The sequence below is a fragment of the Diabrotica undecimpunctata genome, chromosome 6 (assembly GCF_040954645.1).
Source record: "Diabrotica undecimpunctata isolate CICGRU chromosome 6, icDiaUnde3, whole genome shotgun sequence".
In the NCBI taxonomy this organism is placed as follows: Eukaryota; Metazoa; Arthropoda; class Insecta; order Coleoptera; family Chrysomelidae; genus Diabrotica; species Diabrotica undecimpunctata.
Window position 1 is genome coordinate 35,576,734 of NC_092808.1, and position 72,089 is coordinate 35,648,822.

A 72,089-nucleotide genomic window follows, 5' to 3' on the forward strand; every position below is an offset into this window, starting at 1 on the left:
TTTAAATAATATTTTGATAATGAAAGAAAGTAATTTTATTATTTATATTTTAAACAAATTACATTATATTAAAGTAATTCAATAAATTATTGTGTTTGATCATAACGTCTTCTTCTTCTTCATGTGCCTTGTCCGCTCCGAACGTTGGCAATCAACATGGCTATTCTGACTTTGTTTACGGCAGATCTTAATAGTTCAGCAGATGACAATCCGAAACATTGCCGCAAGTTTTGGAGCCACGAGTGTCTTCTCCTCCATGGACCCCTTCTGCTGTCTATTTTCCCTTGACCGATCAGCTGTAGTACTCTATATTTATTATGTCTCATAACGTGACCCAAGTATTCCAACTTTCTTTTCTTTATACTTATTCCTACCTCTCTCTCTCTCTTTACCTATCCGGCGTAGTACCTCTTTGTTGGTCACGTGCTCAGTCCAGGATATAAGTAATATACGTCGGTAAGCCCACAATTCCGAAGGCCTCTACTTTTTTCATCAATGTTGCGGTCATTGTCCACGCCCCCATTTCATATAACAAAACCAGGAATACATAACATTTCAGAAGTCGAATTTTGAGAGGTGGGGTAAGGCTTTTAGAGGTGAAAATTTGCTTCATGCTAGTGAACGATGCTCTTGCCTTTTCTACTCTTATACGTATGTCCTTCGCTTGATCCCAATTTGAGTTAACTGTTGTTCCCAAGTAGATGTACAAATCCACGTGTTCAATTCTTTCATTGTCTAATATCAGTTGCTGTTGCTATCATTGTTGGGTTTTGCTTACTAACATCCATTTGGTTTTTGTGATATTTAGTCTGAGTCCGTATTGTGCACTTGTTTTTTGTATCTTACTCATTAGGCAACTCAGTTCCTCCATGCTACTTGCTAGAATCACAGTGTCATCAGCATACCTTATGTTATTAATTATTTCTTTATCATAACGCCACCTATTCTAATTATTATATAAACTAAAAAAGATGTTTAAAAATAAAATTTTAGTATAGTTTCAAAGGAATTTATTAAGTAAAAAATTATAAAACATTTCAAAAATCAAAATAACAAATTACAGTCAGTATCGACATTTTGTATAACGGACTCTGCCTCGTTACATAAATGGACTCTTCCAAAATTCAACTTAAAATATTTTACTAACTCTTGTTGTCTCACTTTAATACAATAATCCGACATTGTATTTATATGAAATTATATTTAAACAATATATAATAATGAGACATAAATCAAAATTTAAATGCCAAGACTGTAGAGTAAAAAGAGGATCTTACTGTGGGACAGATCACTACTTTCTTTAAGCTAATCTTTTGTGTCCCTTTAAACAATACTACAAACAGAACACCGAAAGTGAGAGAAATAGTACTACACAATACAAAACGGAAAGATAGAAATTGCACCTTTTATTCCAACCAAGTATTAAACATCCTTCAATCTAGATTAAAAAAAGGAACTATATGGAACGACAAAAAACACCACGAACCAGCATGGATGACAGAAAACGTAAAATAAATGATACAAGAAAGAAAAAGAATATAATAAATGGTTAACAATAAAACATCTAGCAATAGAGTAACATATTAAAGGAAAACGGAGAAGTACGCAATCAAATAAAAGAAGCAAAAAACAATTTCTTGGAACAAAAATGTGTCCAAGTTGAAAATTTAATTGGAGGTTCTCAGACTACGGAAGCATGGAGAACTATCACTAATCCAAAGAAAAACAGCCATAATCCTTAAGCAACTTAGTTCCTATAGAAAAGTGGGAAAATCACTATAAAATTTTACTCCAAGAGTCCAGATTGGAATATATGGGAGAGGAATACAGTATGTAGAGACAAACAAATAGTAACATTAATACTACTAACAACGAGGTCCGTACTGCGTTAATTAAAATGAAAAACGGGCGATCTCCAGGAGCTGGCAATATAACTGTAGAGTTATTTAAAGCAGGAGGTCCACTCCTAATAGAACGAATAACTTTTCTAATGAATCAATGCTGCCAACAAATTAAAGTACCATCTGAATGGAAAGCCGCTCACCAAGTGTCCATCTTTAAAAAGGGTAATCGAAAAGATCCTACCTGCTACAGAGGATTAAGTGTCCTACCTACTTTCGGGAGATTGTTTGGAAAGATAATAAATGGAAAAACACAAGATGATGTAGGACATCTCATTAGCGAAGACCAAAATGGATTTACGTCTGGTAGATCTTGCACTGATATCTTGTTTATACTCCAACAATTAATAGAAAAAAGAATAGCTGTTGGTATCGAAGTACATCTTCTGTTATTATCGACCTATAAAAGGCGTATGATAATGTTCCAAGACTTAAATTGTGGCAAAATTTACAACAACTCGGCATTAGTCCATAACTTTTAGGAATAATAACAGAAGTATTATACAGGGATAACACTACCTACCTAAAAATCGGAAATAGACTATCAGAGATAATAAAAGTAACTAAATGACTAAGACAAGGATACAGTATGTCACCCTTACTGTTTAATTTATATATTGAGGCAGCCCTCGAAAATTGGAAAAACCACTGCCAGGTAATGGGAATCCCCATAGGAAATGACGTACTGTTCTTCTGGAACTTTGCGGATGACCAAGTCGTCCTAGCTCAAGATTCTTATGATCTAGAATTTATGATAGAGCGTCTATATAGAGAATATGTAAAATGGGGGTACAAGTCAGCATGAAGAAAACAGAATATTTAGTTATCGATTCAGATGCAAGGTTTGAAGTGTTCATAGACGAGGACGTGGAAATCAAATAAGTGGAAAAATTTAAATATTTAGGTGCACTCATTGCTAAGAACGGCTTGGGAGAAACCGAAATTAAACACCGAATTATTCAGGAACGTAAAATTGTAAGATGTTTGAACTCCTTATGGTGGGATCGAACATTTCCAAAAGGAAAAAAAAAAGAATAGGGCAAACGATGATTGAATCAGTTCCTTGTTATGGCTCTGAACCTTTGTGTACCTTCCGTACCGTTTATCATCTCAGACTCATTGAGATCTTAGCTATCAAATGGTTAAATCTCAATATAAAATCATATATATTTAATATTATGTATATTTGGAAATTTAAGTAAGAATGTAGTAAATTTAAACTATATTAATTTATTAAAAATAAATAGCATGTTTCTTCTTACTAATAATGTAGGCATATCCATTAATACTCAAGGAAGATTCCCATTCAAGAATAAATAACAAATGCCATTTTATGTGAATCTATCTTAAAAACAATAAAATTCTTTACAAAAACATGACATGACATTTTAAGAAAATTGTTGAAAGTATTACTTTAGAAACCTAATACAGGTAATAAATATTATTAGACCTCGATAAAATTCGTAGGTAACTTATCCAAGAAAAGTAAACATCACTAGAAAGTTTTAAGTTGATTACGGTGTATTAAACAAAGTATAGAAATATAAGTTAGTTGAATAGATATTTGAATATCAACGTCGCTTCGGCAGACGCCTACGCCACGAGTTTGGGTGTGGCACGATACAACTAAGGCACTACAAATAATTATATTAACAAGAAGTGACTCTTCATTATTGGATATTTCAAAGCGATGAACCAAATATTCTCTTTGGTAATTTGATTTATAAAGTTATTGTTATAGATACTAAAACTCGTCACAAATTGCATGACAATTTGATATAAGCAATATGAAATTTTCGAACCTTTAAATATAGCCAATATTTATTCAGCAGAACTCTCTTCTATTTTGTTTAATTTAATTTTTTAATGCCTTACGCTTATTTTTCATTTTATTTAATCATGAAATTTGATATATAGAGGAAACCCAATTGTTAAGTTAAAGATATATTGGTACAGGAAACCGTGTAGGTTTGATAGATACATTAATTTTCACTCGTAACATGATTCGTAATACAAATTTAGTATGAAAATCAACCTTATTAAACAAAAGAAAATGAGAGTGTTAATAATCTCACATCCTAGTTTCCACCATAAAATCCGTAACATCATTCGAGAACTTTTCATACAAAATGGGTGTCCTGAAAAGTTAGTTTTCAAAATGCTCTTTAAAACTATGGATATTATCACAAACGCAGCAATAAATGGTAACAGTAATTCACAAATTAATTAAAACAACAGTATAAAAATTGAAAATGATTAAATGGAGAATGATCTCTCCCACGTTATTCAATATATATATATATATATATATATATATATATATATATATATATATATATATATATATATATATATATATATATATATATATATATATATATATATATATATATATATATATATATATATATATATATATATATATAGGGAACACATCATGCGCATTGTATTCGAGGGATGGCAAGGAGGAATATCAGTCGGAAGCAGAAAAATCAGCAATCTCCGCTTGCTGAGGACACTTTAGTACTAGCATCATCAAAAAATGACCTTTAATAAATCATGGACGGACTAGATACTAATAGTCGTGAATATGGACTTAAAATTAATGTACAGAAGGCCAAGGTAATGATAATCGATCGAATTAGAAATAACCAGCCGGAAATACAACACGTATTGGGGTTTGAAGCGGTAAGCCGTTTCAATTACTTAGGTTCTATTATCACAAACAAAGGTGGATGTGAAGAAGAGATACGCCTACACTTTACAATGGCCAGATCAGCAATGGTCAAACTTACTAAAATCTGGAAAGATACGGATATAACGAGGAACACAAAACTGCGCCTAGTACGGACGCTTATCTTTCCTATCGCTGTCTACGCGTCAGAAACTTCTCAATATTGACAGAACTCGACATCAATACTAGGCTTACCACAATCATCAACCAAAATATATTGAGGTCCTTTGGACACATTACCAGACGAATGGAAGGCATGGAGAGGTTGGTGGTTGAGGGCAAGGTAAATGATAAAAGAACTCGAGGAAGATCGCCACTCCGTTGGTCAGACCAAATAAAGTGCGCTACCGGTTACTATCTGTCTGAGGCAGCACACCGCGCCCAGGAGAGAGAAGAATGGATAGCAACCATTCGTCAAATACCATAACGTCACCACATACTAGTGATGTAACGAATATTCGCATACGCATTCGCATTCGCGGATATTCGCATATTTTTGCATATTCGCATTCGCATTCGCAAAAATCACTTTATTTTACAAGCTATATTAATTTTGTGTTTGTATTAAACAAAAATACTGCCCTCTCTTATTAAAAAATAACAATTGTCTGTTTTTACTTAGTTTTCAAGTTTGTTTTTAACAATAAGTAAAAACAGAGAACTGTTATTTTTTAATTTTTTTAATAATTAAAATTTAATAGAGGAATATTAAACTTTAGAAATAAAAGCTTTGACGCCTTTTCTCCTTCAAGTCTGTTTCGATGTGGCGTATAAAGAAGTCCAGCGCCACTAAACAAGCGCTCGCTCGGGATACTCGTTGGTGGTGTAACTAAATATTGCCGATTAAAAGATGGACAGAGTTTAGAAAACTAGGAAGAGCCATGTCATCTTCTTCACTATCACTCATATCCATCAGTAAACTCATCGTTTCTTTTAAGGACAGACTGTTGTGTGTTTCGTAATCTTCACATTCATTATTTAATCTAACACGCTTTGCATTCGGGTAAAGTGAATTGGAAGATATGTCGGTTTCATTGTCTCTGAGCAAATCCAAAATATGCTCTATGACAAGCTCTTTAGTCGACGTATTTTTAAAAAATTTTGCTTTGTATCTTGGGTCAATAAAGGTCGTCGTGGCAAACAATATTTCATTCTCTAAACCCGAAAACTTGCGAATAAGCTCATCTTTTATGACGGTAATCGTATCACCAATGTGTTCATCGGATGAATCAAGATCATGAACAACTTTTTCTAGAGTAGCAATTAAGGGAATTACAGAAGAAATAGAAACATCGACAGCACTTAACTCTCTGGTCACTTCTTCAAATGGTCTTAGTAAACCGATAAGTTTTTCAACAATCATCCACTCTTCAGAAGTCAGCTGAGGAATTTTATTATTTGCCGAAGCGTACAGACATAATGACTCTTTGACTTGAAAAATACGCTCAAACATATAATAAGTGCTGTTCCACCTAGTAGCACATTCTTGGATAATCTTAAGAGGTTTTTGATTAAGTCTTTTTTGTATATTGGTCAGCTCATCTTGGGCAGCAGTCGAATGATGAAAATTAGTTGCCATCTTTTTGCATTTTGTTATGGTAGCCACGACAGATTCTTGAGCCTTCATTCCTGCTTTTAACACGTTTTGAATCTTGTGAGAAGTACAGTCAATATGTTTAACATTTAATAAGTTAACACCTTTTTTGATATTAGCACCTGCATCGCGAACTACACATTTCACTTTTTCTTTGGGTATTTCCCAAAACGACAAGATATCTTTAAGTTTATGAGCAATATTTTCTCCGGTGTGGCGGTCTTCATTAAACACTTCTGCTTTTAACACTATCATTTTCCTTTCAAATTATTTTGTTATCCCATGACAAGTTAAACTCAGCAATGAAACTCCAGAACAATTATCAGACCAAATGTCGGTAGTAAATGATAATTTTTCGAAGGATTTTAGTAATTCAAGAATTTTCTGACTTACTTTGTCAAATAATTTATCGCATATAAATGAAGTGAAATACTGACGCGACTTTAAATTGTAAGGCGGACACAAATGCTTGATAAGTCTTGTGAATCCAACACTTTCCACGAAACTAAATGGCAAATGGCAAGTCCTCCAACGCAACCATTTCACTTATAGCATTATCCACTGCCAATGATTTCAAAGAATTATTATCCCACTGTTTCGTTTTATCGACAAATTCTTGAAGCGATATTTGTTTCGGTTTTATGCAGTGCCTTTAAATGATTTCTCATAGCCGTTGTAGTTCTTCCTTTTCAGGGCAGGGCAAGTGGAGTGACTTGTGTCCCGTGAAATTTCTATTGGAACTATAACTGTCTCTCTATAACAAGTCAAATTTGATTATAACAAGAGAAAATAAGATCGAAAAACGTACTTTTTACGTTTTTGGCCCGGACGTGACTATAAATAAATACCTTTTTAAACGACCCCTCAATAAACTTAACTGCCGCCTGCAATAAACTTCTTTACAATAAATACAACTGTTTCACATCTTTAGCAAATATGATAGAATGATACTGGACAATTTAAAGCAGGTAAAAATGACAGACTTCTTCCAATTGCAGTCTCGCGCAAATGAGACTGCTGGCAGTGCCGGAGACAATTAAAATTGACAAATTAAAAAAAACTGAATATTCGCATTCGCATTCGCGAATGTCGGTGGCATATATTCGCATTCGCATTCGCGAATGTTTAAAAAATGACATTCGTTACATCAGTACCACATACTTACGAAGGATAAAGGATAGAGGGGGAAGAGGCATTTCTAGTGAAACGGGAAGTGAGGTAGTAACAAAAAATACGACATCATATGCGTTATGTGTCACTGTACTTACATGCAAAGAACAAATAAATATCGTATTTTTTCTTTCAAAAATATTTACTTGGTTCCAATCTTTATGCCAACTCTGTATATATTTTAAATAAATTTCTCTCCAAAAGAATGACAGCCTAATATTAATAATTCCAAACATCAACATATTTTTTTATTTTGAAAGCAGTCGTAAATGTAGCAATCGATCAAATTACTATTACTATGGAAGATAATGTCTTCGATAAAACAGATATTTTAAATTCTTACAGTAAGTGCAGTGAACTCGACGATATTGACATAAATAGAATATATTTTAATGTCAATAATCAATTTATACTAATCATAATATATACAATATTATTTAATATATAGTATTTAGTAAGAAACTTCCATAAAGTGTGTGTAAGTTTTTAATAACTTGTCAACATCAAGATTAACCGCAACTGCAACGTTTTAATATGATGTCACCTGTTATGACAACCATAGATACGAGCCCCTGACGGCTAAATCCTCAAAATCTTGGAATTCTTGAAATTTTAAATACCTAAGTTAATTTATTCATCGTTCTGGGTTAGAATTTGCGAGATTCTTTCTTAGTTATTAAGAAAGCCTAAAAATCTTCCATTCTTCTTCTTCTTACGGTGCTTATTCGTTCCGATGTTGGCGAGCAGCATAGCTATCCTAACTTTACTTGCAGCTATTCGGAATATTCCATTCTAGTGATTCTTTTATTAGTGCTTTCTCAATCTTGTCCAATTTTCCTCATAATTATTCATTTGTAATCCGAAAAAAAGTCCAATTAGGTATAAGAAATGATACGAACGATTGTTTACAGTTGTGAACAAGTTTTTAAAATTGCTTATCGGAAAGTTCTCCACACACCATTAGTATCCAACAGATGTACCCGACGGAAATATAAAAAATCGAACATATTTTATTATTATTATTAAAAGCTTCTAAATTTCGATAAAATCATACAAGCAATATCGCGAAACTGATATCCTTACAGATCAAAATCTTCTATTAGCACCAATGAAAATACTAGTTAAAAAACTAAAAACAAAAATAAATCAGATGACAATCGGCACTAGTAAGTTAATAAATGAACATACTAACTGTAAAGTCCAAGAAGATTTTTATCATAGAAGCGAACACCACTGCAGAACTCCCAGGTGATAAAGGCAAGGAACTCCGCAAGAACAAAAAGACACTGCAAGAGATAACTTATACACAGATATTAAGATATCTTAAATAAGACACAAGATGGAAAAACCAATCATCCATGACCTGTACCCTCTTTATGGACAGAGTGGAGGTTACCCAGGAAACAGCATTAGGCTCGGGCTTCAGTCTGGTAGAGGTATCTTGGTCGGGGTTCTTTGCAGCTTAAATACAAGAGATACAAGAGTGAGGTACGGAACAGAAAGAGAAGAAAAGGGAATTTTGGGCGCAACCCTATCTGTGGATAAGGAATAGGGAAAGTTAACAGACACGAGGGAGATAAGAAAAGATAACGAGAATAATACGAAAAAGATATGGTATACTGTAGCAAAACAAATATAGAGAGGGGAGTATTTATATCTCGCGGTAATCACCAATTATTACAACACATATACATGAATAAAGATAGAATAATAAGAATAATAAAATAGGTACCTGAAAGAGATATTATTACTTACAATCGAAATGAATAATAGGCGGCGTGAGAACACTGGAGGAAATTTTAAACATGCTTCAGACCAAGAAGAGCTAAATGTAATGGAATATAGATAACAATGAAATAGTGTACCCAGTTTCTTACCCAGTGCTTGAGTGTTCTTATCTCTGTTGTTTCTAACATCCTTTTTGTCCTCTCTGTCAGGTCGTATTTCTGCGGCGTATGTCATTATTGGTCTAACGACTGTTTTGTAAAATTTGCCTTTCATTTCTTTCCCGATATTTATATTTCGTTATATTGTTTCACTCAGGTTACCTGCGGCCCTGTTTGCGCTATTCACTTGATATTCCACTTCTGTTTCGAACTTTCCATAGCTAGATAATGTGACGTCTAGATATTTAAAATCCACCACTTGTTTTATTATCTGACCTTCCAGCTCCAATTTACATCTTAGTAAATTTGTTGTTTTAAACATGCATTTTATCTATTTTGGGGATCTTCTTCTTCTTCGTCTAGCCTTTCACGTCCACATCTGAACATAAGCCTCTTCAAGTCTACCTTTCCATTGTTTTTTATTGTACGCTACTTGTAGCCAATTTTTCGCGGCAGTCCTTTTCAGATCATCTGTCCATCTCATAAGAGGTCTGCCTCTGGGTCTTTTGTGTTGGTATGGTCTCCAGGTTAAAATTGATCTGTGCCATTTGTTTAGATCGCTCCTAGCTACATGTCCAGCGTATTCCCATTTCAACTTTAATGATTTTTGCATCACATCGGTGACTTTGGTTTTCTGTCTTATCCATGTGTTTGTTTTCTTGTCCTTAAGTGATATACCTAGCATTGCTCTTTCCATCGCGTGTTGAGTGACTCTAAGTATATTCATATTCTTTTTTGTGATTGTCCATGTTTGTGCCGCATAAGTTAATATCGGAATAATGCATGCATCAAAAACTTTAGATCTAAGATGTAATTGAATTTGTTGATTTATGAGTATATAGTTCAGTTTACCGAATGCTGCCCAAGCTAACTTTCTTCTTCTTTTTATTTCTTCAGTTTGAATTTCCCTATTTAGTATTATTTTTTGTCCTAAGTATATATATTCTTCAACTTTTTCTATAACTTTATCGTTTATTATTGTCACGGTGTCTTCGGAGTGCATGACTTTTGTTTTGTTTAAATTCATTTTCAGTCCTATTTTAGAAGATTCGGTATGTAGTTCTAAAAGCATGGTTTGCATTTCTTGTAGGTCAGTAGCTATCAGGATTATGTCAACTGCAAATCGTAGATTACTGAGGTATCGGCCATTGATGTTTATTCCCTTATATTTCCAATTTAGGTTTCTAAAAACGTCCTCCAAAACTAAGGTGAACAGTTTGGGTGATAAAGTATCTCCCTGTTTGACTCCCCTGTTTAATGGTACAGCGTTCGTGTGTTCATTTTCATTTAGGTAGTATGTAGCTGTAGCTTGGTTCATAGTTTCTTTTATCAAGTTAATATATCTGCTGTCTATTCTACAATTTTGCATTCCGTTTATTACGGCCATGTGTTCTCTGGTATCGAAAGCTGTTTCGTAGTCTAGCTAGGAAAACTGGAAACTTGTATTCGTTACATTTTTCTATTAATATTTTTGTGGTTAACAGGTGATCGGAAGTTGAATAGCCTTTTCTAAAACCTGCCTGTTCATATGGTTGGTATTCGTCTAATTTCCTTGTTAGTCGAGTAGTTATGACTTTGGCGAGTATTTTAAACAGGTATGACAGTAGGCTGATGGGTCTGTAGTTTTCCAATTTTCGACTATCACCTTTCTTGTGCAATAAGATTACTTTAGAGTTGTTCCAGCTCTTAGGGACTTTGCCCTGATGTAAACAACTGTCCACAAGCTTAGTTACAATTGCAATTAGTTCCTTACCTCCTTCTAATATCATATCTGTGGTAATACTATCTTCTCCTGCAGCTTTATTTCTCTTCATGTTTTCCAATGCTGTAGTTACCTCTGAGATTGTTACTTTTGGCATTATTTCTGATCCAACATTTTTTATTAATTTCCGTGCTGGTCTCATCTCATCATCTTGTTGATGTGTTCTGTAAAGTTCTGTGTAAAATTCTTCTATTCGTGTCAGTATGTTTTCTGTAGTTGTGATTTCATTTTCGTCTTTTCCCATTAATGATATCATCTGACGTCGTCCTAGTGTCAGTCTGAGGCATTTCATACTCTTATTTTTTCAATAGTTGTTGTTATTAATTTTTCGTTTTCTTTTCTTTTTTGTTGTCTGATTCCTTTTCTAATCTGCCTATTAAGTTCTCTATATTCGTCGGTTTCCCTTTTGTTAGATTTATTTAAGATCTTCCTTCTTTTTATTTGTTGTAATATTTCTTTGTCTAATTCATTGTATGTTGTTTTTGGTTTTTTCAGTTGCAGAACGCTTTTATTACCGAAACAGTAAATAAAAGCCTTCTACTTCATTTTGGGGATATTATCTGGGAAATAAATTTTCTGGCAGTTATATTAAATTGGTGCAGCATACGCTGTATCTCATCTTTACTTTAAGAGAGCAAAATTCCGTCGTCTACATAGTAGAAATTTTTGTTGTTTTTCTCCCATTTTATATCATATTTTAGTTTCTACTTTTTTATTATTTCATCCATAATCTTCTTCTCGTAGCACTACAACCCGGGGTGAGTTTGGGCTGACTGCACAACTTGCTTCCATCTTGAACGGTCGTCCATAATAGTTGGGTCAGTGGGTAGCCCCATTGTTCTTAGATCTGACCATATGTTGTCTCTCCATCGCATTCGTGGACGTCCTAAGGGCCTTCTTCCTGTGGGGGCTTCCTCCCATATTAGCTTGACAAGGCAGTTATTAGGGAGTCTATGGACATGGCCAGCCTATCTTAGACGTTGGGATTTAATCTCTTGGACTATATCGCTCGCTCTATACATCTGCTTGACCTCAGCATTTGTTCTCATTCCGTATTGGTTGCTATTGATGTCGTGATAAGGCCCAAAGATTCTTCTGAGGATTTTCCTCTCAAAACATATAATTTTTCTTTCAGTTTCTTTGGTCATTTCATCCACAATAAGGTTGAATAATAGAGGACTCAGGGAATCTACCTGTCTTATCCTTTGCCAGCTTCAATAGACTCAGTTAGTCCTTCTTCTACTTTTACTTTTATTGTGTTATTTTGGTAGATATTTTCGATCGTTTTGATTATTCCTAGAGGTATCTTTCTTGTATAGTATAAGTAATTTAATTGAACCCGGTCAAATGCCTTCTTAAGCTCCACGAAATATAGATATGCCGGTTAGTTGTATTCTAATTATTTCTCTTGCATTTGCTTGATTATAAATATAACTTCGATGCATGATCTTCCCGAAATAAAACCTTTTTGTTCTTCTGCTAGTGGTTTTGGATTAGTTTTAATAGTTGTTTGGTCAGATCTGGCCTTCCGTACTTTAAGAGTTTGTTCGGTATTCTGTCCTCTGCTGGTGATTTTCTGTTTTTCAATTTGCTTAATGCGTGCTTTACCTCTTTCTCCTCAGTATTTATTTCTTTCTTTTTCGTCACCTCTGGTGTTGATTGTTTATTATAGTCACCTCTAGCAACTAGAGATCGAAAGTAGTCTGCACGTGTTTTCTTCTGAATGTCTTTTGTTTTTATTAGTTCGTTCATCTCTTTTCTTTGTCCTCTGATCATTCTTCATATTTCTTTTTATGTTCCGTGGAAGTCGTATACAAGAAAAGTATAAGGAATTCGTCAGAGCATTGAATGTTAAGCTTTCTGGATGCTTCTATATTGCGAGGATCGAAAGAGTACACTTGAGTTTTTCCGTGACTTGTATTATGGTAGTTAGATTAACAGTAGATTGTCATTATTTTCAAGGCTTTTAGCTTTATGACTGAGGTTTGGAAAAGACTTTCCCAAAATTATACAATACTAGTACTGGAACAATGAAAACGTAGATAAACAAAGTAATTGAAACAGTAGATAAACAAAGCTGGGAAGAAAGACAGAGATCAACAAAGTTATTTGTATATAATATTCATTCAATAGTCATTTTTTTTAAAATCTGTTTTCTTACGTTTATCATATTGGGGTTAGTCCGTTATTGCACACTTAGCATAATGCAAAACACATTAATTTATTACTATTTAAATGGAAATAAGCCACAATTGAAGGTTAAAGTAAGTTTATTGACGTTTAAATTTCCACTTCGGAAATCATTCTCAAAATTTCGATTTCCGAAGTAGAAATTGAAACGTCAATAAACTTACCTTTAATTGTGGTTTATTCGCATATATATATATATATATATATATATATATATATATATATATATATATATATATATATATATATGTATTTTCAGGCATGTGGAAATATCGGAATTGTCTGACAATAAAGCTGAAGATGATCATTTAAGTTATCCTACATAACGTATTATTAAAATTGTGTTTTGATCTTAGGACTATGTGCAGTTTTCTGTTTATTAAAAATCCGCCAATCTTAATCTTTCACGCCACTATGTATAAATAATTATATGTCTCATACAACTTTAACTGGACTATTATAGGTTCGCAAATCCACTAGGTGAGTTGGTGTTTTTCACTTGCGGTTTTAATCATTTTAGAACATTGTTAATAGTAAACGACGCTCAGGTATTTTCAATGTCACAGACGGTAAGAAAATCGAATAATACCACTGCTCCGTAATTCATCTCACATTGTCAGTCCTTTAATTGTTCCTATCATTTTCAGTTCAATGCTTCCCATCAAATGTTTAGTTCTATTATGTTTTCGCTCGAGTTTCAGATCCAACCGTATGAATAGGTCTGAACAGGTCTTGTGTATTCACCTTACTCCCTATCGACATACGTGTTTTGTTCCAGATGATGTCTTTCAGGATCTTTGAAAAATTTTAAAATACATACTTGATATTTGTAATGTGTTTGCTTTGGTATATATATATATATATATATATATATATATATATATACATATATATATACATATATATATATATATATATATATATATATATATATCTATATATATATATATATATATATATATATATATATATATATATATATATATATATAGATGTTTATGACATTCTCAATATATTGTTGGATAGGCCAAATTTGACGAAATGCCCCTGGCGAGCGAAAGTACTTGGGCAAGATTTAATAAATAAACTGTGCTCGATATCTGCCTTTATTTTATCAAAGTTCATTTATTCGAGCATTAAACCTTATCACTTTTTTATTTTGCACGCGAATGACGAGTTAGATTCTCCGCCGAGGAGAAATCTTTTAATCTCTTATTATTGAAGTAAATACTTCTTACCGTTCGGTAAGCTTGTAAGTTATTGCACTGGCCAGAATCAATCTCACGCGTGACCGAGACGCTTGCAGTATAATATATACTTTTTATAATATGCATACATATAACACACTTGTTACTGATTTTATAAATCATATGCATACTAATTTTTAGAATTTGGTGATAATCAAAATGAAGAAATATAACATAATTACAAGATAATAATAATAATGAATAAATATAAAATAAAATACAATAAAAAAAATTAAATAATAGTGGAGTAAAGAATTATCAAATAGAATAAAATGGAATAAAATAAAATAAAAATATGACACAGAATGGAACTGCCAAAGCTTAACCTAAAGCTTGATTTAAATAGAAGATGTTCCTTAGCCTGTTTAACATTTGGAATATTACAAACAGTCTTAAACCATACGTACCAATTACTTTAAGCCTAAACTACAGACATTCCATTATTACAACCTAAAAACAGATCCCCGGTATTTTTTACCAGTCATAATTTTGGTAACATTTTTGGTCTATTGAAACAAACAGCCATAAATGCTATGAACAAAAATTTAGACTTTTTTTAAACAAATAAACCTAATATAGAATCATAAAAGAAACATATAATAGCAGGTTCGCAAATCTACATATCCATGAGAAAAAATCTGCAAGAGGTAAAATTGTCAAAAAAATTAAGTGGCACATTCCTTGCAAACTCTTGCCGTTCATCGCAAACATATCGGAGTCTTGACCATTAAGCACATATGTTTTTCTTTCTTCATTGATCCAGTATCATGGTCAATTCGTAAATACTCTGCATCTGAGTCCACATCACTTGCGACAGAATCATTTCCTCATTATATTCTTGCAAAATTTTCTCAAAATTTTTATCACCAAATTTAACGATCTTTGAAGGTCCAGGATGACTTCCAGAGTCCATTTCTTTACTCTTTTCCTAAAAACTCAAAAAAATTAGCACTGTTATACAAACTGTTCGAGAGGTACTGAGACGCATGGAATTGTAAGTTTGTAAGATCTCTGTAGTTAAGGGTTAAAGACAAAAACTTTCGACCGGTACTTATTGCCGGTTTTGACATATGGAACTAAAATATGGGAAATTAAAATAATATAGTCTGCAAACCAGTGGCGGACCTAGAAAATTTTCCTGTGAGAGGGGGGAATTTGGTGGGGCACCGACATTTTTGTTATGCTACCTCCATTTTAAGTCCTTAAAATTTGTTAGTAACAGTGTCGGAATAGTGCCCTGGGGGGTTTTAACCCCCAAAGCCCCCCCCCCCCCGTGGGTGCGTCACTACCGCAAACTTCCGGTAACTCAGAGAGAAATGGAACGTAGATTGCTTAACATTAAGCTCAGCGATCGCATATCTAATGACGAAATAAGAAGACGATCAACAGTAAGAGATGTAATACAAAAGATTGCCATGTTAATATGGAACTGGGCAGGACACATAGAAAGAATGTAAAACAAGAAGCATTGTTGAATGGCGACTAAGAGCAAATAACAGAAGTAGAGACAGAACTTAAACCTAATGGACTGATGACATCAAGCGAACTGCTGGTCACGAAAATATGCAAAAAACAACGAACAGAAATGACGTTCCGGCGATGATGGCTGGAACAGTTGATGACAATGACTTATAATAAAAAGATTAAGTGCGCTATATTAAAAACTAAGTCGAATTATTATTAAACGCATAACATATCAATCAATCTACATAAACTAGATTTAACAGTAACATGATTAACCAATAATTTATAAGGGTTCTGGGAATTTCTAGTAATAATACGTCTGAAGCATCATAATACACTTCAATATTAAACAATATTTTACCTGCATACATAAAACGATTGTCGGATTAAATGACAATGTAATTTGAAATGGAAATTATAAATATACATGTATCATAGTTTACCATTAAATTGCAAATAGATAATGCTCGAAAGTTTACTTGCATTATAAATACGCAATACAACTTTTTAGTTATCTAGCAATTTGCATATGGATGTTATAATAATACCTTGTTAATATTAAACAAAAGGTTAGGATTATCGTGTAAACTAACTAAAATGGCATCATCAATATATGCCTCTTTATGGGGTTATGTGCATTCGGCTTCCATAATAACATTTATTAACAACACAACAAATAAACACTAAAAATAAGCTTAATAAAAGTTGAATCCTTGAGAACACATGGCGTAAAATTAAAATCTGAAAAAATCTTAAATCCTTTAAGTAAAAAAAAATCCTTAAATATGAATGTGTAAACGATCTGTGCAACAAAGTCGAACAGCATATACATCAAGATATACATAGAGGTATGTTTAAAAAAATAAAAATATTTTTGGAAACTTTTCTTCAAGATGTTTAGCGATACAATATGATGGCAATCTGGTAATAGGTAAAATACAAATCAAAGTTCGTTACAAATAAGAATACTGTGAAAATTTGATGAAAGACAACACAGCTACGGGAAATAATTTGCAACTTCAATGCCCAGAACCAGAACCAGTGATGTCGAGAGAAAAAGTTGCTGCTGTACTAAGAAAGCTGAAAATTCAGAAATCACGTGGAGCAGGTAACATTGTCACGAAAATGCTTATGGTGATCGGAGATGCAGACACCGATATTGTTCATAAAATATATCACCTGACGACTGTACTGAATTAATATACTATCCACAAAAAAAAATCGAAGGATGTATGCGAAAATTATTGCAACAAAGCGCTCATCTCACATGCCGACAAGGTAATGTTGCAGATTATATCAGAACGTCTCGAATATTACATTCTACCTCTAATACCTGACAAGGGCACTAGATAACAGATTTTAAACATAAGACACATTGTACAAAAATCCAGGGAATTCAACATACCAATCTGTTTATGCTATATTGACTTCACCAAAGCGTTCAACTATGTACGTTAAAGAGCTGCATGCTCTTAAACATATACGATGAGTGCGATCAGCTTTAGAGAAGTAGGAAGAAATAATCACCATTAATAGCACCAATATTAATAACCTTAAAAATAAACCGTACAATGAGTTTAAGGAAAAAGTTTGGAAGTCGGTCTCTACATTAACAAACACAATGCCAAAATAATGATAGTACATCGATAGAACTTATAATAATAAAGGATTGTACTGGCATGATAAAAGTTACAAAAGACTTGAAAAAGTCATGGTATAACGCTTGTTAACTAACAACAAAGTACGAATAGTTAAAAGCCTTATATTGCCTATATTACTTATCAGCTCTTGCTAAAGAGCACTAAGAACGTCTTAGGGACTTAGTCTTGGGCTAATAAGGACTGAGAAAAGAACTAATTTATCATTCCTTCAACGGATCAAAATAAAGAGCAAATGACCGACAACGCCAACAAGTATATTGAGTATTTACAACCGATTTGTTCCTTCGTCTAGCATTCGAGTATAAGCCAGACATTGAATAGTAAGTTCATTCGTAAGTGACGAGTAGTATTATGGACAGGATATGTCCTCACTGAGCTGAAAATGATTTAGTCGGAATGTGTTACGCGTTAGGAAAAAAACAACTAACATAAATTGAAACTGAGTCATTGAACGGATTACTTATCGATAGAGATCCAGATTTAAATCTGTTCCTAAAGTCCATTTGCACATTCAATTTATGCTTTCAAATGACATCGTTTGGAGCAATAGAAATATTTCGCAATAATGCGGCAGATGGTCAACTATCAATTTTTTGTAGTTTGTTCTTTTTAAGCGCTCTATTTCTTTTTCAGTCAAAGACCCCATTTCCACATACTTATAATAAGTTAGTTATTTTTTATTTAGCTAGCAATATATTTCCGAGAAATAATATATATTGAAAACAACTTTTGCAGGGTCAGTCAGGCTACAATCAATATTTTACTATATACCGTGACAATACGTTAAGGAGGTTCACTAATAAATGTAATATAATATAGTAATTGTACGTGGTGCAAATCAAATACGCCGTTTGCTAATAAGAAAATCAAAATAATATCGGTTCACAAGATTTTGATAGCTCTTCGTGCATTTTTAATGGGACATTTGCTGTCCTTTACAGTAAGCCAGATGTAACAACAAATATATTCACGATACACTTTTGCAAATTAATATTTCTTCTTCTTCTTGAAGTCCCATCTTCTCTCGAAGGTTGAAAATCATCATGGCTATGCGGACTGACTGTTGACTGCCACTCTAAATAGTTCTGCACTACTGTATTCAAACCATTCCCTTAAGTTCTTAAGTCACGATATTCTTCCTCTTCCCACATTTCGTTTCCCTCGAATTTTTCCTTGCATAATAAGCTGCAATAATGAGTATCTTTGCCCTATCATAACATGGTTTAAGCACTCATGTTTTCTTCTTTGGATAGTCAATATTATTTCAGCTTTATTTCCTATTCTTCTAGTAACTTCTGCGTTTGATATTCTTTGAGTCCATAATGTTCGCAGGATTCTTCTATAACACCAAAATTAAAAGGCGGTCAATTTATTTAAATGCACTTGTTTTAGTGTCAATGAAGAATATGTCAAGCCATAAAGAAGAGTAGTGAATGCGTAATACCGAGACATTCTTAGGCCTATTCCTAACCTTATATCCCGACAACAAAGAAACTTTTTAAACTTTTTAAGTTTAACGAATGATGTGCTATTTCAATACGTCTCTTAATTTCTTTGGTTTGGTCTACATTTGATGTTATCCATGTTTTTAAGTATTTGTAGATATCCACACACTCAATCACAGTATCCTCAACAATCAATTGGGTGTTTGCAACTGCTGATTTACTCATAATCATGCATTTAGTTTTTTTCTAATTCATCATTAGTCCGTATTCATGACAACAGTCATTAAATCGTTTCATTACGTTCTGTAAATCATTGTTGTTATCCGTCATTATTACTGTATCGTCTGCAAAAGCACGCAAGTTATTCAAAACTTCTCCATTGATAGATATACCTTCTATTAAATCTAAGAGCACTTCTTTAAATCTCGCTTCACTGTAGACATTGAAGAGTAGTGGTGACAGCACGCAACCTTGGCGGACTTCTCTCTGTATTTTGATATTTCGGGTGTTCTGGTTGTCAACTCTTACCTTGGCAGTTTGCTCCAATATAAATTATTCAATATTTTTGCTTTTTATATCTACGTTTATATCTTCGATGTCGTCTATTTGTTTTAGCTGTATCTTCTGTGCTAGCCTCCTTTGGTACATTTCTCTTGTAGAGTCGTTCCACAGTTGTAACATTTTTTTAATTAATATATTAAATTAATTTTAATTCCTTTTACCCATGTGGATGATACGCTGATGGTCGTGTTTACGATCAGAAATTTTTATTGGAAAACTACCGGAATATGACTGAAGAATCTACCTAAGTATTTATTTAAAGGCGCCGGTCTGGCGAATCCTTAGCTAATCCTCTTTGTCATAAATTCGGTAATTGTCGTCGAACGCCCGTTGTAATGTTTTTCGGGAAAAACCTAATCTAGGAGATTTGATATTCCATCACGTTTGTAGGTAGAAGTATACCGTTATGTTCAATGTTAATTAGAACTTTTTACCTTCTCAGAAATACATACAGCTGGCCTATCATTTTTGGGGGGAAGATACCCTCACCTTTTCTTGGGTAGCTTGGTAAAATTTTAGAGGAACCAAGTTACTTATCGGTGGGCATTCGTCGAGTTAAGACGCTTAGTTCACATTATCGTATCTGCTACCTTACCGTCTCTGTGCATTTTCTTTATAAGTGTGTATACACTTGCTTATTAGAGTTTTTTTATCTTACACTATATTAGTTTAAGTATAGTTGTAAAGCACCTTTAAGGGTAAATAAATTCAGTGTTTAATACCAGTACAGTATTAACTTCAGTGACTTAAAGCAGCAGTCGCCAGGAATTACTGTAAGTTGACATAATTTTAATATCTCCACCTATCTGGGCAAGTCATATGGTATGGCATCATATCATCTTCCATTATCTGGACGTATCTAACGATCATACATGTCTTCAAATGTAGTTGAGAGTAGCTACTGAATTTTGCAGTCAATTAAAGAACATTCTATATTTTTTTTTGTTACGAACCAAATAATCGACTTAACCAAGTGCGGTTTGGTTAAATTTTTATGTTTTCAATTCAGTAACTTTTTTTGTATTTTTGTAAATTTAAATTTTATTAATTTTTGTTATCTTTGGTGTTTGTTATAATTTTTTATTCAATTTTTTGCTGTAATATCTCGAGATACGCCAATACTTTATTTGTGCATGATTGTGTTATACTTATATCTTTGTAAAGGTATTTTCTAATTATATTTCTGCTATATTTTTATATGTATACCTACCACCATTTCATAGTTGTTTGTGTATTTTTATTACTTGTGTTGCATTCAGCAGCGTCGTAATTTTGTTGTTGTTTAATATATTGTTATTGTTTTATGTATGTATTTTATTTGTCGACTTCTAACAAAGTTCCCTGATATATTTGCTTTTTACCTTTAAATATAACTATACCTTTGACCAGTAGAAAGATCAGGCCTCCTTCTCTCCAACTTCTTCTAGGCCTTCCTGGTCTTCGCCTACCTCTTGGTTGCCATTCAAGAATTTGTCTTGGTATTCTATTCTCCGGCATTCTCCTTACGTGTCCGTACCATCTGAGTTGTGTCGTTTTGATGTCATCAACAATATTATGTGTAACCCCCATGATTTCTCGGACTCTCTCGTTTGTTATTCTGTCGCGTCTGGAGATTCCCCCGAGCGGCGCCAAAAGTCCATTTCTGTTGCTCTAAGCATTTTCTCTGTTCTGTCTTTTAGGGGCCACACTTCGCATCCATATGTTGTGATACTTATTATTATGGTGTTGTATATTCTTCTTTTATTTTCTTTAGAGATGTTTTTATCCCACAGTACGCTGTTCAGTAAGGCTATGCCTTTCCTTTTCTTGGTAAGGTTAAAGTAACAAAACAGTAATACTATGAAGTCTAGCCGTTAAGCTAAGAGCATATTGACAATACATCGCGATGTTCCTTAATAATTTTCGTTAGTGCTGCTTTGACCATATCATATCCTCTTTACTGAAATATATTTTTCTCGTAGCCAGCTCTGAATGACGGATTTTCTATCAGTCATCGTTGGACTGCGTTCAACAAGGCGGTTGTGATAAGATGCACTATTCACTTCTGGAAGCATATCACCTTGTCGCCCCCTGGCTTCTACAAACTTGGTTATTTTCCTCAATTTTTTTTTGGTCCCTTACTTTCTCTCTCCAATTTCTCACGCCTATTTCTGACAAGTCTTGCTTTACTGCTTTTAACCATTTTTTTTGGACGACCTCTTCTGTTTTTTCTGTTTTCATGATATAAAATATAAAAACAAGCGTACCATTTTACTATTAATTCATTTCTAGTAAAATAATTAAATCTTAAAAAAATTAAATAAGGACGCCGCTGGAAATACGAAATTTCGTAACAGTTGGCAGTTTTAAAATCGGTTCTTAACGATGAATCAAACTCTCTATTTTTTGTCAAAGTATATTTTCTACAGTTCTATGGTCAATTAGTTGTGGGGTATCCTGTATAAAAATACTATACGTCAATTATCCAACTACCACCCACTGCAAGCACCAGTCTGTAAGTTGTATAATACCAAATCATAAAATTATATTGAATTATTATTGTAGTCTATTGTATATGTACGTATTAACCGCCTGTATACGTTCCCCACTGGTAATTTCTAGCAATTGATGCGGGCTTATTTTTCTAAATATAAAAACAACAACCTTCGTTATCAAGTGTATATTAAACACTGTATTGTTTTTTGCGTTCATATCTTACAAATAAGCATATGTAACCACTAATTGTTTTTGATATTTAACATATTTTTTATAAACTTACAGAGTTTTATTTTAACCTACCGTAATTAAAAACCAAATATTCATTCATTCATTGTTAGAAATTTATGCAAACTACGTCTTCACATCTAAATGTCAATAAGTACACGGCTTTTACAAAGTACTCTTAACAATACAAAGCTTCCATTATCGCTCGAATCTCAAACTGCTGAATCCGCAAAGTTATATGAACGAGCACATACCAGCAAAATGCAACAAAGACGAGGAAAAACTGAAACTCATTTTAGGGGAGTAAGATTTCGACAAAGAATAAATTAATAGCAATTTGTAAAGGTCGTCGAGAAATAGTTTGCTCCGATTTAAATCTTGAATACACACTAAAATCTTAGGAAGTACGTTGGGGATAGAATAAAAGTGGAACTAAGTAGATGATCTTCAATCTTTTATTCTAATTTTTAAACTTCTTCTAAACTTTTGATTTGTGAAAAATATTATATTGCCAGTATTAATATTATTTTATCGTTAATTTTTAACGTACGTGCAAGATTATGTGTAAATAAAATGTTTGTAAAACAATCATACCCATTATTCTTCTTGTCTTTTGATCGATCACTGTAATCTTACTCGTGAGGAAGATTGCTAACTATCCTCCATCTATAGCCCTCCACTCATCGATATATGGTATGTGTTCCTTAATTGTGTTCATATAACTTGACTGACTGTATATATACGACTGTGGTCGCATCTGACTGTCGTGATTTTTGTATATTTTGCATTCTAAAAAGCACTCGTTCTTCTTTGTTTCTTGCATATTCCATTCTAGTTTAGCCTTCTTTATTTCTTATATATTTATTTTCGCGACATACTTTTGATTTTATTAGTGTGATATCTCTATTGTATACTATATGTTATATAGTAAAAAGCCTGCATACTTTGCCTTTGTTGTCTGCTCATATGTATATGTTAAAGCAAACTATTGATGGTTTGAAATGCAGTGTCGAGAATTTCCCGTAACAGTAATGCCTAATCTAACGAAGCAGTGGGATTCCAAAAAATACTTATCATTTACAATAGGTCATCATCATCATCATTCTGGCTTTACAACCTTGCGTGGGTCCTAGACTCCTCAAGAATTTCTCTCCAGTCGTCCCTATCTATCGCCTTCCTCCACCAAGCACATATTCCCATATTTCTCATGTCTGCATCGATGTTATCAAGGAACTTTGTTCTGGGTCTTCCTCTTCTTCTCTGATCAATGGGTCTATCAAGGAGCGTTTTACTAGGTTCCTGGTATATTCTATAAAGTTCGAAGTTGTATCGTCTTCTCCACACTCCATTGTCATTCACTGCTCCATAGATTCGCCTTATTAGATTTTAAAGCAGTGAATGGGAGAATATGTAAACTAAGAATAATAACCTATATAACCTATAATGATTTTTTAACTTCTCAATCATTAACATACATAGCATAGCATGGAAATAATAGAAGATTTTTTACGAACAGCTAGAGGAAGTATACGACAGCTTACCGATAAATGACACTAAGATCGTAATAGGAGATATAAATGGTCAAATAGGCAAAGAAGAACTTTTCTTAGGAACCATTGTTAAACATTCAATCTATCAAAATACCATCGAAAATGGAGAATTACTTATCAACTTTGCCAGTAGAAAAAACATGATCTTTTCCCATACCGCGACATACACAAAGCGACATGTATTATGTCTAACGAGTAACAACCGCCAACCAAATTGATCATGACTTGCTAAACAAAAGGGCCGCAACAAGCATACAAGATGTGAAGAGCCAAAGAGGAGCATGCTGCGGATCTGACCATCTCCTAGTACAGATAAAATACAGATAAAGAAACAGGAGAAACAGACAGGAACAAACAACAGAACAACTAGATATACAAAAATTGAGACAATAAGATATCAAATAGAGCTATGAGAGAGAAATAACACAAATATTGAGCTAGGCTCCGAAGGATATTGGGTAAAAATTAAAACAAAAGTAATTGACGCAGCAAGAAAGATCATAAGCAAAAAAAAATAAACAAACAAAAAGAGAACGGTTCAATGCCGAGTGTAAAAAGGCCACACAGAACAGAAATGAAGAACACAAGAAATATATGGAAAGAAGAACTAGAGAAAGAAGAGCAGGCTACGAAGTGCAAGACGGAGGGTCGATAAAATATGCCGAAGCATAAAAATAAAATATGCAGAGATCCAAAAGAAGTAAAATAAGTCTGAAAAACCTATTTCCAAACTCTCCTAGGAACGCAAAAAAATGAAGAGCATTGACATGTATCACATTGAGGGAGAAACAAAAAATATAGAACGCCTGGCTATGAAATAGATAAAACAAGCAATACGAGAATAGAAGAATAAAAAGTCTTCAGGTATTGACAACGTCCCCTTTGAGCTATATAAGTTAGGTGGCTGACACCTAGTAAGATTAACGCATATGCTTATGAACAAGATTTGGCATGAGGAAAAATCTCTAGCGACTGGAAAACCGGGATTATATGCCCAATCTATAAAAAAGGGCATTAACTAAAATGCGAAAATTATTGTGGCATAACCCCCTTGTGCACATCGTACAAAGTTTTTAGTAAAACCACTCCAACAACTAACTGAAAATATTGTCGGGAATATCAAACCGGTTTCCGACAAGGAACACAACAAAATCAAACCATAAATTTTTTAGATTTAAAAATTATCAGACTTAAAAACAAACATGACTTCTCCATATTTCATAAACCTTCCCATACTGACATGACTATTCACAATTCATCATCCCATCCCACACAACATAAACTGGCAGCCTATCATAGTATGTTACATAGATTAACAGAAATTCAGATGTCAAAATACAATTTTAAGACATAATTAAATATTATTAAGCAAATAGCAGTAAACAATGGATACAACGAACAAACAATTAATAAAATGTTAAAAAATCAAAAACTACACAAGAAAGCCCTGAACTTAGTATTTCCACCACCAGAGAAAAAACCCAGTACCTTCTGCTCGATTACATATACAGGCAAAATATCAACAAAAATAGCCAAACACATAAAAAAGAAAGGAATAACACCTGCTTTCAGAACAAATAACAACCGATAAAAATATATTAAAAACAACATAAGAGCCAACATAAAAAACACTTACACAGTGGTGTGTACAAACTTAAATGTGGCGACTCCCCAAAAACTTACATTGGTCAAACTGGTAAAAATTTTAATAAACGAATAGCAGAACATAAAAGGGCTTTCAATAATAGAAAAACAGATTCTACATACGCACTTCACCTTCTAGATCACAATCATTCTTTTAATGATGAATTTAAAATTCTTTACATTCAAAATAAAGGCCTTAAGCTATCTTTGTTAGAATCTATGGAAATGAACAAATTAAAAAACACAGATATAATTCTGAATGACCAGCTTGAGACAAACAGTTCTCCCTTCCTCAACCTATTTCATTAGAGACTATAAAGTGTAAACCCATGCCAAAAATAGATCTCTTGAGAAAGGCAATCAGCCGAAACAGCTGCAGAGATAAGAATTTTAAATAAATTTTGTGGAAGTTTTGAAAACAAAGTTTTCAGTGTTTTATTGTCACATAAAATGAATTTCCATCAAGTAACGGACGAATCCATCAATTAAATCAATACAGATTGTCGCCCATTCCGATGACATTAGCATCATGTCTCGCAGAACAGAAGAGGCGGCAGAAATATATTCACAATTAAAAACAAGGGGCAGAAGAGAGCGGACTAGAAATAAAAATTCAAAAGACAAAAAAAAACTAAAACAGGCAAGAGCTAGAGGAAAGAGACGCACAGTTGAATTAGAGGACGATATTAAAACTGTAGAAACCTTCACATATCTGGGAGTTACATTAAACACGGATGGAACAGCAGAACCAGAAATTCAAAGAAGAATAGTAAAGGGAAGCAAAGCTTACTTTTCACTCGCCCATGTGTTCCGCTCCAAAAACACAACCTGGAGATCGAAAACCAGGATCTACAAAACTATTATTAGACCAATAGTATGATATGGATGCGAGGCATAGGTGATGACACATGAAATTTATTAACTGTTCAAAGAGGCACCGATCTCAGAATTCAAAAAACTTCAGAGACTTCGATGGGCTGGTCATATAATGAAAATGGAGACTGGAAGATTACCAAAAAGAGCCCTAGATAGTAAAATGCAGGACGCAAGACCAAAAGGAAGGCCACGGAAAAGGTAGGAGAATGAAGTGGTATCGGACGCGCAAAATTTGCTAGACGTGACAACCTGGAGACGATAGGCGCAGGACAGGTAAGGTTAGAGGGTTAGTTTGGAGGAGGCCAAGGCTCGATTTGGTCTGTAGCACCATTGAAGAGAGAGAGACCTATCCCGTCCACCGAGTTACCTAGTAAAGAACTCTATATTATATTTTGCAAAGAAAATATACAACCATCTCGTTTTACAAATGAAATCTGCAACATCTTTCCGCAAGTTCCATAAAATGACAAAAACCTATCCATCTTAAAGATTATATTATTCAGTAGAAAGTTTCTTAATGCATAACTAAGAAATTACAGTATCTTTATGTAGAAGTAACTAAAGTATTTATATATATATATATATATATATATATATATATATATATATATATATATATATATATATTTGGGTATCATATGCAGCAACTTCAACTTATTAGTTGGTAATGTTTTATTATACAATTTGCAATTTATTTAAATTTTGCAATGAATTGTTTATTTTAGTATCTTTTATTTTGTGATATTGACAATTTGTGTTATTTAATGTATATTGGTAATTGTGTTTGTGGTAAAAAAATGTATTGTTTTTTTTTAAGTTCTTCATTTTAGTTTTGAACATTTTCGTTATTTTTGCTTGATTCCATGTATTACTTGGTTGCCTATTCGAGCTTTAAAATCACCCAGCATTATCATCTTCCCTCTGATTTGGTCAATTACTTGTATTTCTTCATAAAAAGTTTTCATTATCTGATTTTGGTATCGTTGGTGTGCTAGTAAGGCTACAACTTCTTTGGACCTGTCTTATGTTGCTAATCCACTGTAGATTAGTATATATTCACCTAATTTTTATTGTCATTTTCTTTTTTGTGTTTACTGTAGGCCGCATATATCGATTTGTTTCTCTTTCAGCACTTGTGTTACGTCTTGATCTCTTATGTTGAGCTATCTAATTTCCCATGAGGTAATTGTTCTCTGGATTTTTGACATTATGGTACAATTTGGGGTTTCACATTGGGGCTTCACATTGTTTCCTTAAGCAGTTTCCATTTCTACGAATGATAGGATGCTAACCTAGCCAATCACCGTCCACAGTAAAGTTTATCCGGGCTTGAGACCGGCTATTATAATCGCAGAATAATAAAGGATAAATTTCCATATCAAAGATCACCGCTAAATCAAATCCTAACTAAAATAGGCACAAATAAGTTATCAACTATTTTATTATATGTACTGATAAATGTATTTGCTATACCGCACCGGCGTAAAGTCAATTTATTACACATTATGTCGACTCTCATTACTAAATAAATATTTGCTTAAAACTTTTATTTGTCATTATAAAACTTCAACTGTGAGTAAATTCACACTTAATATTGTTTGGACGAAAACCTACTTCATTATGTATGCAAGAGACACTCCTTAAACGTCCCCGTTTTATAACTCCAATATTCAAAAAATGTGAACGTAAATCGGCATTAAAATTGCTGAAATTTCGGATTGTTCTGAATAATTGATCGTTTCGGCTTTTAGAGCGGTAAAAGCTTTTAAAATATAATTTTTAAAATTAAACACATATTAAAGCGTTAGAAAATTTTAATCTTATTTGATACCATAATACTTTATACACTACGCGTCATTAAAAAGAGGCCACCTAGAATTTTAAAAGAAGTTTTCAATAACTTTGCCTCCCACAATTCATAAACACAGTTTTTTTAAAGAATTAACTTAACACGATTTTTTAATTTAAAACTATGGCTGAGAGATTTGCTAGATTTGTTCAAATTGTTACTTTGATTGATAATGGAATGAGTCAAAGAGAAGTGACCATACAGCTTGGAGTCAGTCAGTCAGAGAATTATATTTTATACAAATTTGATCTCTTTCATTTTTTTGTTGAAATCAGTATTTGAGACTATACACTTACGGTAAAAGCGCAGAGCAATATTGTAACCTCGGAAACCTTTTTTGGGTGGTGCTAGAAAGGTCACCAATGGAGACACTGCGGACGGCAGCCAGATGGTTGGTGGAGAGCGAGTCGTGGGTTCGAAACTAGCTTTTGGAACCAGGAATGGGTCCAACGGACGAAATAAGTAAAGATAGGATAAGAGATATTGGAAAAGATACAGAAATAAACAAAAAGATAGATGGGTAAAATTACCAAAGATAAGATTAGATAGGGAACAGGGCACCACTTAATTTTTTTGGGGGTTAAGGAGAAAAATAAGAAACCTTAGAAAAGAAAAGAAATAAAGAAAGATATTTTGGTTCTGAGACCAAATATAAGGAAAGATCTCAACAGTTTGTTATTCAATAAATTTGGTCAACACTCTACATAAACAAATAATAAGTATATTATGTATTATACCTACTTACCTACGAAACTTAATCAGCCTGATCTTTCTTCTGGTCGAAAGTATAATAATAATTTAATATAATAAGTAAATATTAGGAGTTATGGTTATATCAGGAAACTTATTAGGAGTCGACAAATAAAATTCATTCATAAAACAAAAACAATATATTCAACGACAAAATGATATCGGTAGCTGAATGTACACACAAGATAAAAATACACCATCAACTATGAAATGGGGGTATACATATAAAAATAAGCAGTAATATAATTAGAAAATACCTTTACAAAGATATATAATACAATCATGCACAAATAAAGTTTTGGCGTATCTCGAGATATTACAGCAAAAAAAAATGAATAAAAATTATAACAAACACAAAAGATAACAAAAATTAACCAAATCTAAATTTACAAAAATACAAAAAGGTTACTGAAATGAAAACATAAAAATTTAACCAAACCGCACTTGGTTAAATCGATTAGCTATCTCGCACTATTATTTAAGGATAAACTGAGACTTATATGTTCATAATTATTACTTATTGAAATTTCTTAGTAGCTGATGGAATTTGGTTCGTAACAAAAAAATATAGAATATTCTTTAAATTGAATGCAAAATTCAGTAGCTACTCTCAACTACAGGTGAAGACATGAATGAACTTTGATTCGCCCAGATGATTGCAGATAATATGATACCATACCATATTACTCGCCCAGATAAGTGGAGATACTAAGATTATGGTAACTTACAGTAATTCCTGACGACTGCTGCATTAATTCACTGAAGTTAATACTATACTTGTATTAAACACTGAATTTAATTAACATTAAAGGTACTTTATAACTATATTTAATCTAATATAGTATAAGATAAAAAAACTCAAATAAACAAGTGTATACACACTTATAAAGAAAATGCACAGATATGGTAAGGTAGCAGATACGATAATAAGAGCGAAGCGTCTCACGAAAAATAACTCTTTTCTTAACGAGTGCCCACTCAGAAGTAACTTGGTTTCTCGCAAATTTTACCAAACTACCTCCAAAAAAGAAGAAGGGATATCTTCCACTCAGAAATCATGGGACAGTATCCATTTCTTAGAAGATAAAATTCTAACGACATCGGAAAGTTCGCGATAATTAACGGTAATAGTAATTGGACGTGATAAAATATAAATCTTCTAGATTTTGTCTTAACAAAAAAATTACTATACGAGCCTTCGGAATATTTACAAATCTATCATAAAGGACCCGCCTTCACCGAAAAGCATTAGTTCCTTTCATGCTCCGGATTAAGACGGAAAGGATTAAAAACCTTTCGGACGCAGGGAAATTCCGTGCATTCAATAAAATTTTGAAGATGGTAAACCGAACATGAGCGTATCATCACGGGGGTAAAAGGAATAAAAATAATTAATATTTTAATTATATAAAAAAATCTTTCTCTATACAATATGAAAATCGTATTTTCAAAACTTTTCCACATCACCACCGGGATAGAGTTTCAGGCGCATTTTTTTTCCTGGTAAACATTGAGGATGTGCCATCAATATAAAAAAAAGTTTTTATATAAGGTTTGAACGGTCAGACCTCTGGTCCAGCAATTTCGATGATACCGCGTTTAAACAGCCGTTAGAGCAACGTTCACCATGCGTGCTAATATTTCTCGTCACAATTCGTCCTTGAGCTCGTTTAAATGGTTTTTAAAAGAATCAAGAAATTCAAGGTTATCTTCAAAATTATAACACTGTAAGAAGAATCTATACTTTAGCAGAATCCAATGAAGAGTTCGTATTGATGAAGCTTCTTTCAGTAACACTTCATGGCAGGAAAGATCCATAAGCATACCTGAAACAAAGAAAACTTATTCGAATACAAATAAAAAGATACATGTAAAAAAAATATAATTTCATACATAAGCACAAAAATAATATTGTTCTGAAGCTATTTTCTTGTGGCAATTTAAAGTAATTACTATTTAAATGGGAATAAGCCACAATTAACAATGTTTGTATTTTGAGGACGATTTCCGAAGTGGAAATTGAAACGTCAATATACGTACTTTAACCTTTAATTATGGCTTATTTCCATTTAAATAGTAATTACACAAAACTAATGTTCTCTTAAATACCAAAAAATATTTCAATTTCTTTTCTGACGGTATTGTCCTCGCATCTGCAGCATCTGTAAATTATTGAATATTTATAGTTTTTGGTGTTAAAATTCTAATCTATGACTTGGGCTTTCATTCCTAAAAATGAAACGACCTGTCATCGTGTTTCGGAGGACACATAAAGCCGTCGGTCCCACTGAGCTAGTCTGGAACATATATATTGGTTCTGTGTCTTGAGAGATTTGAACATTTCAATTGTTACAATAAACTTGTTACTCAGTGGTTACGGAGTATACGGTGACGCCCAGAAATGGAGATTACTTGAATATATATTTCATCTTCCTACTCTTCTTTAGAATTTTCTTTAATTATTTCGGACACATTTTGCAATAGAGTTTAATTCTTTTTGGGTTAGTTAACATTTTTGATAAAAATAGCATGTTTTTTAATAAAAATTATTAAAATAAATATATAAATAAACACCATTGGGACAGTGTAAAACACTGCCTGGGATGATTGTGGGGTGGATTCAGTAGCTCTGCGGTTACCACAACCGGTCTCAAGCCCGGATAAAATGTGGAGGGTGATTGGCAAGGTTAGCAACCTACCAATTGTAAAAAAACCGAATTGATACTATGAAGATGACTACTGCAAGAAACAAGGACAAGCCAAAAACATCCAAAACCCAGATGAGAATTACAATTTGGAATATCAGATCGCTCAACTCAACGGACCAAAAAATAATCCAAGCACTAAGAGAGAATGAAATAGGCATTTGTACTCTACAGGAAACAACAGAAAGGAAACTCTACAAAAATAAAAGAAACTCTATAAAAAGAAAGGAAAAGGACAATCACATCAGAGTGTCAATACATATCAGAAAGAATAGTTAGCAAAGCTAAGAATGGAGAAGGAGGAGCTGAATATCATCGGAGTATACGGCTCAGAAAGTAACAAGCCTCAAACAACAAGGGAAGCGTTTTATGACGAACTACAACAAGTAGTAAATCAAGTCAGAGGAAAGATGATAATATTGGAGGATTTTAACGCTCGAATAGGCAATCAAGTAATACCCGGAATTAAGCATTCCACTTTTAAATCCAAACTGTGTGTTGTCTAATTGTTTTTCACATTTTTTATATATACGGACCATCGATATTTGGTCCATCGAAAGTTTTTAATTGCCCATTATGCCCATTAAAACTATAGAAAACGACTAATTTTATCACTGAATTCGAATCTTCATTAACGGAAGCGAATTCTACATTACTGTGTACAAATAATAAGTTTCGGACTAAAAGCGCCCCGATAAAAGCATTTAACTACATAACATTAATTTTTTTTCGATGAGTTTACCCCAGTCAAAGAAAAAAGCCGAAAATACCTTATAAAGGCATTTAAAGATCCTGAAAGGTATATGAGGAGTACCTGATGATATATATGTACATGCCATGAAGACGTATCCCTAATTTTGCTTTCTCTTTTATTAAACAATCGTAAAATGCGAAAAATACACTTTTTGCCTACAAAGCATTTCTTATATATTTTATAGAAAAAGAGTTCAAAAAAGGTTTTGTAATTTTGAGAGCTTTCAAATTTAAATAAATAAACAATTAACATCGAGATAATTGCTTTATTTTTTGAAAAATTAAGTACTTATAACATAAATCACTCAAAATAGTGGCAGTTAATCAGATATTACATTTCAAACAGATCAACCAAATAGTTTATAAGTGTTTCGAGTTGTTTATCCTGGAGAGCGATTATTTAGATAAATGTACTCATCTAAACAATCACTCTAGTAGAGGAGGTATTTTATAAATCTCAATCGATTATTTGCGGTTTCATTTGTAAGCTGTTAAAAACAACTTTAGCATTTTATTAAATTTGTTGTTAGAAAACAATTTGAAAAGGCTGACTTGATAGCTTATAAACATTTCTAATAACTTTGATATTTTTTACGTCACACGCTTGTGTACGTAAACTAAATAAAAAGCTGGTGAAAAACGTACTTTCCGAAAAAAAAAAAAAACAGAACCTTCTATGACCAATAACAAGCAAACAAAAGATATTGCAGCGAACTGTTACCCTTCCACTTTTTCGTGAAGGTATTTTACGAGTACCGGCGGGTTATAACGTTTTGCTCCTTCACTGTATACAGGGTGGTCCTTGAGTAATTGTACAAAAAGGAACAGTAATAAAATGTTGATATTAAGAAAGATACGGGGTGTTAAAGTGCAAATTTAAAATGTTATTTTTCGCTATAACTTTCATGTTTGTAAACATTTATGTATAAAAATTTACATCTGGGTACTTTTAAATATGAGAAGTTATAATTTGATGTAACTGATAGAGGGCGCCTTATATGCTACATATGTAGTATAAATTTGCACTTAACTTTTTTTGCTCCTAAAGTTACCTGTATTTGGGACAAAAAATAATAAAATATATTATTTTAACAAAAAAAAGGTGTACTTGTTAATAACTTCAAAACTCAACAATTTTCGAGATAATCGCATTTTACAAATCAGCTGCATAATTCTGATTTAAGGAAATTACTCCAGGTAACGAAGAAAAAATAGACAAAAATATTATTACTTCTGAATTTTGGTATAAAATACCTTTAACTAAAGTTATAGTTAACGAAATATTAAATAAAATAAATATATCAGCAGGATAATAATTAATACTAGCATTTGACAAAATAACAGAATAATAGGATTTTACGTAAACATTTTACATTTTATGTTAAATTAAAGTCATAATCAAAATATTTTGTTTACAAACCAAATTAAGAAATAGTTAAACTAAATAACATAACTTTTTGTCAAAGTAAGTATTCGATATGTCCACCATTTTCTTTAATTCGTTTGTCAATATATTCCATAAAAGATCGTCTCATATTAAATAGCATCGTTGGTTTTAAAGAAACTGCTGCAGTATTTATTTCTGCCGATGGTTGGTTGCGAATGTTTATGGGATTCTTATAGACACGTTGTTTTAATGCGTCCCATACACTAAAATCAAGCGGATTAAATTCTGGGCTACGTGGTGGCTATAATGTATAATGGATGAATATATTCTTTTGGATTCATATCCAAATCGTATGGTATATTATGGAACTACATCCTATTTGTCGCAGAGGTTAAATAATATATTAAACTGTGATGTATCTCGTTCATTGGTTACTTATATACACACGGAATAACCTATCGGTGACATTAATTATTTATATGAATAGGTTACAGCTTACGAGTAACTTTAACTACATCTCGAATAAATCGACCATTATGATTTACTAATGAATTAATATTATGCTGAACTAAATTGCCTGTGTGTTTACTATATTTATAACAATATCGGTAATTAGGTCAACGATGATGTTTTTGTAAAAATTAGATTTTGGTTAGATTTGTAGCAAAAGTATTATGAAACTAGACACATATGTGTTATTCAATACCTGTGCTCTAGTTTCTATTTGTCCTAATAAAAATGGGTAAGTAAATAATTTACGTAATGAATAATAAGTAATTTTTTCGGATTTTTTATGAATTAAATAATTATATCAATATCTCACCACATTGCCAAGGAATATGACTACCACGACCAATCCAACGTTCAGAAAATTTGTATTTAAGTATGTTCTAACTGACTTCTCTCTAGAATAAGGTGATGTACCACAAATAACCACAAATTTTGGGTTTTCAGCATTTTACAATAGAGAAAAAGTAATACAACGTCATTATAGAAACTTAAGAAGCGATAGAAAAGGGAAATTATAAACATGAATGCCAACTCTGAATACGGACACGGCATCTAAAGAAGAAGATGAAGAATATTTTATCCAATAAGACATTAAGCACCCATAACAAAGCATTTTGTGATGTAACATTATCATCTTTTAGTTGTTTTAATAAGAATAAACTATGAATTATGCTTATTTACAGTTATTCAGTGCTTTACCGCACAAATATCAAACTAAGAATTATTATGCAGCGGACTTATAAAATGCGATTATCTCGAAAACGGTTAAATTTTCAGGTTACTAACAAGTATACCTTTTCTTTGTAGAAATAATGTCTTTAATATTTTTTAACACAAATAAAACTAACTTAAAGAACAAAAAAGTTAAGCACAAATTTATGCCAAACATGTGGCATATGTGGCGCCCTCTATTAGTTAAATTAAAGTATGGATACAATTATAATTTATCCTACTCAAAAGCATCCAACTGTAAATTTTTGCCCAAAAATATTTACAAACGTAAAAGTTATAGCGAAAAATAAAATTTTAAATTTCTACTTTAACACCCTGTATCTTTCTTAATATCAACCTTTTATTAAAGCAAGTTGGCTTAAATCATAATATTTTAAAGTGCAGAATCTATGGTTTTTGTTTGTACAATTACTTAAGGACCACCCTGTATACCAGCTATAAGTTGGATTATAAAATTTAGACCTTCACTTAGAATCCGCTTAATTTTCAGCTCTTAATGTTACTAAACGATGGAAATATGATTTTAAGACAAAAAATTATATATTTTTTTTTTATTGGTCATACAAGGTTTTCATTTTGTTGGAAAGTGTATTTTTTCACCAGCTTTTCATTGAACCTACTTAAAAGCGTGTGAAGTTTTTTTAATATACCTTAAAGATGAAGCCACAGAGAATTAACTACGATTTACAAAATACCCCTAGAGTAAATGTTTTTGCAAGGACAGTTGTTTAAATATTCGCTCTTTGCTAAATGCCACATTTTGAGTATTTATACTACATGTCATTATACAAAAAACAGTTTTATTAACATTTATATCAACAACATTTATTTGAACGATTATTAATTTCTAAAATATATAAGAAACGTTTTATAGGCAAAAAATATTTTTTCACTTTTTAAGATTGTTAAAAAAAAACAAAGCATCAAACAAGATTTTTCATCAGTTGCCCCTCATATACCTTGCAGAACCTTCAAATATCTGTATAAGATTGTTACGTAAAATCAATAATTTTTTCAGATATTAAGTATGGTATTTCCGGTTTCGTAGGCTAAGGGTTATGTTATTTTATGCGGTCTATGATGATCACAATATAAGGAAAAATTTGCCAGCAATCAAAATGTAGTATTAAATTCTTCAATAAGTATATACTGCATGCCATCTAACTAACGCTCATACACCGCCATTGTAGGGCAGCCGTTTTACAAAGACAAAGCTTCGGCCATCATTTTTACCTCAAACCGGTGAATGCCAAAAATTATACGGCCAGCGCATAACCCACAAATGGAACAAACGTCGGAACGGGAAAATTTGGTATGTTGGGATGGGTCAACCAACAAAAAACAATAGATTAATGTCAATACAGAGAATCCAGAAAAGCTTTCAGGAAATAGTTTGTTTCAGTTTGTATCCTGGGAATGAACTAAAAAATTTTGTATTGAATTGTGTGTACGAGAAAATTTGAGTCGGAGATTTGTTTATTAAGAAAACCGTGATAAAAAATCGCAAAAGTATAATGGATAAAAGTCGTTTAATTATAAATTATTATTCAAAAAAATTATGTTATTATTATTAACCCCCAATAATTAACATAATTGGGATGTAGTATTGAGATTTTGAGAGTTAATTTTGTCAATTTTTTGGTATAATAGATTATGGTGTAAAATTAAGAAGTTCTTTAAATTTAAAACTATGAAACGACATTGAACAACATGAAAACATAGAAAAGAATGTATTAAAATAAAAATTATCAGAAGAAACGTGATACCTTTCATCTGCATAAGAAATTAAGAGATCTATGTATGTACTATGTAGAGGTAGTGGATTATCTACGACTCATGCATGCATAAAGTACAAATTTACGCTTCAACTGTAGGGGAAAGTGGACCGAATTGAGATATTTTTGATGATATGGCTCTTGTTAAATACCGATTTTTTTAGTTTAAATTCAAAATGCAATTATTGAATATATTTATAGTCAAACAAAAATAGCATTCTTTTGTAATCACGAACACAAGCAGAATTTGGCATAAATAAAAAATATGCTACAAGACTTTGACGTCGCATCCAACAATGAATTTTGAAACGACCAAATTTATGACAGATCTTATACCTGCCGTGAAGCCAAAATGTAGGGAAGAAGATATTGAGTTGGCAGAAAAATATAAATATATCTCTTATATTTTATAAAGTTTGGTAATAAATTTATCCTCCATCATTTCTATAATTTTCATTTCAGCATTTTGAATTTCAGATACTTCAAGTGCACCGGATGATTTTTGAGTGCCAGATTTTGCGTTATTAGCAAATCTGAGTACATAAGCTATAGTCCTTACATACTTCATAAAACTGGAGAACCATTCAGAAAGCATGGCGAAAAAAATCAAATCGAGCACTTCGAGTGTGAAGAACAATTTTTTTTCTTCAAGTAATTTATCAGAATTAAACTTCGGACTCTACTCAGACAAATTTAGGTCAAATTTTTGCAAAACTCATGTTTTTCCTCAGAAATCGGTGATCTCAAAGGCAAAATATGATTATTTCTAATTCTCTTTTACAATTTACTCCTTTTCTTGACATGCTCCGATCTGGCTCTAAGGACCAAAAATGATGGAGAGGATAAATTTATTACCAAACTTTCCATACTTTAAAGAGGCGCAGTTGAACACCTAATTGCTTCAAAATATTTATTAAGGACCACTGAAGTAATAAAACACTCAAAACGTAGTTTTTCTTCGATTTATTTATAGTGAACTTAAGGGCTGATTCTACATTGATAATTATCGCAATTCTGATAATACTAAAAAGAGTTATACAAAGATATCATTAGCTTTACAGCGTTAGGAGGCAGTAATAGAGATACAGAGTATTAAGAGAAGCAAAACTGGTATACGGTTTAACACAAAACACCGGTTCCGTTAGCGCATCTGTGACTCACGTACTTTTCGGGACAACACACCCGGTCCTTACTTCACCAAATTCGCACTGTCCTAAGTTATATAACGCGGGTGGAGAGTGATTATGAGGGAGAGCGTCGCATAACTATATTACGATTACAATATTATACTTAAATAGGTTGTTTTTACTTTTTGAAACTTTTTTTCCATAGGTTATTAACATACGTCTTAACAAGACTCGGATTGTTGAGATACATTCAGTCAAATTATCTTTACCAGCCTTAAGCCGGGTACACACATGCCAGTAAATTGGGAAAGTAGCTGGCATGCCAGTAGCTGGCATAGGCCAGTAACTAGCAAGCACAAAACCCATTTGCTAGTAATTGGCATGCCAGTAGCTCGCTTGCCTATACTAGCAAGGCGAAAAAGCAAAGTAGAATTTTACACATGCAAGTGCTAGTAAACAATCGAGTGGTTTTCATTTGAACTAAAGTACTTTTTTTGTAATTAAAAGTTTTTGATTTTCCAACAAAAAAGGGGATCCATGGAAGGTATTCGGAATAAATTCAACAAGCAAATATTGCTGATGATCACAGATATTGTTAGAAAATTAATAATGAATCTGAAGCGGAACTAAAATAAAAACGGGTGTGGCAGTCCAGTGGGACTGCCGGTAGAAGTTATACTTCTATACACGCGTTCGCCGTTACAAATTTATATGGGAGTCAATCTGCACAATCATTACATATGTAATGCAATAGGTAAGAGAGAGCAGAAAGAGAAACAGAATTAGGTATATAGGTATATGGTGCATAGTTTGCTGTATATAGACAACATTTGACCTGTAATAGGAATATAGTAAATGAAGGATTGAATCAATATTTTGATGAAAAGTAATGGAAATAAAATACCATTATTATTAATGTGCAGCTACATTGTGCAGGTATGGAGTCTTAGACAAAGAAGTGAGAAATCAAGTACAAAAAGCAAATAGACTGACAGGATGAATTAACACTATATGGCGAAACAGACACATTAACACTGAGATGAAGTCAAGAATTTATAAAGTCAGTGTAAGACCAATAATGACATATGCCTCAGAAACAAGACCCGAAACAGCCACAACACAAAGGCTACTGGAAACGGCAGAGATAAGAGTCAGAGTACTGAGAAGAGTTACAGGAAATACGCTGAGAGATCGAAAGAGAAGCGAAGACATTAGAAGAAAATGTACCGTACAGTGTAAGGCGAGTAGATAAGAAATAGAAAAAATTAAAATGGAATAACCCAATAAGCAGAATGGGGGAGACCCGTGACGTCAAAATAGCGCAAGAGGTAAGTCACCAGAAGTATTGGACGGCCCGGCAAAAGACGGATTGACAACCTTCCATAGATGTATTAATTCGCCAATAAACAAGCAGAATTGCTTATAAAGAATAAAAATAAGAAGTTCAATAGGGTTCGACCTTGGACCAAGCTATGTATCAAGTATCAAGTTTTTAGGATTTTTTATAGTTCTAGCACATAAAGGCAGAAAACCAGACAGACAATAACTATTGAGTCCTTAATAATAAATATTAAAAGGGTCAAAAATTTTGGTATATAGTTTGTTCTCATAAATTGTGAAGATAATTACAACATATTCAACATATATTCTAGCGAAAATGAATGAATTTATTCAATATGCTAAAGTGGAAAAAAAAGGAATAACTCAAACAACTCTTTTCGGAACCTAAAACTAGAATTACTAAATTTTTAGGCAACTGAACTAAGCCTCAGTTTTATTAATAGCGTCTTGGCGCCATTTTGTAAGATACTTTTAAATGGGACCATGTAGAAATTAATATATTATCTGAAAGCACTTGTATAAATCATTAGGTCCCTGGATTATTTTGATTCTTTGTGGCACCGTTTCAAAATACCCACTAAGTTGTGAAAATCTTATTAAATTAACTCTCAGTGAAAGAATAACTCTTTCTTCTCAGATGGATAACGTCACTAGTATCATATATATGCCAAAAAATCTTAATTTAAAAATAAAATCGACCTTTTTTAAAATTTATCTCCATACATATAAACATATACATAAAAGAAATTTAAAATAACAATCATTATATTTGTCCCTTTCATCTCTACGCCCATGACTACTATATGTACTAAATATTCAATGATAAATAAAATAGTTTGGAAAATTAAATAATGTATAAAATTATCGAAACAATATTAAAAAAGATATTATGATTTTTCCATTCTTTGATTTTTAAAACCAGAAGAAAACCAGAAGATTTGTCAAAAATCAGAACATAATAATTAAAAAAATATATTCCCTCATTGGGATCGAACTCGCAACTTCTGGTTCTAAATACCGCGCTTTAACTCATTCGACCAGTAACCTTAAATAATAAGGTGGCTAATCAATGCCATTATTTGACAAGAACATTATTAAGATGTCAGTTTTTTGGTTGTATTTTGTGTTTGTGTTTATTTATTTATTATATTCCAAAAATGGAAATGTTATTACGAATCATAGAAGTTCCAGGAAGAATATTTATTTGTAAAAGACTTTGACCAAATGTATATATCTACCGAATTAATATAAAATAATATTAATATTAATAAATATTAAATATATTTACAAAAGGAACATTTTTATTATCGAGAGAGAAAATATATCTTCTGTCTCTCTCTTACCTATATCTTACATATATAATGATTTTGCCGATTCACTCCCGTACAAATTTCCAACGTCGAACGCGCGTATAGAAGTATAACTTTAAAAGAAGATTTTTTTTTATTTTGGCCTTTATATCCTTTATAATAATACCTTCACCCATTTCCTCTTGAATTTTTGTATAAGCATTGTCACGGGCTACTTTATTTTTATATAGAGATGATTTAGAATTCAAAAGACACTCCAATTCTCTATATATAGCAATAAATTTAATGGTTTTTCATCACCCCAACGAAACATTTTTTAAATTAACAAGTTTAAAAATAAAACGATTAATTTTTATCACCAACACAACAAATCTGTAATTCTCTGCTAGCTACTGGCATGCCTGTAGCGGTAGCGTGCGTTCACACATGCCAGTGACACTGCCCACGCATGCGCCTTGCATCTCACAGCATGCTACTAGCAAGAAAAATCGAATTCTTTGCGATTAGCTAGCATGCCAGAAACTAGCATGCTAGTTAACGTACACACTTGCCAGTTTGGGGACAGTAGCTGGTACTTGCTAGGTAATGGTATGCCATTGTGCTAGTAATAGGCATGTGTATCTCCTGCTTTAGAAATTAGCTCATTTTTTCTTTTGTATAATCTCTTACATTTCAACTGTCAAAGTCGTCTATACAGTTGTGTCTAGAATGCTTCAAGCCCCGAACGTGTCGGATATTGTATTCGTTGTTTGAGAATTACGACAAAAAACTGTTTTTCGTATTTAGTATATATCTTTAGAGTCTATAATCACATACTTGTTAAGACAATAGACTTTTGTGTAGTCAAAACAACACAAAATAACAAGATATTTTTTCTATATTCGTTTTAGGCCCCACCAAAATGTCATTTATAAGGACATTATACAGTAAACTGGTGAAAAACCCCATTTTTTTTGTAAATTTATACTCATATAATATAATTCTATATTTAAAAAGTTTTAATGTACTCACATCAAGTAAGTGCGCCTCTTCTTCTTCTGGTGCCGTTCTTTACAGAAACACAGAAACATTTTAAAAGTTCTTATACCAATATAAACTTTTTGACTTATGCGTGAACATCAATTGATGGTCTTAACTTTTTAATTCAGAAGTATATATCTCAGTTAAAAAAGTTTTTTTAAATGCCAAAACCGCCATTCTGTATGTCTTGTCAGTCGCTTTCCAGTAACTTTCTGCCTCGGTACTTTTAGTTGGATAGTCTTTTCCGGCCACTTCTCATCCGGTATTCCCATTAAATGTCCATACATCAGTTAAATTGGGCGTCATTAATGTCTACTGCGACTATATATATTTTAATGGAATTTGACAATACTAATATATAAGATGTTCATATTACTGTAATTCTGTTTATTTCTGTCCGAACGGCTGATTTCTTTAAGTTGTTTTAGGTGCTGGGAATATCTTCGTCGTAGGCATTTAGATCAGAGAACTAACGATTTTCCCAAGACAATCGTTGATAAAGGTATCTATCTAACAACTGCTTTTGATTAATATGGTAATAATAATATACAATAATATGCAAAAGATTAAACGTCATTTTTACTTATGAACAATATAGAGACAATGTAAGATCGCTATTTGATTTTACATATTAAAGATGTTGACCCGCAAATTATATGGAAAAGTGAGAGAGAGAAAGAAAAAAATGAGTGTTTCTAAAATTAGTTTTGTTAATTCGTTGCTTAATTATTGCAAAAGTAGCTTAAAGAGTCAATTTTATGAAAATTAATTTTTTTAAGAAGAATCTCTTCTTAAAATATATAGAGCGTTAATTCGCTCTAAGCTAGATTATGGCAGTATTCTTTATATGACATCTAGTAGCTCCCTACTAAAGTCTCTAAACACGATTCAAAATACATCCCTACGACTATGCCTCGGTGCTTTTAAATCAAGCCCCGCTGAAAGTCTGTGCGTTGAATCTTCAGAGCCACCACTCCATCTAAGAAGGCAGCAGCTTCTACTTTCATACTTTGCAAGAATATCAGCAAACCCAAGTATCCCGGTAATAAATCTAATCAATCCCATAGAACCTCCCCCAGTAAACGCTTCCAATCAGTCTCTCACATTACCACAAATATTATGTCCTTTATTAGATTCCATCAACCTCTCCAATACTACTTCTATTTATACCCCCAAGACAGCTCCATGGATGCACAATCTTCCAATATTCAATACTGATTCGACAAAACAGAAACCCCAAACCTAATCCTTAGAAAATCCTTCCAAAACATCCTTAACTTAACACAATTTGATGAAATTTTATACACCGATGCGTCCAAGAATAAAGACTGTTGTGGCTCCGCTGCATCCACACTGACGACGACAATATGCTCTATGCGATTGCCTAAAAGTTGTAGTATCTATACCGCAGAATTATATGGAATACTCCAAGCATTAAAGACTTCAATCCGTCCTACTTCAAATGAAAGCATAAAAATCGCCATTTGCACTGATTCTCTTTCCTCGATTTATTCAATAAAATGCATTTTCTCGAAAAACCCACTAGTCCAGAAAATCCACACTATCTGTAACCAACTATATTCTGCTAACATAAAAGTCATAATGATCTGGACTCCATCTCATGTTGGTATATTGGGAAACGAAAAAGCAGACCAAGCCGCTAAAGCAGCATGTTCTTCTGACATAGCCTTCCAAGAGGTCCAAATCCATACGGATCTTAAAATATTGGTAAAACAAAAAATCCTCAGCTAATGGGCGGACCTGTGGAGTAAAACAAAAACTAAGCTGCATGAAGTTCAGCCCAACTTATCTCGCGTCAATATCTCCTCTATGAACAGGAAAGAAAAATCAGTTATTCACCGACTACGAATAGGGCATACACGTCTCACACATGGATAACTTATGGCATCAGAAAACCCTCCAGTATGCCACTACTGTAATAACGTCCTTTCCATCAAACACGTGATAGTGGACTGCTGCCAGTATGACTCTTCCAGAAACAAGCACAGCCTAAAAGGAAATCTAAAAGACATTCTCAGTGTTCCAAACCGTTTTGACAGTGTTCTTAGATTTTTAAAAGAAACAAGTTTATTTCAGCTAATATAAACAGTGCATAGTGATAAGCTTTATTGTTCTTCTTCTTCTTAAAGTGCCCTCTCCTCAATGAAGGTTGGCTACTACAATTTTAAAATCTTCTCTATCTTCAGCTGTTCTTATTAGCTGTTCAAAATTTAGCCCTGTCCATTGTCGGATGTTTCTGAGCCACGATAGTCTTTTCCTTCCTAGGCCTCTCTTTCCCTCGATTTTTCCTTTCACTATAAGTTGGGCATATTGTTACTTATTATTTCTCAGTATGTGGCCTAGGTATGATGTTTTTCTAACTTTTACTGTGTTAAAAAGTTCTCTTTCCTTGCCTATTCTATGCAGCACTTCTTCGTTTGAGGTATGCGATGTCCATGAAATTTTGAGCATTCTCCGGTAGATCCACATTTCAAAGGCCTCCAATTTATTTACGGTTGATGTTTTTAGGGTCCACGTTTCAACTGCATATAGAAGAGTCGACCAGACGTAGCATTTTGATAAACGTAGTCGAATTTCGAGTTTTATTCGAGAATCACAAAGCAGTTTTTTTATTTTTTCGAAAGATTTTCTGGCCTGTTCTATTCTCGATCTTATTTCTAGATCAGGATTTAGGCTGCTATCGATCCAACATCCCAGGTACTTAAATCTATTGACCTGTTCTAAAATGTGCCCATTTATTGTGCAAGGTTGAGGTACGTTTTGGTTTTTTCGGATTGACATCACTTTGGTTTTTTTAATGTTTATTTTCATACCAAATTGCTCACAGGTCGAGTTGGTCTTGTCGATGAGTCGTTGTAGACCTACGTCGGAATCCGCAATTAACACTGTATCATCGGCGTATCTGATACTGTTGATATTTACGCCATTCACCTTGACTCCATCTTTGGAATCCTCCAATGTTTCTTTAAATGGAAACTCAGAGTAAAGATTAAACAGCAGAGGCGACAGAACACATCCTTGTCTAACTCCCCTCCTAATTTCTACTTCTGCGGATGTGGAACCTTCGATCCTAACTCTGGCGTTTTGGTTCCAGTACAAGTTTTTTAAGAATTTGATGTCTTTTCCATCTAAACCGACTTCTTGCAAACGTTCTAATAGTAGGTCGTGTCTTACTCTATCAAATGCTTTTTCGAAGTCTATAAAGCATATAAATATATCTTTCTGTTGGTCGTAGCATTTTTGGGCGAGAACTAGTAAACTGAACAGGGCTTCTCTCGTTCCCATGCCGGCTCTGAATCCAAACTGATCATCTCCGATGATTGTTTCGCACTTTCTATAGATACGATTATGTACGATTTTTAGTAGGACTTTTACTGCATGACTCATAAGGCTTATCAGACGGAACTCATTGCAGTGTTGTGGGTTTGGCTTTTTTGGTAGTGGGATGAATATTGACTCCAGCCAATCTTGGGGTATTTTACCTGTATCATAAATGCGATTGAATAAAAGGACAAATATTTCGATATTTTCTTCGCTGATTAATTTTAACGTTTCTGGGTATATTCCGTCTGGACCTGGGCTTTTATTTGTTTTAAGATGATTAATTGCATTTATGATTTCAGATTTCAGAATTGTTGGCCCTTCGTTGTTATTTTCCAATCTTGGTTCTTCTCGTATGTCGTGAAAAAGAATTTTAATATAGTTTTCCCATTCTTTCAGTTTGTCTTCCGTTGATTCTGGCAGTTTGCCATCCGTGTTCAGAATGGTGTGAAAAGTCGTTCTCTTGGTAGTCGATGTAAACTCTTTTACCTTTTTATGTAAATTAAAAAAATCGTGCCTTTGTTGTAGTTCTTCTATTTCCACGCATTTTGTTTCCAGCCATTTGTCTTTTGCTTCGGTTATTTTTTTTCGAATTATTCTATTTAGTCTTTTGTATTCTCCGTCCTTGTCATTTTTTCCTTTGGATTCTCTTCGTTTGTTCATTAATTGTAAAATCTCTTCAGTCATCCATTCCTGTTTGTTATTTCTAGGTGTTACTTTTAGATGTTTTTCCGTTACATTGTTCATTTGTTCTTTAATAGTTTTCCACAGAATGTTTATGTCATCGTACTCGCTAATTCTATTGTGGTCGATATTTCCTAAATTTTTGTTTAATTCTTTATTTACTGTCTGATGTATGGTGTCGTTTTTCAATAATTTGATGTCTAATAGTTGGTGTTGAGGTTTTTGTTTCTTTATTAGTTTCCATCTTGCGCGAACTTTTGCAACAACAGGATTATGATCGGAATTGATGTCTTGATTGATTGATTTATTGTTCTAACCTTTCTATAAAAAAATAGTTCATATTAAATTCTTGTACCTATACCTATATAAAATATGTATAATGTTGTAAACTACTGTACCCGTGTCAATGACCATAAGCTGAGACACGTTAATTTTAAATAAAAAAAAAAAATTTTAAGCCCTTTTTTCAAAAATGCACCGGGGCTATTTATAAACAAAAAGCAATTTAAACAGAACAGAAGTATTTGAAATATTAAGGCCGTCCGCACATGAAGCTACTAAAAAGAAAACAGTTGGTAACTTTAGTTACCAATCAGTTGCTTATTAGTTACACAGCGCTACTAGTTAGTAACTGGTCTCTAATGCATCAGTGATCAGTCGAAGTCGACAGCAGACTGGACGTGTAGGTCGCTTGGGGACTAGTTTCTAGTTTGTTGTGATATTTTTAAAGTTTACACGCGAAATGGCGAAACTGGTAGAACAGTCGTTTAATATAAAATTAGTGCAAGAAGTGGAAAAACATCCAGCCTATACAACTATAAGTTAAATGAATATTCGCGTAAAGATATTACCGAAAAAGCTTGGAATGATATATTATAGGGTATTCCTTCCCGTTTTCGTACATAATTATGTAGAACATAAACAGATTGTGTTATCTTAATAATTTTTTCGAGTGAGTGACATTTTTAACGCGACAATAACACTCAATAATATTATAGAAAGGTTAAAATTTAGACACCCTATAACAAAGCTACTCGTACCGGCACGAAGTGATTCGTTTCTATTAATTTTCAGTAGCGTAGTGTGCGAGTCACAGTTAGTAAACAGTTGGTAATTCTAGAAATCAAATGTGGGGCAGAGAAAGCAAGATATGCATTTGAAAAAATGGCTAAGATATTCAAATGCCATGATTTTCAGTACCCATAAAAATCAGGTTACTATGATGTTATATTTTTCCTATACTGTTCTACGGAGTTAAGTCGTCGAAGTCTCTCACATACGCTACCTGCAAGAAAATTGAGGCTTTCGAAATGTGGCTTTATCGTCTAATCCTGAAGATATCCTATACCGACCACAATACTAATCAGGACGTTTTATTAGGAACACAAAAAGAAAAGGAGCTGTTAGCTACAATAAAAACAGCCAAAACCGAATAGGCACTACGAGAAGAAGAAAGACCGTTACTCTGTCGAACACTATTCAATTTAGGTTTTAAATTTTGGCGATATTACATCGTCAACTATTATGAAAAGATATGCCAAAATTTTAAAATATACACAGATTTTGCAAATCTCAGTCGCAAAGTATTTCAAAATGTTTGAAATGAGGTATCGCTTGATGTACTTACTTATTTAAAGAAATGAAGGTATGACTGTCACGCGAAGGAAAATCATGCAAGCCCCTAAACTTGTAACACGCTACGACGATTTTAATACAGAATTTTTTCTACTAAATCCGATTCACATCACGAATCAGCTGTACTGATTTATGTTGTCCTGTCTATACAAGGTTGCCGAATTATTGGAATAGTCGGGAAAAATAAGAAATTAAAGGTTGTTCCTTGTTAAAATTATATAACAAAAAAAAATATAATAGAGACTAAAGTATGTTTTCTTGGCGTTTTTCTTGTTATAAAGCGTTTTTAAGTATTTCTAACCCGGCAATAATCAAGCTAAATTCTTAATGTCGCGTGCTAGATTTAATATACAGCGTGGAAACCACTTATGGAATAAAATTGTTTGTGTCCTTATTATAGAAAATAATAAAAAACTCTGGGACATGTTAACTATTAAATTTAAATGTGCGCTTTTTAAACAAATAGAAATCTACACAGTGATCCACGCAAGTCTGGCATAGTCCATAATTCTTATTTTTAATGAAACACCCTGTATATTTTTATGTTTTTAAAAGATTCTTAACATCCTGATTTCAACGAACTACACTCGCGATCATAAAATCCGGGTCACCTTGAAAATTTCAAGTTTCTGGAACATTTTTGCCTCTGGTGCAGTAATAACCTTTTTTTTAGGCTAACGTATTTTTTATTTGGGGTCAATGTTTGTTTTGAAAGAAAAAAAAAACGTTTTTTTATTGTTTTTATTGAAAAAGCAGAAAACAAACCAAATTGTTGATAAAACAGGCATACGAAAAAAATGGAAAATACAGAACGTGGTAAAATGTCAGTGAAATTTCAATGATTAATATCGTGTATTGCCTCCACTTGCTCTAATGACCTCTTGCAGACGACGGGGCATACTCTCAATTTTTCTCCGTATTACATGTTATGGTATGTTATTCCACTCTCTCACTAACAGATCCTTAAGCTCCTGTCCGTTGTTAGGATGAGATGCTAGGGGTTGAATACGTTTTTTCAAATCGTCCCAGATATGTTCGATGGGATTCAGGTCCGGAGACCAAGCTGGCCAGGGTAACCTCGTAATTCCAACCTCGTCCAAGTATTGCATACTGATCGTGGCAACGTGCATTCGCGCGTTGTTCTGCATAAATAATGGTGGCAATAATAAACGTTTGTTCGTTGCGTTTGAACAGAAAGTCGAAGCACAAATGAGACATTTAAAACAAGCGGCAGTTACAGGTACCGTTCATTTTGGGAAGTGTGCGCTTTCCCGGGAAATCGGCACTATTGAAGTTCTTTGTTGCAAAGGAAACCGCTAAGCCGACAACAATTCCCAGAAACATGCTTTAGTTTGTATTTGTGTTATTATTATTTACGATAAAGCTCGTTAAAAATGAAATATCGGTGATTTTCAAGGTGACCCGGATTTTCTGATCGCGAGTGTATATCACGTAGGGTCTATAATAAATAATACAAGGTGAAATTTTGAAATTAATAATTTATCACGTGTTATGGTATTATTTTAAATTATTTAAATACAGACACTTCTACACTAAGTGTCAGTATATTGGGGAAAATTTCTGTTTAGTAACCGTGTTAACATTTTTTTTATGAATAGGTAAAAACTGTCTAGATAGTCTGCTAATTAAACTAAATCGGTAAATAATACGGATTTTTATCAATCAGTTGTTGGTGTGTCGACATTTTACATTAAAATAATAAATTCGTCATTAAAAGCTAATTTCTTGCAGAAATAAAAATGAAATATTTTCGATTTGACAAATTATTGTATAAAAAACTTCAAAGGTAAAACGCAGATTTCCTACAAGACGATAAATATGGCACCTTTAATCCCTACCTCATGCAACCCAAATTTAGAAGGGTTACGAGGCACTCCAAATTTAAAACGAATAGAGTTTTCAGAGCAAAAATTAGTGATCCTTTGGAGTTCTTACTTTTAAAGAGTTCATTTAACTCAAGAAGCTGAATCCGGGCACCATAAAAATTAGTAGCATCTAAAATATTAGTTATTCCTATTTTGTAAGTTAATTGATTTTATTTCTGGTAAATAAAGCTGCGAAGGCTATAATAAAATGTTAGAATGTATTTCTGAATGTTCTGTTTCTTAAAGTGTTTTTAACGTGACGTCAAATAAACAACTTATTTGCGGAGTAGCTCCATAGACTGAAAATAGATATATATGTATATATTTAATAAAGAAGGGAGACGGGCACATAGGTCACACAGTATACTGAAAACCCACACATACCGACAGATACCTACATGCCGATTCACATCACCATCCTGCACAATTACATTTTGTCATTAAAACCCTGATGACACGATCCGAAAGACCGACAGATGAAGAACATAAAAATAAAGAGATGCATAATCTAAAAACAGCGCTAAGAAAAAACGGCTTTTTAACATTTACTATTGAAAATACTCATAATGATCAAAAAAGAATTAAGGATCTAACAGAAGAGGAAAAACCGATTGCAAAAGCCATTCTACCATATATAAGGGGTACAACAGAGAAAAATACGGAGAGTGCTAAGAAAAAACAAAATAGAAACGATATTTAATACCGACAGAGAAATATCAACCATTTTACCATCCGCCAAAACAAAAATATCGTTAGAAAATCAAGGAGTATACGAGATTCCATGTGGGGACTATGACAAATCGTACATCGTACATGTGAGACGAGAAAAACATCTAAATGCCACTGAAAGGAGAAGAAAAACGTCGCCTTTTGCCCAACATCTCTCAAACACAGGACATACAATAAACCTGAACTAAACTACGCTAACATTGAAATTAACAGAAAACGCGAAATCAGAGAATCAATAGCAATAGACAAAAATGCAAACAGTCTAAACCAAACAGGTGACACTAAAAGGCTTCCAACAACATGGAAAACGGTATTAAAGAAGAAAAAGTCAAAAATACATCAGACCACAAGACCGACTAGTAGGACCCCGCTTACCTACACACGGACAGGACCAATCACAAGAAGCCTTGCGGCTATAAAGGGCACACGCAGCGACCAGGACAGTCAATATTTGTGATATGTATTTATCTAATAGAACTTTTCAAGTTTCAGCTGACCAAAAGATGTCAACAATACCAGAAATCCACGAAGGGATGCCCCAAGGCAGCATTCTATCTCCAATATTAAACAATATTTTTGTTGCAGATCTACCAACAGATCCAAGAACTTCAACAGCCCTATACGCGGATGATACAGCAGTGTATGCAACCGGAAAAGATGAGAGAAGAATCATCAGAAATATGGAAAACCACCTAGGAAAAATCACGGAGTTCACGGACAAATGAAAGATAAAAATCAACGCGGAGAAGACGCAATTCGTGATTTTCTGTCAGGAACGGAATCCACCAGCGAATGAAATTACAGTAGGAGGAAACAGGATCCAGGCAACAAATTCAGTCAAGTACCTAGGAGTCCACCTCGATAGAAAACTCAACTTCCGGTTGCATACACAAAAAACTAAGGTGAAAGCAAATGCATCTAAAGAACTAATACTCCCCTATATTTTCTGGACCAGTCCGCTAACGAAGGCCAAGAAGATCCAGTTGTAACTGGAGGACACTAGAAGCAACAGAAACAGCGTGTTACCGTATCATAGACGGATCTACATGGGAGGACAGAATATCAAATGCAACCATCAAGGAGGTGGCCGAGAAAAGAACAAGATACTTCTTCCACCAGGCCACAAGAAGACTGCGAAAGACCAGGGACATCCTCGAGAAGAACAGGATCCAGAGGATGTATAGACATACCCATAAACTGATCGACCACCTGATCAGGGTCTAGCCGGATGGTTGCCAAAGATCAACCAATCAGGGTAGTAGGTACGATGCCAAAATAAGTACCTACAGAAGAAGACAACAGGAAGACCCCAACCTAAGACCAGGAATTCGAAAGGAAAAATATTCAGAAGCAGGCGGTGCACGAGCGGGACGTCGGAAAGAAGAAAATGAAATATTAAATTTGAAATGTAAATATTATTAGGGCAATAAACGTTTTTATTTTTTAATTTTTTTTTTATTTTTATTAGGACAGTATTTCAACTTCAAGTGTCACCGAGAAGCGCTACTACCTGACTTGACAATGGCAAGTGCGACCTTACCGAAACGTCGTCAAAATAATGGTTTTAAAGAAGATACGTAACGCTGTCGTCGAAATTTTTCAATACTACTCCTGTATCGCTAATGTGGAGAGCTATTGTTGATTTTATTGGGCAATTGTTACTTTAACGAAAAAAGAAGACATGACTACTTTTTTACTAGGATCTCCTCTTCTTTTCGGTATAGTCTGCAAAACGTACCAATTTGGAACATCCTGTACAAGCTCTAAGCACATTTTTAGTAAATTTTTTCTAAATGTATGTTTAGTTTCACATAAGCTATTTCGCGTAACAACAAAAGGTACCAAAATCAAAATATTTTCAATATTTTTTCTGGCCAAATACTAATCCTTTTATTCGATATAACTTGGTTTAGACCAAAAAATATAATTTGGAGATTCCCTGAGGGCTAAATGTCTCTTATCTGTCGCTTTTGGTATATTATCCTTTAATTGGCTGTTAATCAAGACAAAATAAGATTGGATGGATATATTGGTATCTTGTTATAAACCAAGATGGATAATTCAGACAGGAATGAACTTTTCTTTACAACTTTTGTCGATTTTTGCTTAGAAAGCCGAAGCGATAAATTATTTGAGTCATATAAATTTGGTAATATATTTTTGAACTACAGGATATCCTAATTAGACTTGAAGGGCATCAAAATAAAGCCGTTATTTTAGAAATATACTCATCGTACGCTATTTTCCCATTATTTTTTTTCTTATTAATTTTTGGAATATAGGAACGATTTATAATCTTTTCGCAATAAAGACAGAGAAATAAATAAAAAATTTAAGGAAATTTACGGCACGGGCAGCTTAAACAAAACATGTATTTTAATAGAGTCTGTCACTAAAAATGTTAAGAATTAAGACTTATACCTGTTCCCACCGGTATTTAGGAAGTATAATAATAACTGAATAGCCGATTCTTATTTTAACACTCTAACGGTCCTACTTTCGGGAAAATTCTGGGGGGTTCGAATGAATTATTAATTTCTTTTATAACAATTTTAAACCCTGAAAATCTGAAGACAAATTGATTTATCACAGACTTTTTATATTTTGTATGCAAAAAAATATTTGTTGGATACAATGTAAAAAAACTTTGAACATAGCTGTAACTTTGAAGCATGTTCAATCATCCCGCAAATTTTTGCCCCCACAAAATTCTTTTAGCTACGCCCATGGCTAACAAATCCTTAAAATTGATATAAGGTCAAGTCAAAAAAAATCCTTAGAAGACTTATACTACGCTTTCTAATTGGCATATCGAGGGCAAGTCATGGTTCTCCTATGAACCTTTCCCTTCTCAGAAACAAGTCAATAGCTTGTGTGTTTTGTCTATCCACTAACCCTTCACTTCTAAGAACAGATATAATTTTTTCGTTTTTTAAAACCTACGAAAATTTTTTGCGTTTTACAAAACAAAAAATCGTTGTAGAAGTGTTCGACTAATCTTTCATGCAGTTGACATGGCCCTAACAAACTCTTGGTTATAGTATAAACGAGACATGTATACTTTAGGAATTCCACAAGAAGATATCATATTATAGGATGAAAGTTGGTGAAGCCCTCATAAAAGTCAACCCTTTCAATAACCGAAAACGGGGAATACCTTTAAGCGATACATCTAGTCCAGTAGAAGCTGCAAAACGCCAAAACATTGAAATTTAACCTCTTACTGAGGTGCAATTTGATAATATTTGACATTTTACAGAGCACCCACAGCTACCTTTATAGAGTTACTGGGTTCCTGTACAACCAGGGTGTTTAGATTTAAAAACCCTGGTTGTACAGGAAAATCAAGATGTGTGCTTTCAAAAGGAAAGAAATTGCTTTTTTTATGTTTCATATGCGCTAGTTTTTTTAGATTTGTTAAGTACTTTTGGGTACAAATGAACCCTTAATGGGTGTGTGCATTACACTGTTACCCTTAATACACTGTTTGACGCAAAAACCATAAATAAAACTAATTTAAATTTCGGAGATTAATACAGCTACTTATTCCTAAAAGCTTCACCGACAATACCACACTCCCTTTTGGATTTCGGAAAAACCTGTCGGACTAAAAGTGTTTATGTATGTCTTATTTTGTTTGTATATCAGGATTGTTAATTATTAACCAGTTTACCCAAAACCTTTACTTTTCAATAGCAGGTAAGCCCAAAATGATTCAAAGAAACATTCATTAACCCATCAAAGCCTGAATTAAATTTTTTTGTAAAACTGGTGGTTTTTTGCTAAGTTTAGTTTAGGAAAAATACAAATAAGCAGAAAAACGTATTAAATTTTATTTGTTTATGGAACATATGACATTACAAACTGTGACCATATGGTAACACTAGGTCAAAATACTATAAAAATATTATAAGATTTACTCTTTATGAAATATGGCAAAGCATTCAATGCAGAGTACAATATCGCATTTCTCACACTGTGTACGTCCTACTGAGCAGCACTTTTCTCCTGCGCACCGCCTTCGTTTTTTATTAGGAACAGGTATAATGAGATGGTTAACACCATCGTACCTAATGTTGTCCGAGATTCTGTTAAGAGATAAACTATTTCTACTTGTTGGTCTACCAGGTCTAATGGGAACGTTTTTTAATTTGGTGGGGTAAGTAGTCGCGATTTCACGTCAAAAAATCAAATTAGATGTCGGTCTTCCTGAACACTTATAAAGTATCCACGCATTTTGCACCGCAGCATCAATTAACCATGTAAGTATAGACCAATACCATTTCTTACTACGAATACCTGGTATCTTGTTAAATCCTCATCCATTATATCAGTGCCTCCCATAAACTTGTTATACATTCCAACAACATGTGGGCGTGGAACTTGGACGACTTTTTTTTCAGAATGTGAATAACGTTTCACTTGTTGAATAGGATGCACACCATATGAAGATGCCATTGTTACGACTACGTTATCCATCCATCTTGTCAACATAATACCATATTCTTTGTCAATTTTTGAAACCAAATAACCTCGAGTTTGTTTGGACATAGTTGTTTTATTGACAAGTGGAATATCTTGAGATATTCTGTTCTCTCTTATTGTTCCTGTGACACCGTATCCTTTTTCTTTTAAATACACCATTAAATTCAATCCAGTAAAAAGGTTATCTACATATATTTGGTAAAGCAGCTTTTGTTGTGGCAAAGTGTCCAACATCGAGACAAGGGGAGCGGCTGCCTTTCTAAATGCAAGTTTGTAAAGATCGTTGGAATTGGTACTTTTCCCTTGATAGATCTCAAAATTCACAAGGTAACTAGTCTCGGAGTTAAGGCACCATACTTTATAACCGAATCTTATCGGTTTTCCCCTAATAAATTGTTTACAATTATGGCAGCCGTAATATTTCACCATCGACTCATCATAATTTATATTTTCAGTTGGTTGATAATATTTGAGAAAAGTACTCTGTAATGTTTTGAATATTGGTCTCAATTTCCACATTTTATCATTTAAATCCATTTGCGAATTATCAGCACAGTGCATGAAACGTATTATTTGGATAAACCTGTCGCGACGCATTGCATCCGTCACCATTTTATTGGAAATTTCTGCTCCATTGTCCCAATAAAACCTTTTTCCAGGAAGACAATTGTATCCAGACACAATCAAAATACCCAAAAAACATTTGAGCTCGTCCAAGGTAATCTTCGGACTAGGACAATTCACAAAAAGAGCGTATTTTCTGGTTTCGTTTAAAACATGGCCTAGCATTTCGTTATCGAAAAACAACTCAAATAAATCTGTAGGGCTCATGTTTTTAAATTGTGAGTAGTCTGCTTTGGGAAAGTCGGATGTTTTTACAAAATCCCCATGGATCCAAGTTTTTTAGTATACTTTTTTCCCTTTAGTGATTTCAAAAAACTAGTATTAGGTTCTGTATGAAGTGGTGAAATAAGTGGTGTTTGCTTGTCTTCCATCTCATTAAAAACACTAGTCTCTTCTGGTGCATCATCAAAATAATTCAGCTCGGCTTCTGCTAATAATTGTTTTCGGGACAGGTTATCCACAAATCCACCATTATCCTCGTCAGCCGAATCTTCATCAGTCAAAACATTTGGATCATGTGGACTTATAGATATGTCAGTTGCATTATTGTCATCGTTATAAACCATATCCAGGACTTCCTGGAGCGTCAAATCTCTCCTGCAAATAAACAAACAATTAGATCTCTTATTAACCTAGTGTGACCATTTGGTAACAGTCTGATTCAGTCTCATAAAAATTTTTTGTTAATGAGCCAGGTTGCCTGCAATATGTTTTATGTTATAACCTACTTCCTTAACTATATCAATAATTATTTAAATTGCCGGAAAGTCTTAATAGTAAACTAATAAAACTACTTACTCAAATCTCGGTTACATAATTTGCACATTCGTTAATACGCAAGAATTCACACAACTATACTATTCTTTCGCTCCAAACTTTGGAATGTAACACTGTAACAAATTAAATACACTGACATCTAGTAACGAAAAGTTAAACTGCGGATAGATTTCTAGCGTTAACTTGAGCTACAATTAACATTAAATGATGGCGTGTTTTCGTAATCAAATGGTCACACAAGGCTTTGATGGGTTCATTCATGATGGCATAGTCACTATACGCAATTTTCAGATACATGCAATTCCTTGTTAAAATATGAAATTTATGCAAAATATGTCAGATATGCGATAAAATGCATTTTGCATATATTCCTGTCTCTACTTATGGGGAAATAGACAACTCCGCTTTTTACAATAGAAAACCCAATATTTTATACTAATAAAACAATGATTTTATACAACTAAATTAAGAATTTTTATAGTACAATATACAAACTTTTATGCAAATTGGGATATTTATAAATTTATTACGGAATGCAAAATGATCATATTTGAAAGAGCCCTAGGAAAAAGAAAATTTTAGATCCTAATGATGCTATGTTCAAACCCAACACATTGAAAATTTATGAAGCAGAACGTAAAGGAGGATCCGACAGCAAATACGGCACTTCCGAGTAATAAAGGCAAAGAAAATCCATCCATGCAATTTTTATTACGTGTTAGGCTGTCCACTGGTTTCCCTTTTTTATAAAAGATTTTTATTATCCCTTTCATTGTATACATATGTAAAATACCTTTTAAAAAATAATATAATATTCTCTATTCATATGGGAAATTGATTTTACAATATAACTTTTGATGAATGGTCAGATTAAAAGAATCTTGTTTTAAATCACACATACACATATGTCCAAAAGTTTGGAATATTGGAATATTTCATCTTTTTATTGATTTTTATATATAAAATCATCTGAATAGTTAAACATTATTTTGTTTCAATTATCAACAATACTAAATACAATACTATAATAAATAGAAATTCAAAACCAGATAAACGATATGCAAAAAAAAAAATATTTATTTTCTTGGAGTGAAAAACTTACAATGTACAACTTACATTTAAAAATAAATTAGTATAGAAAAAAATAATTTTTAATAAAACTAATAATAAGTATTTCCTCCATTGGCCTGTATGCAAGCCTGTAGGCGATTTGGCATGCTGCCGATTAACTGGTTGAGCTGGGCTTGCGGAATTCTCTTCCATTCTTCACGAGCAGCATCTTTAAGTTCTCAAAGTGTAATAGGGGGATTGTTTCGCTTCTTGATGCGTGTTTTGAGAATGTCCCAAGCATGTTCAATAATGTTCATGTCGGGGGAATTCGAGGGCCACTGTAATGTAGATATTCCTTCTTCTTCAAGAAAATTTTGTATTCATTTGGGGTCTGTGTGGTACCACGACGCTAATATTGTTTTATTTCTGAAATGGCAGATTCTTTCAAGAGTGTATTTCGGAGCGCCTAATTTTGATGAAAGTGTAAGGAGGTGGTAAGATGGAATTAGAAAACGAGTTTAGTGATTATGAGGACTACAGCGACAAAGATTTTTCTCCAGAGAGTGAGCATAACTTTGATTCTGACATGGAAGATTAGGAGGATAATGGAACGTTTTATTTTGGTTAAAATCGAAGTCGTCTGCTCTACCGGCCAATCCAGATTTGAATATTAGAACAAAAAAAACACAATCGGGTAAAAGTTCTTCCGGGGTTGAAAGGACCTGCAAAATGTGGTGATGTCTCTGATCCCTTAAAAATATGTAGCCTTATTTTCACATGAGATATGGAAAACGAAATAATTTTACGGACAAATAAAAAGATATTGATATTTCAAGATAAATTTAGCAATTCCGATAGAACAGAACTGAGAGAACTAACAAAGGAATTCGAGCGTTTCTTGCTCGAGAATCTAGTCAGGTCTTTGAAAAGAGTATACGTGTTGCTCGCATGTCTAAGGTTTTTTGACTAAATAGTTAGTGTAAAATATGTTATTACTTTTGTTTTAGGTTTGATAATGCAGATGATCGAGAAGAACGTAAAACTAAGGATCGAACTGCAGCAGTGGTTATTTGAGTGTTTTGTAAAAAATTGCCAAAATCATTGGCAATTCTATGGGAGAATTGGGTTGTATCGACGAAATGCTGATAGGATTTCGCGGTAGATGTATGTTCCGCATGTACATACCTAACAAAACTAGGAAATATGGACTGAAAATTATGACCCTAACAGACGCAAGTACACACTGTTTCTATAATGGCTATATTTACTGTGGTAAGGATAGTGATGGTTTTTCTCTAATAAATGAGGAGAGACGTTTTATGAAACCAACACAAACGGTGTTAAGACTGTGTGATCCAATTGCTAATTAACACCGAAATGTCACAGCAGACAATTGGTTTTCATCCATAGAAGTCATGGATTCATTAAAAAAAAACGAGGACTGACCTATGTTGGCACGCTCAAGCGAAACAAAAAGGAAATACCTATGCAGTTCCTTTCAAGTCAGAGCAGAGCTGAAGGATCTTCCATTGATAGTTTTACAAATGACTACACTATAATTTCCTACGTTCAAAAAAGGGGAAAGCAGTTGTGTTAATATCATCAATGCACCATACCGAATGTGAAGACATAGAATCTGGTAAACCCGAAATCATTTGTTTCTAATCAAACAAAAGGGGGTGTGGATGCCCTAGATTAAAAATGTACTACATATTCTACTAACCAGCGAACTAGGCGATGGCCAATGACTATTTTTTTTTACAATAATCAATATTGCAGGTGTCAATGCAAACATTTTACATGGAAGTTATAAAAACAACCAAACCATAGAGAGAAAAGCCTTTTACAAAATTCTTGCAAGACAACTTGCAGAACCATATCTCAATACAAGACTGTACAATTTTCGATTACCTACGGAGCTTAGCATGGGTAGCAGTAGAATACTAAAGAAAGCTTTACCTGAAGTAGAGAGGGGAGGATCTCAATACGAACAAAACAAAGTAAGTACATGGTAGTCAGTAAGCGCGAAATATTAAATACACATCTTTTAGTAAACCAACAGCCAATTGACAGGGTAAAGAGATACACATATCTTGGTACTAACATAAACAGTCAATGGGACCACTCTACTGAAATACTACAACGCATAGGGAAAGCAAGATCAGCGTTCGTAAATATGAAGTATCTTTTCAGAAGTCACAATTTACCACTTAGTATGCGAGATCACTAACATAATCAAAGAGAGCAAATTAGAATATCTTGGCCATGTTATGAGAAAGGAACAGAGATATGGCTTATTGCAACTCATTTTTCAGGGTAAGCTATTTGGAAAGAGGACCAAGAATTAAATAATCAGAACTAGAAACCAAAGAGATGTGGTATCTCTGACCGAAAGAATAACAAAAAAACAACTGCAGGGCATATGTTTGCAAGAATTTTTTTTATTAAAAAGAAACATTGCCGCACCCACCAACAGGTTATTAGTAACATTACTCAGTAAATAAAACTTTAAATCTGATACGAAATATTGATTGACCTTAGGTAATTTAATAAGTTTTTTACGTGACAGTTTTCGCCTAATAAATCTCGTAGAGTATCTGATATATTGTTTATTGAACGTTCTCTATGGTATTTTGGACACTCAATTAACAAATGGACGACGGTAAGAGGCGTAGCACATAGGTCGCACAGAGGACGTTCACTGGCCGAAAGTAAATATGAGTGTGTAATCTTAGTGTGTCCTACACATAGGCGCATTAGAACCGTTTGAATAAACCGTGTACTAGCACTAGTTTTCCACTGTCGTGTATCTGGTTTTAGCGATCTTAATTTAGATTGCGATAGAAACCATTCGCGCTGCTACTGACCAATCACTTTTTGTTACAAAAAAAAACGTTTTGAGATCTTTACATACACTCTCACGCACTGATTCAGATTTCGCACTTGTTGCTGCATCACGAAGCACTACTATCTGCCTCTTCATTGCCGATAATTCTTATATGCGATGGGACCAATCCATGGGATTAGTTGCTCCAAGGGCTGTTTAGGATACAGATGCTGTATTCTAACAGTTCTGCGGTGAAAGAGCAGAAGTAGATTCTTGAGCTAGGCAGTAGTTTAAATTTGAAAGTAGACGATTTAGTAACAAATGCACAAACAATGCCATCATTAGATTAAGATACATCGGTAAAGATGTTTGTGCAGTTAAGGTAGTCTCGTTCAAGAATCTCGTTTAGTTTGTTTTTGATTAATATGTTGTTATTGCATTTTCTGGAGAACTCTATTAGAGAGGTGTTGCAATTTGGGATGCTTATTAATCATGGAGTCTGATGTTGGATGTTACAGGGAAATACATCTGGGATTGTTGTGTGAAAATTGTTCAGAATTGATCTTACTCGTGTGTAATAAGGTTTTTATTAAAGAGATAGTCAAGATTATTTTTAGAAAAGGTATTTTCGAAGGGTGGGTAATCCTTATTAGCAGCTACAGAAGAAGCGTGTAAAAGTGTTAAAAGTGCCCGCCTATACGGCAATGATGGTTCTCCAGCTTCGGAATATAAGCTTTTTATGGGTGAAGTGTGAAAAGCTCCGAGAACGATCCAAAGTGGTTTGCAAGAATTGCATTTAGAAAAATGTTACTTGTAAACAGTTCGCAGTTTTGTTGATAATAATATATTTTAATTAGAGAGTTTGTATATGTTAGTTCCTTGTTCTTTATATGAAACGAAAACATCACGAAAGAAATAGTGATTTTATTTTTTATATTTCTTTTGTAATAAATTATGTTCTGCTGTCAGAAAACCTTGAAAAATTTGTGTTACATTTTTTTAGCATTTGTCATTATTAATAAAAAATAAATAAAAAATGGGTTTACATGGTTTTGTTCCAGCTTAAGTGATTACAAATTATAACGAAATATTGAATTATGTATTTATTAATTTCACAAAAAACTAAAAAAAAATGGGGTCCTGTAGACCCCAGGAACATTTTTAAGTTCAGAACATTTTTAGCGGCAAACTCTATTAATCTATATATATTTTGTTTGACCGCCCCGTGCTATAAATTTCCTTAAAATTTTCATTTATTACTCTGTCTCGATTGGTAAAATATTATAAATCGTTCTTAATGTATTCAAAAAATTAAACAAAGAAAAATATAATGGAAAAATGGGGAACCATGAATATTGTTGTCAAGCAACTACTTTTTTGATGCAATTCAAGTCAAATTAGTTTTTCGGATACCCTGTAGTTCTAAAATAGATTACCAAATTTATACGACTAAAATAATTTATCGTTTTGGCTTTCTAAGCAAAAATCGACAAAAAGTTGATAACAAAAATTCATTCCTGTCCATAGTGGTATAATCAAGATACCAATATATCCATCCAATCATATCTTATCTTGATTAACAGCCAATTAAAGGATAAAATACCAAATGCGACAGATAAGAGACATTTATCCCTCAGGGAATTTCCAAATATTTTTAGATCTAAAACAAGTTAGACAGAATAAAACTTATTTGGGCAGAAAAATACTGGAAATGTTGAGATTTGGTACCTTTAGTTGTTACAAGAAATAATGTATAATGTAAATAATGTTATACTTAAGTGAAATGAAACATAAATTAAAAATATTACCTAAAATTCTGCTTAGACCTTGTCTAATACGTAAAGTTTGAGCTCTTAGTATTGGTAATAATAAAAAATACACATTAAATTTTAATGTGCAAAGATGGTGTGCATGTATGTCTAGTTTTAACTTAAAACTAAAATGTACTCGTATAATATCTATATACTACCAATCCATGTTTTCCTTAAATCGAAAACCAGCCACTGAAAAATAGAAAGAATTTGTCAATGAATGTAGGCTTTCCCTAGCGTTGTTTTAGAAAGCACCAAAGTCCGGATTATAAGCACTTTACGTGTTTGCTTTTTGTGTTTATAATTTAGGATTTTTGGAGAAAGTGTTTATTTTACAAATGTTTTGTTTATTTTACTTCTTTTAATATAAATTTACTCTTTACGGCTGAAATACTTTTCAGTCGTTAAAGGACCATTAGAAATTTTAATCCATCAATAGGCAAAATAAAAAACCCATTGTTAGTACCTATTCATAAAATAGGCTAAAATATCTTAAGTTTAAAATTTAATAGATTAGTTGGTAGGTTACTGTAAATATCCAATAAATTATTGCCAGTAAATTTATTATATTGGTGTAATTATTATAATCCCTTGCTCAGGGATAAGTTTCGTTTTAACATTATTAGAGAGGTTATTAATAATTTTCAAAAATCGACTTTTGAAGCTCTTTCTTCAATCGTAACCTACCACAGGGACTGTAGTGGTCATCGTGATGTGTATTGTCCGTCTATAAAGATTTCTGTCTATGGTCATTTCTTTTAACTCATGCAATAATGTTTGTTAGCATATTAAGTATAAGTTAGCATATGCATTTTATAAGGACCCTAATTCAGACCAACACTATAATTTGTTGCTAATTATTTACGGAAAGAAAAAATATATTGGTGTAGCTCTTTTCGAGAAACAGTGGGTATGCTAACTTTAAAATAAAGCTGGCATAGCCATAGCTATATCTCGGCAAGGAAAAGTGCTACAGAGCCCATCTTGGCGGCGTATTTTATTGCTAATTATAGTTTATTTTTATGAACGAGAGAGTAATTAGCATAATTTTAACTGGTACCTCCGACCACTCCATGGGCGTGCTCAAGATTAATTGAAAATTTACTTTGAATAATTGTAAAAAATAAATGAATTATTTCAGTGTTATAAAGTGTTATGTGTATGTAAACAAAAGTGACCTCTTTTATCACACACTATATTAGAACTGACTGGCCTACATTAAAAAGGGTTTTAAAAAATTCACATTTTTTTTAATTTTTAAAAATTACAAAAGAGAAAAAGAGTTTTTAAAACCGTCTAAGGTATGTTAAATAGATGAATAAAAATATTAATATAAAACTTACAGCTACTTGTTACAAATCCAAATCAGATTCAGAAGATGAACTTTCAGAACCAAGATTTATAATAACTGGCTCGATCATTTTATCAGTAATATTGTCCAGCTTTCACATTTTTTCCTCTTCTTTAATAGTGTGATATACTGCCTTTTCCCAGTTTTCAGGTTTTACATTATTTACGGCCTCCAAAAACAACTGTTTAACATCATGAATTTTAAAAGTGGTATTTTTTCTTGAAACTTCACTCTTTATCTGTGCCCATACCAGTTCAATCGGGTTTAATTCACAATGATATGGTGGGGATCTAAGTACTGTCATTCCACGATTTTTGGCAATTTCATCAATTTCGTATTTTTTAAATTTTTCTTTATGAAGGGCACACAACGAATAAAGTTCCTTTCTTATAGATCCGGGATGGTACGTAATATTTTTTGAACTCAGCCAATTCTGCAAGTCTTTTTTTAACCACTTGGTTGTGGGCAGTCCTTCTATAAGTCTGGAGTGATAACTTGCATTATCCATTACTATTAGACAGTTCTTAGGAAGAAGATCTATCATTTGTTCGAACCATTCTTGAAAGACATCAGCGTTCATGTCTTCATGGTAGTCACCGGTACGAGTTGATTCAAAAGTTAATAAACCACCTTCAACAAAACCGTCTGAACTGCCAATGTGTACTATTATCAGCCTGCGTCCCTTTCCTGATGGTGGGTTTAAACCAGTAGATAAGTTATTTACAAAAGCGTGCCTTTGACTTGTAACAGTTTCATCCTGCCAAAATTTATTTGGTGTATGACCCTCGTTGATCCATGTTTCATCAAGATAAAATATTTTTCTTTTTTGGTTTCTCATTTCCTTTATGGTTCTTAGAAAATGTCTTCTCCATATGACAATATCGCTTCTTTCTAATAAAATAGACTTTCTGGGATTCTTTTTCCAGCGGAAGCCTATTTCTTTTAAAAGTTTCCATAACGTACTTCGACTCATTTCTGGGTAATCCTTATCATCTCGAACTGAGACAAGAACTTTATCCAATGTTGGAAATTCTTGTCTAAAGAAGAATTCATGCACTTTCCGTCGAAGTCCTTCTTTAAAATGATATTCTATTTGAAATTTTGGTTTCCCTGGAGCATTACGTGGCATTTGAAAACTACCACATTTCTCTTCTTTAATAACTCTGTAAATCGTAGATTTCCCAACACCAAGTGTACTGCTAACTAACTCAAACGTCTCATCAACACTTTCACATAAACGTTTGTCTGTAAATGATTTAAAACAATTAAATATTAATGTTTTTTCATTAACTGTTAAAGGACCAATTTTTCGGCGTTTACACGGCACTTCCAAATTTTCCATAACACTAGTATACACAATAAACTGCACCTTGCAACTGAAGTACCTACTTTTAGTGAACTGTTAAGAATTTTGAATACGCCACTTGGACCTTCCTACAAAATGGAAAAACCCACTATCACATTTTCTGTGGAATAAGTTTAGAAGGTAATTATCTAGTCAATTACTGTCGTAGATTCCTGGAATTAAAGAATTAAATGTTTGATTGTTGAAACCCTTACTTCGTGGAGTGCACTCATTTCAGATAAAATAAAACGTTTTATTTTATCTAAAGAATTAAACTTTATTTTGCAAATAGGTAGGTACTTATTAAACTTTTATTGGTTATATATAACCAATAAAATAAACATCTTACATTTCTTGCAAATTCATTATAGTACCTGTTAACCTCCATCACTCCGACACTGGCAACCTTATTTAGGGATTAGTAACCCTCACAACTATTGTATTCTATTCTGCTCCAACCTTTATACCTGGTGGTCATAGTCAATTTAAAATTGTTTTCCTATATACTTCTGTAAACTTGTTGACAAATATCTGTTTTTCATTGAGTCACCCGTATCAACAGTTTAGGGATTTGCATACATAATTTATTGTTTTATTACTCTCTCATACATAAAAATACACTATAATTGCTGTTGCTTGGTGTATTTACCAATCCCCAAAAACTACCCGATCATCCCCTAGCTCAAAACACGCTCCCGGAGAAACCGAGATGTCGGACAAAAATCGAGCCGCAAGGCTCGCAATGCTAATTGATTGCCGAAGTTTTACGCCAAGAAACAACTTATTGTTGCAATCGTGTAAAGTCCTACCAGAGGTCTAAGAGAGTCATTATTATTTATTATCGATAAGTGTCTACCGCAAGGCAGCGTATGATCGCCTCTAGACAGGATCGTACAATACTTTTAGATCATACAGTAGAGAATTATTGAAAATAAAAAGTTAGTTTGCATAATTAATTTGGTTTTTTGTAATATTTTATTAAGTGATTTCATTTCACAATAAATATAAACTTTTAATTCAGATAAAAAAATTAAAAGAAGTAATATTTCTTGAAAAACAATTTTTTTCTTGGTTTAATTTAAAAAAGGAAAAACAGAGAAGAGATCTTTTATTTGAATACAAGTCCAAACAATTGTTGATAACTTTTGACTGAATATTGATAAGTGTAAATTGTCTGACTTTATTTTTTTTTATATATTTTTTTAATAAATTACTTAATAGTTTACACAACATTATTTGGTTTCATTTATTTTCATATTGTCCATGCTTTCCTCAAAGGCAACTGCTTAAAGAATACTTATAGATATAAGACGCCACTTATAATTAACAAGAGATAAAATATTAATTAAAAAAATTTGTTTGTTTTTGCAAAATTAAGCCTAAGGCTTATATAATATTAAAACTTATATTAAATCAATTAAACATATAAAAGGTCCAAATTTGCAAATCATAAGATGCAGATATGTATATGCAATTTCGTGTAAAAATATATGAAATGAATACAAAATATGCCAGATATGTAAAAAAATGAATTTTGCATATATATATATATATATATATATATATATATATATATATATATATATATATTATTACGCTATGTAAAATTGAAAATAATATTGGCTTGCTTTTAATATATTTCAAAGTACAAAATATAATAATTCAAATAATTCAACTAATAAAATATAAAAAATATTTCGAAGAAATGAAAGTCCATTATCCTGGATTATCTGTAGTAAACAAAATTTAAAGATATGCATAAATTATTTTCTCGGTCGATCGGATAGCCAAGCGGGCTGGGCGGCTGGCTTCTCCTTCGCTTCAATGCGAGAGATCTCAGTTCAATCCCCAGCTCGGTATACAGAAAACAAAAAGGCTGAGGGCTCTTGTTAACGAACGTTTTTTTCAACGGGTAACGGGCCGATGCTAAACGGGTACCCTTGTCGGGGGTTCATAAATTTCAAGGGAAATGCGTCCGTTGACAGTATCGAATCTCCGAAATATCACCAGTTTTAAAGTAACAAGTGCACGCAATACATGTTATATCATGTTGTCGTCAAAGCAAAAAATTATACTAGCGTATTATTTGTATAAAAAATGCAGAAGAAACGGGAGAAGCGTAAAAGAAAAATATGGATACATCCTATTTTGTTAGAAAGAGAAAAGTATGGTACTTTCCATACACTTTACGAAGAATTGAAAAAAGACGAAACAAAATTCTTCAATTACTTCCGAATGGGTCAAGAAACTTTCCGCAAATTGTTAGGAATAGTACATGATAAATTAAAACGCTGATTAAATTAAATTAATACATGAGCTGTTTATTTTTATAGCTTTCCGTGGTTTTATCCCACAACACAGGTCGATTTTCTACCGCACTTATTAAAATTTTCATATCAAAATCCATATTTTAGCGGCAACAAAGGAAGAAATTTATTGAAACAACGGATGCTCGCCCAACGCCGTTCCTTCCCCCCACACTTCCATAAACTAAAAAGGTTCACTGAGGGTTCACGGTACCGGCCCGTCGAACGTCTTGCCGAGGGGGACTGGATACGTAGACGGTGAAAAGTTAACCAACGGGTTGGTTGCCGTTGCGTGAACAAACATTCATAAGAACCTGAAAGACACTGAGCAACGGCCGACGGGACGGTGTCAAAAACGACCCGTTGACCGTTGTCGTTAACAAGAGCTCTAACGCAGCAATTTAAAATTCTAAATGAATCTGCGGCTTAGTCTAGAATATGCTGGTATCTGATCGGCCAATGGTGGAGCAGTACGGCAAGAGATAAGGGCTTGCGGCTCGGTGATACTCCTCCATAGATCCCTACCGGAAGGGCGTGTGCCGCCTAAATACCGGGTACATATATATATATATATATATATATATATATATATATATATATATATATTATTTTCTTTGTAAAATATATTCGAGTGACGTGAGTGAGCATAGTGACATCGTGAACAATGCGAGCGGGTTTTCCAAATAGACTTGTACGTCGAAATACAGTGAATAAGACAATAGAATAGAAATATTTAGAAAATATAATTCTCCGTTAGTTCTTTAAATTTATAATTGTAGGTAAAATTGTTGTTTGTTATCTAAATGGTAGATGGGGATAAGTGTGACGAACTCTGATTGGAGGGGCTTGAAAAAAGTGGGATAGGTATGTAGGAATGAGAGTTTAGCTAGATTTTTGAGGGAGAAAAGATAATTAGTTGTTTTCCAAGGGTTCAAGGCGAACAGTCGTTGTTCTCTGGTGGTTCTCCAGAGATAGTAAGCAGTAGAAGTGAATGTTTGTGAGTTTTCGTGGAGTAAGTGTATCTGACTGAAGCTGATCCAGTAAAATATTGTAAGATATATTTTTCTACTCATATTCCAAGAGTCACTGTTCAGGCCGGAACGAGATATTCAGTTTATCGAGAGGAGAAGAGGCTAGCATCATTTGAACGATACGTGCATTTGAAGGAGATCATTAAAGGCGATAGGCTCGCAATAATTTGTTGTAAGATTGCTGATTATATAGGGGACTGCTAAGAATAGATAGTGTAGGCTACAAGGATTTGGACAACTCATCATCAGAGAGATAGTTTTACTATTCGTCAGTTTTTCTTTATTAACAACACATTTTTTTAACAATTGCTTTAGAAAAGATAGGAATATTTTGATCAGGAGATTTAGAACAACAATTTTGATTTGAAATTTTAATTTATATTGTAGGTATATACCATTGATTTTTGAAGAATCACGTACGTAGAACAAAATTTTGATAATCATTATATGAGATATTTTTTTATTGAAGATATTTGAGTGTGAATTTTATTTCAACATATAAATTTGTATCAAATATTTTTTTATTATTCCGGTATTCTTTGGACATTACCTATCATATGTAAAGCATAGATACTGAAGCACAAGTATAACCCTGAGATAAGAAAATTAAATAGTGTGATAGAATCATAATTGCATCATTTAAATAAGTTTAATTAATTAATCCATTAGCTAATTAATTGCTTGGCGCACCTCAGACTTTTAATATCACATTAATATATATATATATATATATATATATATATATATATATATATATATATATATATATATATATATATATATATATATATATATATATATATATATATATATATATATATATATATATATAGGGTTTTTATCGCGGTTCTCAAAGAATTAGTTTGTAAGTACTTTTTAAATTATCTTTATTATATCTATATTGAAACACACATATATATCTAACCTAGCCAATGTAAATTTAAAATAAACTATCTTTAAATTGAAATTCTTAGGAAACTAATTAAATTCTATAGACAATGTAAAATTTAAACAAACTATCTTCAAAATTGAAATTGTTATGACACTAACTAAATTATATTAACAAAATTTTGTACCTTTCTGTCACTGAATGCCTAAATGAACTGTTTTCCACTATATAGATTATAATCACCACTCAATGTCTTCTTCTCAGCTTCGGTTATCCTTGTTTTTGTGAAATTACTTTTTCCAATTATCAGCTTCCACCAATTTAAGCTATTTTTCTTCACCAGCATTTATAAACCACCAAGCAAACCAGCAAACATCATTTATATTTATTCTTCTTTTCAATATACCAATATCCAATCACCAAATATATTATATATTTATATTTATTCTTCTTTTCAGTATACCAATATCCAATCACCAAATATATTATATAAATTTAATTTTCAATTAATACTTCTTGCATTATCCAATCACCATTTATACATAACATAATTTTTAATCTTCAATAATATTTTCTTTATACTGTTTCTTAATCTTCATTTAACTCACTATATTGAACAATTGGACCTTCTGACTATCTTGAACTTACTGAAATGTAACTGATTGACTGACTCTAACTAACTTTCATACTAAAACTGGACTCATAGTAACTGTAACTCATAACTGATAACTGATGCCTTGAATCCAAATCACCGGGTATTTATATCTTTTTCCATATTCCAGAATCATCTAGCAAGAAATCATGTTCGATTTTGTTCCATCTCCTACATGTCTGAATTTTCTGGAACAGTCCATTTCGCAAACAAAGCCATCTCCGGTGATCTAGAGAATTCCTTATTTTTCTATCGAGAATTTTGTTGACATTTAGGCTTTTCAGATCAGAATATACACTTAAATTAGTAACTAACACTCTTATTTAATAAACTACACATTTTAAACAACATATTATTATAACCCCACTTTATATTCCTAATTATTATTTAGAATGTCACTTGGAGAGTATGTATATCTGGTTGCCTAATCACATGGCTCACTTAAATATATTTACAACATTATAATTATAAAAAAAAAATACTTTTTATATGCTAATTTCTTAAAAATGCCCCCACATAAATAATTTTTATAAAATTCTCTAGTATATAACTTATATACTTAGTCTAGTATATATATATATATATATATATAGCCCAGTCTCTACTTATGACTTATGTTAAACTAATGAAGCGACCGTCCAATAAAACTTATTATTTATATTTCGAACGATACCTCGGGATCGAAAAAGAATCTAAAATATCACATTTCATTTTCGAATTGTAATCCGCAATGAATAAAACCCCAACAACATCGACGTCAGTTTTGAGAGATCCTGTTTATTGTACTTATATTTTGTATAGCTCTAATCAAATCCAAATTCCGCTGAAAAGCACTCACATTATTTTATATATCTTGGCTGCACCGACGGCTTTGTGAAAATGACAAAAACGGTCAAGATGTTTTTATTGTATAAACTTTTCTAAATCCTTCTTTTGTCTGGACTGAGTGGTTTCTAGATTACCTCTATTCGTTTTGGCATTATTCTAGTTAATAGTTTGTGTAAATCACTAGGGCTGGCTTATTTACCACTCAGTTTTTTTCAGTACGGTAATCCTGAAACGCTCTGTTGTTCGGAACGGCAAAACAAGTATTAAGAGTAAATTAAACTACAATCTGATTTTTGAAAAAAAATTTTTCTAGATCATATTAATGCTATCGCCCAATATGTAAATTTGTTTTGGATTTTTTGCAACAAAACCAGATATGATTGAATACAAGGAAACTTTTATTTAACAATGAATGACCAGAGAAATGATGTCTTATTGGATCTATCGACTACAAAAAAGCCTTTGACAATATGAGACATGACCTATTAAATCTACACTCACATATGACAAAGATATGCTGTCTTTTTCACAAAAGATTGACTATAATTTCGGCAAATCGTTCTCGGTTTCGAGCGAATTGAACTTAAGTGATTTAATCTGGTCCATGGTTTCACATTTTTTAAGTCACGAACCATCTTTTTTTCCACTCTGTATGTCATGAAAATTCCAAAAATATTTTATGTAGATTTATTTTGATATCATGAATGCATATGAAAAATGCAAAATAAAACGTTTTAAGACGCCCAAAGCGTTACATTACAAATAAACTATAGTATCGTGTTTGCTACTTAGTAATAAACAGACTTGGATCTAATAATTGTCATCGTTTCTGCAATGGTGGTAACAACTTAAAACTAAATCGATTTTTTTTCTCTCTTAATATATTCGGTATTTCCTCCCCTTTAATTTGCTATGTCGCATGTTAGGATTCGATCAGTTGTTTATCTTGTACTTAGCCGGAGGCCTTCTTTAACCCTTGAGCTTGAGTAGTCGGGTGGGGCCTGTGGGACCAGTGACAATTTATTTCTAATGCCTCACTGCTTATTTTATATCGGAGTGCGCTGCGTTCGTCAGTACCTTTCCGTCTACATGTCGAACAACAGTGAACAGCGGGGTAGATTTAGAAAAGTTGGAGCTAAGGAATAAATAAAGAACTGAGAGAGAGGGCCATAGAAGAAGACCTATGGAACAACCGGACTAAGTGGCGATTGGAACTCGGAAAACGGAAACCGAAAAGTAGTAGCAGTTCTAAAATAGTAAATCTATATTTATCCATAGTACTCTAGGATGTCGCGTATATCGCTATACGTTCATTAATAATGAAAAGGTATACTGTATATTGACCTTTGGTAGTCGCCTTGTTTGTTTTATCTATTTTATTATATTCGTTATATCCCCACCCCCTTTCAATTGCTATGTTTCGATTCGATCAGTTGTTTATTTTGTACTCAATCAAAAGTCAAAAGCCTTCTTCAGGTTATAAAATAAATTTACCTATTTAGTCTATTATCATTCATACTGTCATGTGATAAATTATATGTCGCTATACGTTCATTAATAACGAAGAGATAAGGTGTAGTGCCCTTTTGGTAGTCGCCTTGCTGGTTTTTTCTATCCTAATATAATGATTATCCCCTCCCCTTTCATTCAGCCCACCACACGCTCCAATCGGACAATAACAACGCAGATATGATGTAATGAACGCGCTGGGTTTTTCGTTACGGAGAGACAGACAGACAGAATGAATTATTCGAATCGCATCTAAAAATCTTTGAAAAGAATAAAGATGACCCAATTGTTTATTTACATTGGCAAATACCGCTAGCAAAATCTAAATGTTTGTTTGAGATATACTTCTGACATATGGCTCTAGAAAGTGAGTTTTGCGCACCGAAGCGAGGGACTATTGAGCGTTTCCCACTAAAAAATGCAAGATTAAGGGAATTAGCATCGCAGCGGGAAATATTTTTACTTTACTTCCGTTTAGATTTTTATGGTCAAAGATTTTCAGAGTCAGATTTTCCATTTGGCAGTCGGGATGGGAGTTCAAGTTCTCACTTGCTTGAAAACACCTTTTTCAATGTAGGCGTTTTTTAAAAAGTTGCTGTGTAAATAGTATGTCTATAAAGATAGCATATCCATATTATAAGGCCGAATTCAGACCAAGAGTATAATATATTGCTAAAAGTT